General features: G+C 37.1%; 1 pseudogene; it reads left to right on the top strand.

The window, feature by feature from the left end:
• The first annotated feature begins 33,350 nt into the window (after nucleotides 1–33,350).
• Nucleotides 33,351–49,288, top strand: LOC113888117 (annotated as a pseudogene).
• The last annotated feature ends 22,801 nt before the right edge of the window (nucleotides 49,289–72,089 follow it).

Raw genomic sequence — 72,089 nt, 5'->3', positions numbered from 1 at the left:
TGATTAGGAAAGTTTCAAAGAGATGGCACTTCTTGAAAATTAGGGAACAATAAAGCTAACAAGAGGCAGCAGTTCAGTGAAACATTTGAAAATCATTTCAAGAGGATGCTGCATGTGCTCTAAAACAAGGTTTACAAAGCACTTCCCATCTATTGTTCCATTTGATCATCATAAGCCTGAAAAAAAAAGTAAGGCAATTATTATGATCAACATTTTACAGTCAAAGAAAACCAAGACTCAGGTTAATAGAGAAAGCAACTTTCTTACAAATGGCAAAATCAAGTTTCAGCTCAAGTCTTCTTTCTATTTCTTTAATAGGAGAAAGAAAGGAAAGTTATATGGACCTATGAGAGAGGAGTCAGGAAAGTAAAGATGACAGTAAATGTTGACTGGGAAGAGGAATTTTTGGTTCTTTTTGTGTTCTGGGACAAGATGAAGAAATAAGATAGACCCTCTATCTGGATCAGATTAGAAACAACTGTGCCACTCCTGCTTTAACCATCAAGAATTATGACTTTGCAACAGAAACAAGTAGAATAAAACCCTTTCAGAGAAAACTGAAGTCCATAATAAATTAGAAAAAACATCAAGTTGCTCTAAAGGAATTAAAGCCTCCTGGCCATGAAAGTTACATCTGAGGGACCTGAGGGACACGTAAAGTAAAAGTGAAGTTGCTCAGTCATGTCCAACTCTTTGCAACCCCATGGACTGTAGCCTACCATGCTCTTCCATCCATGGGATTTTCCAGGCAAGAGTACTGGAGTGGGTTGCTATTTCCATCTCCAGAGGATCTTCCCAACCCAGGGATTGAACCTGAGTCTCCTGCATTGTAGGCAGACACTTTAACATCTGAACCAAGAGGGAAATCATAAGTGACCATGCAACTTCTATATTAAAAAATAAATAAATAAAATTAGCACTGTTAATTTTGAAAAATCCTGGAGATCTGGATAGATATATTCTGGAAGGCAGAAGACAGGCAGCAATTTTCACTTTCAGGATGTTCCAAAAGGCATATGTCTAATATGATAAGCTATGAGTTTGATGTTTATTCCTGGCAAGGCTCTAAAATGGATTACTGAATGAACAGTTTGTGTGCACTTACAAAAGGAAGCTGTAATTATTCAGAGTAAACATGGATTCACCAAGTATAGGTCATACTAATTCTACACAATCTAATTTCCTTTTTACAAACATTTTTCTGATAATAAAAATGTTTATTTGGGTAAATACTAAAACGATAGATAAGGAAAATAAAATAATTAAAACTTACCCTTAATGCTAACTAGAAATAGTCACTTGTTAATATTTTGGTGTACATAAGTCTCTTTATTTTTTTTTTAATTTTATTTTATTTTTAAACTTTACAATATTGTATTAGTTTTGCCAAATACCAAAATGAATCCACCACAGGTATACCTGTGTTCCCCATCCTGAACCCTCCTCCCTTTTCCCTTCCCATACCATCCCTCTGGGTGGTCCCAGTGCACCAGCCCCAAGCATCCAGTATCGTGCATCGAACCTGGACTGGCAACTCGTTTCATACATGATATTATACATGTTTCAATGCCATTCTCCCAAATCTCCCCACCCTCTCCCTCTCCCACAGAGTCCATAAGACGGATCTATACATCAATGTCTCTTTTGCTGACTCGTACACAGGGTTATTGTTACCATCTTTCTAAATTCCATATATATGTGTTAGTATACTGTATTGGTGTTTTTCTTTCTGGCTTACTTCACTCTGTATAATAGGTTCCAGTTTCATCCATCTCATTAGAACTGATTCAAATGTATTCTTTTTAATGGCTGAGTAATACTCCATTGTGTATATGCACCACAGCTTTCTTATCCATTCATCTGCTGATGGGCATTTAGGTTGCTTCCATGTCCTGGCTATTATAAACAGTGCTGCATTTTTATGCAGTTGATATAAATTTACAATTCAGTATCATGCTTTTTTATTTAATGTTTATTTCTCTCAGGATTTTTCTAGTAAATAGGTATTTATTTTTTATCATGTGCTGGGTAATATGTTCACTCTGAGCACAAAATTTTCAATTATACACTATTCTTCCATTTATTAAATTTATCCAAAATTATAAATTAATAATTGAATGATATTCTATTATGTATGTGTGTAATTATTCATTCAATCTTTCCGTTACTGATTTATTAAATCATTTCTATTTATTTGCTATCATAAGCAATTTTATAATAAATATCCTGGTAATAAGGCCCTTTCTGATTTTGAACATATCCTTGGGATAGTTTCTAAATATAATTATAAAGTTAAGAAATACTCTAAGGTGAGGAATAAAGCAGGGATGCCCATTCCTGCCACTTCTATTTAGCATAGTCCTAGAAGTCCAGAGCAATTAGCTAAGAAAGAACAAGTAGAAGACATCCAAACTGGGGGTGGGGGGGAAGGAATAAAATTGCCTCTTTTTGTAGATGAAATGATCCTATATGTACAAAACACTAAAGACTCCACCAAAAACTATTAGGACTAAAAAATGAAACTTAGCAAAGTTTCAGAGTACAAAATTAGCATACAATAACCAGTAGCATTTATACTTCAAAAATAAGCTAACAAGAAAGAAACTAAGAAAACAATTTGAAACAGCATTAAAAAAAATACTTAGGAATAAAATTAACAAAGGAGGCAAACGGTTTGTACACTGAAAATTACAAAACATCAGTTAAAACAATTAAGAAACAGGAAAAATGGAAACATTCCGTGTTCATGAAGTGGAAGAATTAATATTGTTAAAATGTTCACACTATCTAAAGCAATCCACAGATTCAATGCTATCTGCAACAGAATTCCAATGGCATTTAAAAAAAAAATTTTGTAAAATTCTAATGGAACTAGAATAACTAAAGTGGTCTTCAGAAAAAAGAACAAAGAGGCATCACACTTTCAGATTTCAAAATATGTTAAAGTTATAGTAATTAAAACAGGATGGTACTGGCATAAATTCAGGCATATAGAACAATGGGATAGGGAGATGAGAAATAAACCAACACAATGAATCAACATAATAAGTCAATTAATCTTTGACAAGGATTCCAAGAATATCAAAAGGCAAAGGATAGTCTCTTTAAAAAGTAGTACTGGGGAAAATGAATATCTATATGCAAAAAAAAAAAAGAATTGGATCCTTATCTTACACCCTACACATAATAAACTCAAAATGGACTATATACTTCAGATCTGAGATTCTAAAACTCCTAAAAACACTTCTTAACATTGGCTTTGGCAATGATTTATATGATATAGCACCAAAAGAACAGGCAACAAAATAAAAAATAAACAAGTGGAACTACTGGCAAGCCTGAGAGATATTGTAGGTCCAGGTCCAGACAACTGCAATAAAGTGAATATTGCAAAAAGTGAGTCACACGAATTTTTCTTATCTCAGTACATATAAAAATTATGTTTACATTATAAATTAGGCTTCCCAGGTGGCGCTAATGGTAAAGAACCCGCCTGCCAACTCAGGAGACAAAAGAGACCTGGGTTTAGTCTCTGGTTTGGGAATTTCCCCTGGAGGAGGGCATGGCACCCACTCCAGCATTCTTGCCTGTAGAATCCCATGGACAGAGGAGCCTGGTAGGCCACGGTCCATAGGGTCACAAAGAGTCGGACATGACAGAATTGATTTAGCATGCATGCATATAGTCTATTAAGTGTGCAATAAAATGTGCATAATTAATTAAAAAATACTTAACTGCTAAAAATAATACTATCACCTGAACTTTCAGTGAGTTATAGTAGTAACATCAAAGATCACTGATCACAGAAAACCATAACAAATATAATAAAATGAAAGTGTTTGAAATATTACAAGAATTACCAAAATATAACACAGAGACACAAAGTGAGCAAATGCTGTTGGAAAATGGTACTGATGGACTTGCTCGATGCTATTAACCTTCAACTTCTGAAAAACGCAGTATCTGCAAAGTATAATAAAGCAAAGGAAAATAAATGAGGTATGCCTGTACATCAAACTAAAAAGCTTCTGCAAAGGAAACAATCAACAGAATGAGAAGGCAAAATGTTTCTAAACTATATATCATAAAAGATTAATATTCAATATAGATAAGCAACTTCTACAATTCAATAGCAAAAAACAAACATCCCCTACAAAAACAAATAACCTGAATGAAAAATGGGCAACGGACTTTTATCCAAAAAAGACATAAAGATGGTAACAATAACCCTGTATACGAGACAGCAAAAGAGACACTGATATACAGAACAGTCTTTTGGATTCTGTGGGAGAGGGAGAGGGTGGGATGATTTGGGAGAATGGCATTGAAATATGTATAATATCGTATATGAAATGAGTCACCAGTCCAGGTTTGATGCACGATACTGGATGCTTGGGGCTGGTGCACTGGGACCACCCAGAGGGATGGTATGGGGAGGGAGGAGGGAGGAGGGTTGTGGCAGATTCATTTTGATATATGGCAAAACCAATACAATATTGTAAAGTTAAATAAAATAAAATTTAAAAAAATAAAAGTTTGGAGAGAAAAAAGAAAAAGACATACAGGTGACTAATGGGCAAATAAAAAGATGCTCAAAGTCATTACTTACGATGGAAATGCAAATCAAAACCTCAGTGAAGTATCACCTCCAACCTGTTAGAATGGATATTTTCAAAAACAAACAAACAGAAGTGTTAGCAAGGATATGGAAGAATCGGAACCATGTATACTGTGGGGTTTTGAGGGGTTGTTTTTTTAAGTTCCTCTCTTTTATTTTGTTTTCTTTTTTTTTTCTAAATTTTTATTGGAGTATAGTTGATTAACATTGTTGTGCTAGTTTCTGCTATACAGGAAGATGAATCAATTATACGTATACATATATCCACTTGTCTTGGATTATTTTCCCATATAGGTCATTACAGAGTATTGAGAAGAGTTCCCTGTGCTATATAGTAGGATCTTACTAGTATCTATTTTATAAATGTGTTGAGTCACTCAGTCGTGTTTGACTCTTTATGGCTCCATGGACTGTAGCCTGCCAGGCTCCTCTGCCCATGGACTTTTCCAGGGAAGAATACTGGAGCGGGTTGCCATTTTATACAACAGAGGATCTTCCTCAACCAGGGATCAAACCTGCATCTCCTGCATTGGCAGGTGATTTCCTTACCACAAGCTCCACCTGGGAAGTTCAATATTTGTAATAAATAGCAGTGTGTATATGATGGGACCATGTACATTGTTGATGGGAATGTTAAATGTTTCATCGGCTATGGAAAATAGTATCAAAGTTCTTCAAAAAATTGATTAGAACTACTATATAATTCAGCAATCCCACCTCTGGGTACATATTCAAAATAATTGAAATCAGAATCTATAACTACCTACCTGCACTCTCATTTTCATTGCAGCATTATTCACAAAAGCCAAGATATGGAAACAGGTCACATGTCCTTCAATACATGAATGGATAAAGAAAATGTGGTATTTTTTATGTAGAATAATTAAATAGTGTTTAGCCTTTAAAGAGGAAATTCTTGCACTTAAGACAACTTTAATGGACTGTGGACAGATGCTGGGTGAAATAAGCCAGTTGCAGAATGACAAATAATGCATTATTTCACTTATTGTTTTTCAGGCACTAAGTCTTGTTTGACTCTTTGCAACCCTACGGACTACAGGATGCCAGGCTTCCCCATTCTTCACTATCTCACAGGGTTTGCTCAAATATATGCCCATTGAGTCAGTGATGCCATCCAAGAATCTCATGCTCTGTTGTCCCTTTCTCCTCTTGCCCTTAGTCTTTCCCAGCATCATGGTCTTTTCCAATGAGTTTGCTCTTTGTATCAGTCCTTCCAATGAATATAAAGGTTTGATTCCCTTTAGGATTGACTGGTTTAATCTCTTTGCTGTCCAAGGGACTCTCAGGAGTCTTCTCCAGCACCACAATTTGAAAGCATCAATTTTTCGGCACTCAGCCTTCTTTATGTTCCAACTCTTACATCTGTACATGACTAATGAGAAAACCATAGCTTTAACTATACAGACCTTTGTCAGCAAAGTGATGTCTCTGCTTTTTAACAAACTGTCTAGGTTTGTCATAGCTTTCCGTCCAAGGAGCAAGCATCTTTTAATTTCATGGCTGCAGTCACCATCTGCAGTGTTTCTTGGAGCCCAAGAAAATAAAATCTGTCACTGTTTCCACTTTTCCCCCATCTATTTGCCATGAAGTGATGGTACTGGATGCCATAATCTTAGTTTTTTGAATGTTGAATTTTAAGTCAGGTTTTTCACTCTCCTCTTTCACCCTCATCAAGAGGCTCTTTAGTTTCTCTTCATTTTCTGCCATTATAGCGGTATAATCTGTATATCTGAGATTGTTGATATTTCTCCTGGCAATCTTGATTTTAGTTTGTGATTCATCCAGCCTAGTGTTTTACACGCTGCTCTCTGCATATAAGTTAAATAAGCAGGGTGACAATATACAAACTTGATAAACTCCTTTCTCTATTTTGAACCAGCCCATTGTTCCACATCTGGTTCTAACTGTTGCTTCTTGACATGCACACAGGTTTCTCAAGAGACAGATAAGGTGATCTAGTATTCCCATCTCTTTAAGAATTTTCCACAGTTTTCACTTATATGGGATATTTAAACAATCAAGCTCAAAGAAGCAGTGAATACAATTGTGGCTGCTAGGGAGTAGGGTATGGGGAAACAGACAGCTTTTCTTCAATGAATATAAAGTTTCAGTTATGGTAGTTAAATAAGTTCTAGAGATCTGCAGTTCAAAGTGGTGCCTATAGTTATCAAAATAATATTGTGAACTTCAAAATTTAATACAGTAGATCTCACGTTAAATGTTCCTACCACATAAAAGGAAGACAAGAGGAAACTTTAAATATACCAGTGATTTTAATCGTGATGATACTATCACAGGTGTTTGCATATGTCTGATTCATTAAATTGTAAACATTAAATATGTACAAACTTTGTATGTCAATTACACCTCAATAATACTGTTAAATAATAAAGTCAGGGAATAACTGTTTTCTAATATCCTTTGTAAAATTTCCAAATTGCTTCCCATAAATGTACTACCAGTTTCTATCAGTGTTAAGTAGGTGTCCAAATGCAATGAATCCTTGCCAATATTGAGGCTTTATTTCTTGAACAAACTGATGGGTTAAAACAAATAATATATCCATTTCAAAATTTGCTATTGTTTGAACTTTGGTGAGATTTTACATCTTTTTAATATTTAATCATTCCATATAATTATTTATTTGATCTGTCTGATCATATGTTTGATCATTTTTATTTGGTCTTGATATTTTCTTATTGATTTGTATAAGTTCAAAGAATAAAAATGAAAAAAGTATTTTTCCAGTCATATTTGTTGTAAATGTTTCCTCAATTAATCTTTTTATTTTGTTTCTATATTTTGGGCATACAGAAGCTTTAAAAACTTGTGGTCATATTATTGATTTTTTCATTTATTTTTTTCTTTGCCTTTATGCTTTAAAATTTCTTATTCAAAGATTAAGAAAAAAACCTTTATGTTTGTCTTTTTTAAACCTTTATGTTTATCTTTATACTTATGTACTTTTTAAGTAGAGTGTTACTAGGCTGGTAGCTCACAGATGTGCTTTAGACACAGTATATCAGGATTTCCAAAAGGCATCTGTGAAAGTCTTCAATATCTGCCACCTCACTGACTTCTTTTCCTGTGCCTATAATTATGCTCAATTTGTCACTGTTTTGAAAACAAAAACTTTTTTCAGAAAGGACTTTCTTAAAATGATCTCCTTCTTTGAATTCCATGACAACATCTTCTCTTTATTATCCTCTTTCTTCTCTTAACCATGCTTTTTCTGTTAGTATTTGACTCATCATTTTAGCCCATTAAATGCAAGTGTTCTCCTAACCTCTGTCCTTTGTTGTCTACACAACATTTCATGAAGGATTCCATCAAATACCATATCTATCTACATGTCACTAATGCTCAAACTGATGCCAAAGTTCAAATTTCTCCCATGAACTCTACATCTTTACAGGCTAGTGTCCTTTGAATATATCCATCTGATTGTCCTACTTGGGAACCTAGATGAATGACCTTTCACAAAAAGCCATCAGCTTTTCTTTCTATACTTATCACTTTTTATTTGTGACTCAGTCTACCTCAAGAATTTATACACTTTACATCTTTCTCACATTTTACTGTTGACATTTGCTGGGTATACCCAGTCTGTTCTTAACACCATACTTTTGATGACTAGTCCTCTTGCCTAGGACATCCTACTGTTCATAAACCCCTACTCATGTTCAAGATCCACCTCAAATGCCAGTTTTACAATTATGTCTTCTCCACTTCTGTCAGTCACGGTTATTCTAGTCTCTATATTCCCAGAGTACTTTGCTCTTATTTGTCACTACATTCTATTTGAATTTATCTGATTAAATCTCTGTCTTCTATTTCTGAATGAGGGATTCCCAAGAATAGGGTATATATTATTTTCATCCTAACACCCCTAGTACCTAGAACTTTACATATATAATGTGTTTCAATACATGTTTATTGAATGAATGGTATATTTGTCGACAAAGTAATGAAAGACAAGCTGAATAATGTTATTAGGTAAATGATTGGTTCTCAACCTTGAGTACTGAAAATCATGTATCAAAATTAAAAGAGACACCTTGGCCACATTACCCAGATATTCTTATTCAATACATTCAGTTTAGAGCTTAGATATTTGTATGTTTTAAAATGTCATATATCATTCTGATGCACCACCAGGGTTGAATGCCTCTGACATAGTCATGAGTATACTCACAGATTTTCTTCAATAATTGATGTCAACCTGGAGGACATTGTTTTTGGGGAATACTGAAGGGATTTCATCTTGATCCTATCCCATTCAACATTTTCTTCAGTGATTTGGATGAGATCATAAATCAATATATTAACCCAATTTGCAGATAATCAAAATGGGAGTGGGGATGATAGTGAACTTTTAATGAGAAATTATTTTATGTAAGGTATTGAGTTATATAAATTATCAATTATCTTTCAATCCTTATTTGCAGATGAGGAAACTGAGACTCAGAAAAGATGTGTCATTTATTTGCTCATGGCACCCATTAAGTATTAATAATAGAGGGAAAAGTCAAATCCATATACCAAAGCCTTAGATACCCAAAACAGAGGTCAAAGTCAAGATCAAAGACCACTTCAAGAGAAGAGAGAATCAAATGATGTGAATTAAAACAAATTCAAAAGAAATGTGAAGCAGTCTTAAGTTCAAAGAATCAGCTGCACAAAGTTTAAAATAAAATAAAAATTAAAAGATGAAAATCTAATACTAAAATAGTAAATATATCTACATGTTACTAATGGTATCATCAATTAATAACATTATTTTTTGTAGGCAATTTGAATTTAGGCAATATATCATTTAAAAACTAAAATATTCCTATATAAACACTAACATTTATAATATCCCATTTTTAGTTTAAAAACTAAAACTTGTATATTTGTATGTATGTTTACATGTGTGAATGTGTATTTGTATTTAAAAGGATGTACATTATATGTTTAGTGATTTCTGTGTTATGGGTCCAGAAGTGAGATAAACAGAATTTTTAATTAATGTACAATAAAAAAGAAAGAAGGATAAATTATAGGTTATCTTTACTTTTGTGTGTGTACTTTGCACCTTTCAATTTCCTAAATGTTTTACAATGTTTGTACTGTATGACCTTGTAATTCAGTCCCTCAGACTGTATCTTAATGAGGTAATTCAAAAGTAGAAAAAGCTAAAATACAAAGATACCCATAATAATGCTATTTTTAAAAGCAAAATTTTACGAACAACCTAAAAATCCAATAATGTAATGGTGAGATGAATTAGGGCATATCAACACGATAGACTATTTTTCATATATGAAAACCAAAATGTAGCATCGTAAAAATTACTCACAAAATAATACTTATTAATAATGCAAAAAATAAATTTCACTTATGTACTCTAATTAAGAGTGCATAGAATATAAATATACTTGGATGAAACTTAAAGGGGATCAATTACAGTAAGTAAGATTATGAGTTCTTGAGTCAAATAGCCTGGTTTTCAAACTCACCATTGCCAGTTGTATAAACTTAGACAAGTCATTTAACTGCTTTGTGATCAGCTTATTAACCTATAAAATGAGGGTTATACTTAGCAAATGACATAAATTTAAGAACTTAATGAGAAGCTAGTAAAGTAATCTCACACGCTAGTAAAGTAATGCTTAAAATTCTCCAAGTCAGTCTTCAGCAATACGTGAACCGTGAACTTCCAAATGTTCAAGCTGGTTTTAGAAAAGGCAGAGGAACCAGAGATTAAATAGCCAACATCCAAAAAAATAAAAAATAAAAAATAATAGCCAACATCCACTGGATCATTGAAAAAGCAAGAGAGTTCCAGAAAAACATCTATTTCTGCTTTGTTGACTATGCCAAAACCTTTGACTGTGTGGATCACAATAAACTGTGGAAAATTCTTCAAGAGAGGGGAATACCAGAAAACCTGATCTGCCTCTTGAGACACCTGTATGCGGGTCAGGAAGCAACAGTTAGAACTGTACATGGAACAACAGACTGGTTCCAAATAGGAAAAGGAGTACGTCAAGGCTGTATATTGTCACCCTGCTTATTTAACTTATATGCTGAGTACATCATGAGAAATGCTGGGCTGGAGGAAGCACAAGCTGGAATCAAGATTGCCAGGAGAAATATCAATAACCTCAGATATACAGATGACATCACCCTTATGGCAGAAAGTGAAGAACTAAAGAGCCTCTTGATGAAAGTGAAAGAGGGGAGTGAAAAAGTTGGATTAAAGCTCAACATTCAGAAAACTAAGATCATGGCATCCGGTCCCATCACTTCATGGCAGATAGATGGGGAAACAGTGGAAACAGTGGCTGACTTTATTTTTGGGGGCTACAAAATCACTGCAGATGGTGATTGCAGCTATTAAATTAAAAGATGCTTACTCCTTGGAAGGAAAGTTATGACCAACCTAGACAGCATATTAAAAAGCAGAGACATTACTTTGCCAACAAAGTTCTGTCTAGTCAAGGCTATGGTTTTTCCAGTGGTCATGCATGGATGTGAGAATTGGACTATAAAGAAAGCTGAGCACCGAAGAATTGAAGCTTTTGAACTGTGGTGTTGGAGAAGACTCTTGAGAGTCCCTAGGACTGCAAGGAGATCCAATCAGTCCATCCTAAAGGAGATCAGTCCTGGGTATTCATTGGAAGGACTGATGTTGAAGCTGAAACTCCAATACTTTGGCCACCTGATGTGAAGAGCTGACTCACTTGAAAAGACCCTGACACTGGGAAAGATTGAGGGCAGGAGGAGAAGGGGACAATAGAGGATGAGATGGCTGGATGGCATCACCGACTCGATGGACATGGGTTTGGGTGGACTTCGGGAGTTGGTGATGGACAGGGAGGCCTTGCGTGCTGCAGTTCATGGGGTCGCAAAGAGTCAGACATGACTGAGCGACTGAACTGAATTGAATGAGAGGCTGCATGTAAACGATTTAGAACAATGTTTGGCACTTAATATTCACAATGTACCTATTGTCAGTTAGGCGTGTTCTATGCTGCTGCTGCTGCTAAGTCACTTCAGTCATGTCCGACTGTGTGTGACCCCATACGGCAGCCCACCAGACTTCCCCATCCCTGGGATTCTCCAGGCAAGAACACTGAAGGGGGTTGCCATTTCCTTCTCCAATGCATGAAAGTGAAAATTGAAAGTGAAGTCGCTCAGTCGTGTCCAATTCTTAGGGACCCCATGGACTGCAGCCTACCAGGCTCCTCCATCCATGGGATTTTCTAGGCAAGAGTACTGGAGTGAGTTGCCATTGCCTTCTCCATGTGTTCTATGGGTTGGGTTTTACATATTTTAACATGTTTATGACTTAAAACAACCCTATGAGGTAGATACTATTTTTATCGTCATCTTAAAGATAAGGAAACAGAGGAACAGATACATTAAACAGCTTGCTGGAGTCAAATAACCAGTGAATAGCACAGGGAAAAATCAGATCCTGGCAAGCCTGACTCAAGAATCCATACTATTAACTGTTACGCTATACTATGATATACACAAATGAGTGCTTGAAAACAATGTTACTTTTTTTTTATATTGGAATATAGCTGATTAACAATATTGTGCTAGTTTCAGGTGCATAGCAAAGTTATTCAGTTATACATTTATCTATTTATCTATTCTTTTTCAAATTATTTTCCCAGTTAGAATATTACAGAATATTGAGTAGAGTTCTCTGTGCTATACAGTAAATCCTTGTTGGTTATCTATTTTAAGTATAGCAACAGTATGTACATGTCAATCCTAAACTTCAATCCTCTCCCTCCCCCCACTACCATTTCCCCACTGATAACCCTAAGTTTGTTCTCTAAGTCTTTGAGTCTGTTTCTGTATTGTAAGTAAGTTCATTTGTTGAAAATGATATTATTTTTTAACATAGCAAAATTAAAACAAGAGAGATTTAAATATTCTTACAATATTGTTTAAGTGATTTTAAAATTAAAGAAAACAAACTTTAAAAAACAAAGATATAGCTTGAAATTAAAAAACAAAACTAGATATAAAACTAGAAAATATAGTTTATTCCTAGCTTAGGTAAAAATAAGAAAAGTACTAAAATTGGTTCCAATCTTTTAAAAAGCAACCTTCAATTATTTTCTATATCATATTTTCTGGATAATTAGTTTTATCTGTGGTTTGTCCAAACTGAGGAAGCAATTATTATTGTCCGTAGTTTTCCTTACTCACATTTTAAAGATATCCCAAAGTTGATGAACAAATTTGGCCTAACTTTTCCACCTTCTTTAGATTTGTCATGTCCCTTCTTAGGTTTTGCCATTTTATAATATTTTATAAGACTTTGTGACAACTTGCTTGTATTCTTACACCATTTGACTTTAGATGCTCAATTTACTGAACGAAACTCTCCATACTGTCTTCTTCCTACTGATGATACAACTTTCAAACTTAACTTTTCATGTCCTGTTTAATCAATCATTTCAGCACTCTCTTGTAATGTTCTAGGATTCACTATATAATTATTTTATTCATTTTGAAATACTGTTAGCTTTAACTTTTACCTATAGATCAATCATCCTATTGAATTCTAGCTAGTAGGAACCATTAGATCACTTCACTCTTAAAATCACATTCCTCAAAGTTGATACATGATATCTACTCTTCCAATTAAGAAGAAGAGAAAAAGTCATCACAAAGTCCACTGCTAAGCGTACTACTGGTCTTCACACCTATGTACCAGTGTTTAATTTCTTCCACTTTCTCTTTAGATTGAAAATGAGGCAGGTGATTTTTTTCTTTTCTCTGATTATTTTTTTAAATATAAGTAACAAGTTGTCTAGGTATCTGCTATTTGCTTCCTGGCCTTCCAATTCTACTGAATCTGCATTATAACATACAACTACCATCTTGGCTCTACCCTTCCAACTTGACCCCACCTTCTTCCTCAAAACTCTAATGGTTTTCAGAGGCAGATACAAGGACACTGGAGAAGGGCATGGCACCCCAATCCAGTATTCTTGCCTGAAGAATCTCAGGGACAGAAGGGCCTGGTGGGCTACAGTCCATGGAGTTGCAAAGAGTCAGATACAGCTGAAGCAACTTAGCACACATACACTCACCAGGGACATTATGGAGCTTAATGAGAATCTAATGAACCTATGCTCTTCTGTCAGGTCTCAGCTCAAGTATTCCTACCTCAGTAAAACTTTTCCTTCCCTCTCTGAAAAGTCATGTCCCACTATCATATGCTCTCAGCATACCTAATACTTAAAACATTATCATTTTTCTGATTAATAGTTAATTCTTCAACTAAATTAAAAGTTATATGATGAAAAGTCTTTTGTGTGATTTTGTTAGCTATTGAATATTATCACCTAACATAGTGCCTAGAATATAGTATATGATTATATATATATATATACTATGTTATATATATAGTATATGATTTTATATGTATAGTATATGATTAATGATTATTTGTTGATAATAATGAATAAATCAATGAATGAATAACCTTACACACATACACACACACACACACACCATACACACATATGATATATATAGAAATTCAGAGATACAGAATACTACCTCTATATAAAAACTCTACATCTCCAGAATGGCATCTGAACACAGCAGCAACTTACCTAAAAATTTGCTGAGACTGGAACCCAAGCTCAAACTATGAGGTAGCTATATAATTGAAGCCAGCATACAGACTACAGTCCAAGGGGTCACAAAGAGTTGGACAGGATTTAGCAACTATACAATAAGGGATATGCTGAGCACAGCAACATATACATAGTTTGGAATTTAAGGGAGGGGGGTTCAGGACTGGGAACACATGTACACCCGTGGCAGATTCATGTTGATGTATGGCAAAACCAATACAATATTGTAAAGTAATTAGCCTCTAATTAAAATAAATAAATTTAAATTTAAAAAAAATCCTTCTTGAATCATTGACTTGGCAGAGAAGAGTTATTTGAATATTGTACAAAATAGGATAATTTAAAAAAATATGTACAACAAATTCTCTGTTGAAGGAGTTTTTAAAAAATGGAAATGGGAAAAAAAATGGCCTAAATACAGACTTGTTATCGAGGAAGACTGAAAAAAGAGGCGATATTGACAGAAACTTTTGTTTTCCTCCATATGATTGGATATCAGCAGTTTGTAGTTGTTGTCCAGTCACTCAGTCGTGTATGACTCCATGAACTTCAGCACACTAGGCTTCCCTGTCTTTCACTATCTCCTGGAGTTTGCTCAACTCATGTCCATTGTGTGGTTGATACCAATCAACCATCTCATCCTCTGTCACCCCCTTCTCCTCTTGTCCTCAATATTTCCCAGTATCAAAGTCTTTTCCAGTCAGTCTGCTCTTTGCATCAGGTGGCCAAAGTTTCGGAGCTTCAGCTTCAGCATCAATTCATCCAGTGAATATTCAGGGTTGATTTTTTTTAGTATTGGTTTGATCTTCTTGCTGTCCAAGGGATTCTCAAGCGCTATCTCCAGCACCAGAATTTGAAAGCATCAATTCTTTGGTACTCAGTCTTCTTTATGGTCCAATTCTCATATTCTTACATGACTACTGGGAAAACCATACTTTTGACTAGATGGATGTTTGTCAGCAAAATGATGTCTCTGCTTTTTAATACAGTGTCTAGGTTTGTCATAGATTTTCTTCCAAGGAGCATGTGTCTTTTAATTTCATGGCTGCAGTCACCATCTGCAGTGATTTTGGAGCACAAGAAAATAAAATCTGCCACTGCTTCCACTTTTCCTACAAGTATTTGCCATGAAGTGATGGAACTGGATGCTATGGTCTTAATGTTTTGAATGTTGAGTTTTAAGCTAGCTTTTTTACTCTCCTCTTTCATCCTCTTCAAGAGGCTCTTTAGTTCCTTCTTGTTTTCTTCCATTAGGGTGATACCATCACCATATCTGAGGTTTTTTATATTTCTTCCAGCAATCTTGATTCCAGCTCAGCAGTTTGGTGTTGGTCTAAGTGGAAAAATGTTTTGGGGAAGTGAAATTTTGAAGTGAGATTCATTTCCACCCATACATTAATCTCAAGGTACCCTGTCCAATGTTGAAACACACATTGCTAACATCTGAAAAGAACTTGAGTAGCATCTGGAAAAGATAAAAAACTGTGACTCAAGTGTATTTAAATAAGTTCTATAGAGGAAATGAAACTCTTTAGCCCAGAGAAAAGAGCATTAAGAGTGGTTTCATTTTTTTTTTTCAGGATCGTTATTTTGTTGTATCCTGAAAAGTCACAATTCCCCATATCTACAATAGCAGATTAAAAGGAACCAATTTTGTGAGAAGCTCAACAAGCCTGTTCAACCTAAAAAATTCCCTGAGAGTAAAAATTGTTAGTTACATAAATGAATGATTTATAGGAGTTAAGCATCTCTTTTAACAAGGGTCTTTAGGAAAACAGATCAGCTTCTCAGAAGTTGGAAGTTTTGTGGTGCTATTTAAAGTCAGGTACCCGATTGACGTGGCTGTTGTGTGGACCACATGCCCTCTCAAGTTCTTTCCAGGCCTGCATATCTGTAAATAATGAAAAGTTAACCAATGAATCCAGCCCTCCAGACAAAACCATCATGCTGGTTTTCTGAAACACCTGGATTTTACCTCTCAGCAGCAATCAGTAGAAGAAAATATTTTTTGCATCCTGATAAAGGATAAAAGTCACACTTAACTACAGATTGCTAGAAAGTGTAGAGGTAGTGTAGTCAAACATTAAAGAATGCGATTGAACAGGTTGAGCCTAAGCTTTGTGGGCCTTTTCCACAATCTAGTCTTGTTGCAAATATCAAAGAGTATATCTAATATTATGTCTGCCAAATATATAACTCAGCAAGATGAGGTAACTAGATTGATACTCTTGAGAAGACAAAGTAAATAACCCATAGGACTGATGAGTAACACTGAGTTTCAACTGAGACTCAATGACTACCTGACCAAAGAAAAGAAAAAAATTCCAAACAGTTTCTCTAATGTAGCATTGATGGATTTTACATGTGGCCCTCAATTCACAGGTATAATTTGTTTTAGCATACACTGAGATCCTGCCCATGTGGACTGTACATAGCATATAGTATTTAGTATTCACAGTAGAGATGTCACATTCTATTAACTACACTGTATTAAAACCTGCCGTTCTCAGTTAAACTGTAACACAGAAAGGATATGTGTGTATATTTATATGTATGTATGTGCAGCAAACTCATTAACAATTTTTGTACTTTTATACACAATAAATGAACCGTTTGCATAATCTAGCAAAGAAAAAGATTGAGTGAAACAGTCCTAAGGGATTCATGGAAATTTGGCAAAATAAAAGCATCAGCTTGTGGAGAACAGTACAGCTAATTAACTTAAATTTTTGGATATTTCCCCACTCATACATTTATTCAAAGAGTCACATGAAAATCTTTGTAATCTTGTGTTTGGAAACTTTCTGTTTGCTTACCTTGGCCATATGACTTGAAACATCACATCTTGATGAAGTTAAACAAATAAGATAGACTAGAGAGTGAAAATGAAAGTTTTTAAACACTCTAAATCTTAAGTTCTATTGGTGGTTCACCAGATACATCTGTAGTACAAACTTCCCTCCAAAAGACAATAATCTTAACATACAGAGGACTTGGGTCTGATCCCAGGCCAGGGAACAAAGATCCCACATGCCATGAGGCAACTAAGTCCTCGTGCTGCAACTACTGAGCCTGCCTGCCTTAACTGGAGATCCTGTGTGCTGCAATGAAAAATCCCACATGATGCAATGACAGTCTGATGCAGTCAAATAAACAAATATATTTTAAAAGACAATAATCCTCAGAAACGTGTAGGTGCATCTTATTGGCTCATTACTTCTAGGTAGTTGGTGTTTAAAAGAATTTTCAATGAGGGTGGTCTGTGCATGAAAATTATATGAGGAGTTTAGAGGTTAAGGGTAAATTTTCTAGATTTCAGATTTGCTTTTACTCTGACAGAAACACCCAGTCTTCCATAACCCTAATTTTTTAAAAAATAATTAATTTATTTATTTTTAAAACTTTAGTGAACTTTAGTTGGCTTACAATGTCATGTTAATTTCGGGTGTATAGCACACAGATTTAGTTTTATATATGTGTGTGTATATATATAACATAATGTGTATATATACATACATTTTATATGTATGTATGGAGAAGTAAATGGCAACTCATTCCAGTATTCTTGCCTGGAGAATTCCATGGACAGAGGAGCTTTGAGAGCTACAGTCTATGAGATCACAAAGAGCTGGAAACAAGTGAGTGACTAACACACACATACCATATAAAATATATATATATTATTTTTCAGGTTCTTTTCCCCTATAGGTTATTATAAAATAAAATTGAGTATAGTCGCCTGTGCTATGCAGTAGGTCCTTGTTGGTTATCTATGTTATATATAGTAGTGTGTATATATTAATCCCAACTTCCTAATTTATCCTTTCCTTCACCTTTCCCCTTTGGTCTGGCAATTTACAAAGATGCTTACTCTTGGAAGAAATGTTATGACCAACCTAGATAGCATATTGAAAAGCAGAGACATTACTTTGCCAACAAAGGTCCCTCTAGTCAAGGCTATGGTTTTTCCAGTGGTCATGTATGGATGTGAGAGTTGGATTGTGAAGAAAGCTGAGTGCCAAAGAATTGATGCTTTTGAACTATGGTGTTGGAGAAGACTCTTGAGAGTCCCTTGGAATGCAAGGAGATCCAACCAGTCCATTCTGAAGGAGATCAGCCCTGGGATTCCTTTGGAAGGAATGATGCTAAAGCTGAAACTCCAGTACTTTGGCCACCTCATGCGAAGAATTGACTCATTGGAAAAGACTCTGATGCTGGGAGGGATTGGGGGCAGGAGGAAAAGGGGACGACAGAGGATGAGATGGCTGGATGGCATCACCAACTCGATGGACATGAGTTTGAGTGAACTCAGGGAGATGGTGATGGACAGGGAGGCCTGGCGTGCTGTGATTCATGGGGTCACAGAAATTCGGACACGACTGAGAGACTGAACTGAACTGAACTGAGTGAAGGACTTCTGCAACTTCATTAAGAATTTGTATCCGAGGTCCCAATAACATGGACAACTTCATAAGCCTCTGGAGACAAAAATGGCAACCCACTCCCATATTCTCGCCTGGAGAATCCCACGGACAGAGGAGCCTGACAGGCTATAGTCCATGGGGGTCACAAGAGTCGGACATGATTTAGCAACTAAAACACCATAAGTTCTATCTGTAGCCAATTAGGTCAAGTCAAAGAACCACCAAACAGTGGAAGTAAATCTGTGACTACTGCTCACTGGAACAATCCTAAGACAGGTCTGTGGTAACCTAAAACTCTGGGGCCTTCTTCAGGGATAAGAAGCAGCCCTGTGAAGCTGTTAGTATATATAGTCCTTTGATAGTGCAAAGTAATTATTATAATTTTTCATCATCATTTATTCTCTACACATAGAGTGATTAACACACTAAGAGAAATCATTAATAACATGAAAGCAAGCAATGTAAATCTATGGAACTGCCTCACATACTTTTGGAGAGACATTTTAAACAAAGAGGGTAACACAAAGATTGGTTTAATTTAGATGCTGCAGTAATCAGTCTTTACTATTCTTTGTTAGTAGGTGTGTGTGCTTGGTTTAATTTAGATGCTGCAGTAATCAGTCTTTACTATTCTTTGTTAGTAGGTGTGTGTGCTAAGTCATTTCAGTCATGTCTGACTCTTGAGACCCTATGGACTGTAGCCCACCAGGCTTCTCTGTCCATGGGGATTCTCCAGGCAAAAATACTGGAGTGGATGCCCTCCTCCAAAGGATCTTCCCAACCCAAGAATCAAAACCACGTCTCCTGATGGACCTGCATTGCAGGTGGATTCTTTACCACTGAGCCACCAGTGAAGTCTGTTAGCAGGAGAGAAACTCAAATGAAAACCATTTTCTCCAAGATTTCCTCCACTTCATAGAATACACATGCACACAATTCTTACAAAGACAAATTTGGCTTACCATATTCTGGAACTGCATCTCAGCATATCAAAGACAAATTGCCCTAGTAAGCTCAATATTATAGATTAAAATATATGAAAGAGAAGGAAACGGTGGAGAGGATCCTAGGTTACTAAATTTATAAATGTATATAATTCACTGAGATTTTCCCAATTCTCACTACACATTCCAAGTTAGTATTGAATGGACCTAGAGGCTCCAATTGCCTTTGCACAGACTGTGTTCCAGCTGTCTTCTGATATTTGAACACTCAGGTCTTTGTCCCATGCAATGCAAACAGTCAGCCTTTCATGTATTCTGTATACCAGGAGTAATTTATGAATCTGTCTATAAAAGCAGTCACAATGTATGCAAGAAAGGGTTACATAAACCTCTAATATTGAATGAAGTAGCTCCAGTAAACTCAGTACAAGTTCCAAACATCACTATTATGCTTGAGCTGATTTACAAACCCGAAGACCTTTGTCTGGTAATCTATATCCTTTATGAAGCTGGAAGAGGGAACAAAAGCCTTGATGACACAGTCTCTACATAAATCTCAAGCTGTTGCAATTCCTTTACCTTTTTGCCTCATATTCATTAAATAGCTTTGCAGTTTGGGAATCTGAGACAAGCAGTAAGGAAAGATGTGCACATTGAGATTCAGACTGCATCAACCAGGTGCATAAGAAGAAACATCCAAAATGCCTTTGCTATTTTGTACATCTGAAAGACTTCCCTCAAAATTGGCACTAAAGGTATATGCAAGCAAAAATGGTTGAAATTTTAAGAAGAAACATTCCTGAAATGGCTCATACTGTCCTTTGAGGATAGTGACCAGCCTTTCCTTACATTTCAATGCCACCTTCATCCTCCTGCCATCTATGGGAACTCAGCTCTTTCCTCCTATATGTGATCCAGCTTTTTACAGGGAAAGATTCTACCTTGAATTCCTACAACTGTTTTCTTTCATTTGCCTCTGTTTTCATCTCTTTTTTCCTCTCCTTTTCTCTTCCATTTCTACGTTAATCTCTTTCAATAATATCAGTCTCTTCTTAAAGCACTTCCTTCTGATTTATATTCTAAATATCCAATACTCTCTATTAAGGTTCCTATGTTTGCTCTGATTTTACAGTTTGCAAGACCAGTACTCTCAGAACATGGGTTGATTGCTACCAATTCAGACATGCTGTCACCAACTACAGTATCTTGACTAGGAATTTGATCTGAGCAGTGTCTATGCATGAGAAAAAAAAGAGGCTATAATAAGCTTTGTTACTTAATTATTCTTTTTCAAAAAAAAAGTAAAACTTTCAATGGACACATCTTAGCATAATATATATTAACTGCTTTTAAGTGAAAGAAAGTGAAAGTTGCTCTGTCGTGTCTGACTCTTTGTAATTCCATGGACTATACAGTCCATGGAATTCTCCAGGCTAGAATACTGAAGTGGGTAGCCTTTCCCTTCTCCAGGGGATCTTCCTAACCCAGGGATCGAACCCAGGTCTCCCATGTTGCAGATAGATTCTTTACCAGCTAAGCTACAAAACTGCTTTTAAACTACTCTTTAAAAAATGATAGATAATTCACAATTATCCTCAAAAATTGCTGAAAAATATCACAGCAAATGTGTTGACTTGGAGATGGTTCTACTCCTGTTACATGCAGTTTGGCAAGCATTAATGCTTGTCATTAGTCAATGAAGCATCAAAAGTTGAAGCAGATTGCTTTCATCTTACTTAGATAAAATATTGTTTCAGCAGACATTATTCTACTTTTGGTATACTTCCTAATACTATTAGAAAAATTTGTGTTCTTTATGCTATTTATTTTTCTAGCAAAGGTAATACAAGTGTTATCCCCACATTCTGCTGCTGCTTCCTGTATCTGAAAGCTGGCTATAAGGCATGATTGTATTCTTTTGAATCATGCAAAAACATGAGATACTGTCCATTATTTTAATAACTCCAACTTCCAGGAAGAAGTCTGGCCTCCCCTGACCTTTGCTCTCCCTTTTACTTTTAACTCCTTAATTCAAATGTTCTGCCAATATCTTTCAGTATCTTCTCAATCACAGTTTCCTAATGTCACTACTATACTGTTAAAGTCAGTATATCTATTCAGAGAGTTTACCAAAATATGATTCAACAATTTTGACTCTCCTTCTTAAATCACAATAGATCTAAATGTGTTGCCGTTGCAGACCTGGTATCCAGATGATCACACATACCTTAGGATCATTCCCAAGATGTCAATCATTTCAACTCTTGATAAAAAAGGAAACATTGGCCTAAATGTCTCAATAACACTATTGATATATGCACGACTATCTCAATATCTGTTAACTAGGAATTTCATCATCCTTTCTAGGTATTTGTTTAATAACAATTACTATAATCAAGTTTCTATTACATATAAACAAACTGGAATACAGCTCAAAGTGACAATTATGACATGAAAAATTTATATCTATGGTCTATTCCTTTTGGAAGTCTTCCTTACCATTTACTTTTTTAAATGAATTTTGGGTGGAGTAGTTTTAGATTTACAGAAAAATGGCAGAGATAGTACATAGAATTCCCATTTGCTCTTCACTCATTTTCTCCTGTTGATTGCATCTTATATAATGATGCTCCATGTCACAACTAAGGAACTAACTTTGATAAATTATTATTAACCAAATTTGAGACTTTATTCAGATTTCATTTTTCTTTACTGTCCTTTTTCCACTTGAGGATCTCACATCAGATTTAATAATCATATCTCTTTCATTTCTATTGCTCTGTGACAGTTTCTCCATTTATGCTTGCATTTCTTCATAACCATGACAATTTTGAGGAGTACTTGTCTGGTGTTTTACACTATGCCCAGCAATTTGGGTCTGTCTGATGTTTTTTGCAAGGTTAGACTGAGGTTATATGTTTGAAAAAGGAAGAGCACAGAGGAGAATTGCTATTTTCATCCCATCACATTAAGGATACATGTTATCACCATGTCTTTTCACTGATGATGTTAGCCTTGATTACCTGATAGGTATTGTGTGTCAGATTTCTCCATATAAACTTATTTCCCTCAACCATTTTCTGTGTACTACTCTTTGGAAGTGAGTCACTAAATCAAGCCTTCATTCAAAGTGGAAGAATTAAGCTCCACCTCCTAGAAAGGAAGTTATTACATAATTTATTCATGGCAGATTTGTTTTTTCTCCCTTATTTAACAATTTATTTCTATTTTTTGGACTCAAATACATTTGTTTTATACCTAGTGTTATAATCTAATACTATGTTATTTATTTTGTTGAACAAATTATTCCAATTCAGCCATTGAGAGAACTTTCAGTTTGGCACCATGCTCTTTGACATATGCCCCAGCATTTTGGGTTGTTGAGCACTTCCTTTATTTATGACATTACACGATGTATCGGGCTTATCTTACATATCCCATGCCCCCACATAGGATTAGCTATTTCTTCAAAGAGCTCTATCTACTTTTACTATAGTATTGAAAACCTAGATCTTGCCTGCTATTACTTTGCCTCTTCAGATAATCCCTATCTTATGAGGCTTATCCAACTTCTCAAAAACCCAGTACTTTCATTTCGTTTCCACCTTAGCTTCATCTCACTCAATTCTGTTGGAAAATGTACTGTTCCCGCTCTTAGCCTTAATACTCATATAATCCTTGGAGCACTACTTTGCCTGAAAGGAGTAACAAAAGACCTTGAAGAGAAACCTTAGAACAAAAAAGTAACACACTCTTGGGTGAAAGCACAATCTGTAACCAAAGAAAAGAATCAGAGTAAACTAAACAAGCATCCTTTATGGAAGAATTTTGATTTATTCACCTCTCACAATATAAATACAACAGAAATAAATTAAGTCTGAGGAATCAACTAACACAGACTCATATTAGCCAAAGTATCCAAATGATATGGATATGAAAATTGAAAGCAGAAACTTTTTAGATTTTCACCCTGAGGGAGAAATATTTTCAGAATATCTTTGCCAAACTTTTTTTTTTTTTCACCTTCTAAGATAAGGATATTTTTAAAGACCAGATGGTCAGTAATTTGTGGTTTAAAATAATGTATGATTTAGGTGTCACTGCTACAGATACTAAGCTTGAATTCATTGTTATCCTGAACTCTTTCAAGAGGTGTATCTAATCAAATAAGCCTATAAAGCATGATCACTACAGACTCAGCAGAAGAGAACCAAGTATTTTTATTCTTAAAAATCACTTTCTTAAAAAAATAGTATTCAGCTGTGAAAGTTACATCCCTTTACAGAAAACTCAACCTTTCTCTGTGCAAATCAACACCTTTGTTTTTTTTTTTCTTAATTTATTTTAATTGGAGGTTAATTATTTTACAACATTGTAGTGGTTATGCAATATATTGACATGAAACAGCCATGAGTGTACATCCTGAATCCCCTTCCCACCTCACGCCCCATCCCATCTTTCTTGGTCATCCCAGTGCACCAGCCCTGAGCACCCTGTCTCATGCATTGAACCTGGACTGGTGATCTATTTCAAATATGATAATATACATTAAGTTCAGTTCAGTCGCTCAGTCGTGTCCAATTCTTTGCAACTCCATGAATTGCAGCATGCCAGGCCTCCCTATCCATCACCAACTCCCAGAATTCACTCAAACTCATGTCCATCGAGACGGTGATGCCATCCAGCCATCTCATCCTCTGTCATCGACTTCTCCTCCTGCCCACAATCCCTCCCAGCATCAGAGTCTTTTCCAATGAGTCAACTCTTCACATGAGGTAGCCAAAGTACTGGAGTTTAAGCTTTACCATCATTCCTTCTAATGAACACCCAGGGCTGATCTCCTTCAGAATGGACTGGTTGGATCTCCTTGCAGTCGAAGGGACTCTCAAGAGTCTTCTCCAACACCACAGTTCAAAAGCATCAATTCTTTGGTGCTCAGCCTTCTTCACAGTCCAACTCTCACATCCATACATGACCACTGGAAAAACCATAGCCTTGACTAGACGGACCTTTGTTGGCAAAGTAATGTCTCTGCTTTTGAATATGCTATCTAGGTTGGTCATAACTTTCCTTCCAAGGAGTAAGCGTCTTTTAATTTCATGGTTGTAGTCACCATCTGCAGTGATTTTGGGGGCCCCCAAAATAATGTCTGATACTGTTTCCACTGTTTCCCCATCTATTTCCCATGAAGTGATGGGACCAAATGCCATGATCTTCGTTTTCTGAATGTTGAGCTTTAAGCCAACTTTTTCACTCTCCTCTTTCACTTTTATCAAGAGGCTTTTTAGTTCCTCTTAACTTTCTGCTATAAGGGTTGTGTGTTATCTGCATGTCATCCAACTTTCGCATTCTCCCACAGAGTCCAAAAGACTGCTCTATACATCTGTGTCTCTATTGCTGTCTCGCATATAGGGTTATCATTACCATCTTTCTAAATCCCATATATATGCGTTAGTATACTGTATTGGTATTTTTCTTTCTGGCTTACTTCACTCTGTATAATAGGTACCAGTTTCATCCACCTCATTAGAACTGACTCAAATGTATTCTTTTTAAAGGGTGAGTATGTGTATACTCACACATATGTGTATATGTACCACAGCTTTCACATCCATTCATCTGCTGATGGGCATCTAGGTTGCTTCCATGTCCTGGCTATTATAAACAGTGCTGTGATGAACATTAGGGTACATATGTCTCTTTCAATTCTGGTTTCCTTGGTGCGTATGCCCAGCAGTGGGATTGCTGGGTCATATGGCAGTTCTATTGCTAGTTTTTTAAGGAAGCTCTACACTGTTCTCCATAGTGGCTGTAATTGTCTGCATTCCCACCAATAGTGTAAGAGGGTTCCCTTTTCTCCACACTCTCTCCAGCATTTATTGTTTGTAGACTTTTGGATAGCAGCCATTCTGACTGGCATGATGTGGTACCTCATTGTGGTTTTGATTTTAATTTCTCTGATAATAAGTGATGTTAAGCATCTTTTCATGTGTTAGTCAGCCATCTGTATGTCTTCTTGGAGAAATTTCTGTTTAGTTCTTTGGCCCATTTTTTGATTGGGTTATTTATTTTTCTGGAATTGAGCTGTATGAGATGCTTGTATATTTTTGAGATTAATTCTTTTTCAGTTGCTTCATTTGCTATTATTTTCCCCCATTCTGGAGGCTGTCTTTTCACCTTGCTTATAGTTTCCTTCGTTGTGCAAAAGCTTTTAAGTTTAATTAGGTCCCATTTGCTTCTTTTTGTTCTTATTTCAATTACTCTGGGAGGTGGGTCATAGAGGATCCTACTGTGATTTATGTCGGAGAGTTATTTATCTTGTTTTTCTCTCGGAGTTTTATAGTTTCTGGTCTTAAATTTAGATCTTTAATCCATTTTGATTTTATTTTTGTGTATGGTGTTAGAAAGTGTTCAGGTTTCATTCTTTTATAAGTGGACGTCCAGTTTTCCAAAAACCACTTGGTAAAGATATTGTTTTTTCTCCATTGTACATTGTTGTCTCCTTTGTCAAAGATAAGGTGTAATTGGTGCGTGGTTATCTATGGGCTTTCTATTTTGTTCCATTGATCTATATTTCTGTCTTTGTGCCAGTATTATGCTGTTTTGATGACCGTAGCTTTGTAGTATAGCCTGAGCTCAGCCAGGTTGATTCTTCCAGTTCCATTCTTCTTTCTCAATATTGCCTTGGCTACTCAAGGTTTTTGTATTTCCATACAAATTGTGATATTATTTGTTCTAGCTCTCTGAAAAATACCACTGGTAGCTTGATAGAGATTGGATTGAATCTATAGATTGTTTTGGGTAGTATACTCATTTTCACTATATCGATTTTTCCAATCCATGAGCATGGTACATTTCTCCATCTATTTGTGTCCTCTTTGATTTATTTCATCAGTGATTTATTTCATCAGTGATTTATTTCTTTGATTTATTTCATCAGTGATTTATACTTTTCTATATACGTCTTTTGTTTCTTTAGGTAGATAAATAGAGGAAAACAACAGAATGAGAAAGATTAGAGATCTCTTCAAGAAAATTAGAGATAACAAGGGAATATTTCATGCAAAGATGGGCTGGATAAAGGACAGAAATGGTATGGACCTAACAGAAGCAGAAGATATTAAGAAGAGGTGGCAAGAATACACAGAAGAACTGTACGAAAAAGATCATCACCAAGAAAATCACGATGGTGTGATCACTCACCTAGAGACAGACATCCTGGAATATGAAGTGAAGTGGGCCTTAGAAAGCATCACTACGAACAAAGCTAGTGGAGGTGATGGAATTCCATTTGAGCTCGTTCAAATCCTGAAAGATGATGCTGTGAAAGTGCTGCACTCAATATGCCAGCAAATTTGGAAAACTCAGCAGTGGCCACAGGACTGGAGAAGGTCAGTGTTCATTCCAATCCCAAAGAAAGGCAATGCCAAAGAATGCTCAAACTACTGCACAATTGCACTCATCTCACACACTAGTAAAGTAATGCTCAAAATTCTACAAGCCAGGCTTCAGCAATACGTGAACCGTGAACTTCCAGATGTTCAAGCTGGTCTTTAGATTTCAAATTGCCAAGATCTGCTGGATCATGGAAAAAGCAAGAGAGTTCCAGAAAAATATCTATTTCTGCTTTATTGACTATGCCAAAGCCTTTGACTGTGTGGATCACAATAAACTGTGGGAAATTCTGAAAGAGATGGGAATACCAGACCACCTGATCTACCTCTTGAGAAACATATATGCAAGTCAAGAAGCAACAGTTAGAACTGGACATGGAACAAGAGACTGGTTCCAAATAGGAAAAGGAGTACATCAAGGCTGGATATTGTCACCCTGCTTATTTAACTTATATGCAGAGTACATCATGAGAAATGCTGGGCTGGAAGAAGCACAAACTGGAATCAAGATTGCTGGGAGAAATATCAATAACCTCAGATATGCAGATGACAGCACCCTTATGGCAGAAAGTGAAGAAGAACTAAAATGCCTCTTAATGAGAGTGAAAGAGGAGACTGAAAAAGTTGGCTTAAAGCTCAACATTCAGAAAATGAAGATCATGGCATCTGGTCCCATCACGTCATGGGAAATAGATGGGGAAACATTGGAAACAGTGTCACACTTTATTTTGGGGGACTCCAAAATCACTGCAGATGGTGACTGCAGCCATGAAATTAAAAGATGCTTATTCTTTGGAAGGAACGTTATTACCAACCTAGATAGCATATTGAAAAGCAGAGACATTACTTTGCCAACAAATGCCCATCTAGTCAAGGCTATGGTTTTTCCAGTGGTCATGTATGGATGTGAGAGTTGGACTGTGAAGAAAGCTGAGCGCCGAAGAATTGATGCTTTTGAACTATGGTGTTGGAGAAGACTCTTGAGAGTCCCTTGGACTGCAAGGAGATCCAACCAGTCCATCCTAAAGGAGGTCAGTCCTTGGTGTTCATTGGAAGGACTGATGTTGAAGCTGAAACTCCAGTACTTTGGCCACCTCATGTGAAGAGTTGACTCATTGGAAAAGACTCTGATGCTGGGAGGGATTGGGGGCAGGAGGAGAAGTGGACGGCAGAGGATGAGATGGCTGGATGCATCACCACCTCGATGAATGTGAGTTTGAGTGAACTCCGGGAGATGGTAATGAACAGGGAGGCCTGGCCTGCTGTGATTCATGGAGTCGCAAAGAGTCAGACATGACTCTGCGACTGAACTGAATTGAACAGAACTAATGCCTAATTTTTTATTCTTTTCGTTGCAGTGGTGAATGGAATTGTTTCCTTAATTTCTCTTTCTCTTTTCTCATTGTTAGTATATAGGAATGCAAGGGATTTCTGTGTGCTAAGTTTATATCCTGCAACTTTACTCTATTCATTGATTAGCTCTAGTAATTTTCTGGTAGAGTCTTTAGGGTTTTCTATGTAGAAGATCATGTCATCTTCAGACACTGAGAATTTTACCTCTTCTTTTCCAGTCTGGATTCCTTTTATTTCTTTTTCTGCTCTGACTGCTGTGGCCAAAACTTTCAAAACTATGTTGAATAGTAATGGTGAGAGTGGGCCCCCTTGTCTTGTTCCTGACTTTAGGGGAAATGCTTTCAATTTTTCAACATTGAGGATAATGCTTGCTGTGGATTTGTCATACATAGTTTTTATTATGTTGAGGTATGTTCCTTCTATTCCTGCTTTCTAGAGGGTTTTTAATTATAAATGGGTGCTTTATTTTATTGAAGGCTTTCTCTGAACCTATTGATATAATCATACGGTTTCTTTCTTTCAATTTGTTAATGTCACATTGATTGATTTGCAAATACTGAAGAATCCTTGCATCCCTGGGATAAAGCCCACTTGGTCATGATGTATGATATTTTTCATATGTTGTTGGATTCTGTTTGCAATAATTTTATTAAGTATTTTTGCATCTATGTTCATCAGTGTTATTGGCCTGTAGTTTTCTTTCTTTCTGGCATCTTTGTCTGGTTTTGGTATATAGGGTGATGGTGGCCTCATAGAGTGAGTTTAGAAGTTTACCTTCCACTGCAATTTTCTGGAAGAGTTTGAGTAGGATAGGTGTTAGGTCTTTTCTAAATTTTTGGTAGAATTCAGCTGTGAAGCCATCTGGTCCTGTGCTTTTGTTTGCTAGAAGATTTCTGGTTACAGTTTCTATTTCCATGCTTGTGATGGGTCTGCTAAGATTTTCTATTTCTTTCTGGTTCAGTTTTGGAAAGTTTTACTTTTCTAAGAATTTTTCCATTTCTTCCAAGGTGTGCATTTTATTGTCATATAGTTGCTGATACTAGTCTTTTATGATCCTTTGTATTTCTGTGTTGTCTGTAGTGATTTTCCATTTTCATTTCTAATTTTGTTGATTTGAGTCTTCTCCCTTTGTTTCTTGATGAGTCTAGCTAATGGTTTCTCTATTTTATTTATCTTCTCAAAGAACCAGCTTTTAGCTTTGTTGATTTTGGCTATGGTCCCCTTTGCTTCTTTTGCATTTATTTCTGCCCTAATTTTTATGATTTCTTTCCTTCTACTCAACCTGGGATATTTCATTTCTTTTTCTAGTTGCATTAGGTGTAGAGTTAGGTCTTTACTTGATTTCTCTCCTTTTTCTTGATGTAGGCTTGTATTGTTATTAACCTTCCCCTTACCACTGCTTTTACTGAATCCTATAGGTTTTGGTTTGATGCATTTTTATTTTCATTCGTTTCTATGCATAGTTTGATTTATTTTTATTTCTTTTGTGATTTGTTGGTTACTCAGAAGTGTATTGTTTAGCCTTCATATATTTGTATTTTTAATACCTTTTTTTTTCCCCCCGTGGTTGACATCTGATCTTACTGCATTGTGATCAGAAAAGATGTTTGAGATGATTTCAATTTTTTTTTTAAATTTACCAAGGCTAGATTTATGGCCCAGGATGTAATCTATCCTGGAGAAGGTTCCATGTGCACTTGAGAAAAAGGTGAAATTCATGGCTTGGGGGTGATATGTCCTGTAGCTATCAATTAGGTCTAACTGGTCCGTTGTATCATTTAAAGTTTGTGTTTCCTTGCTAATTTTCTGTTTAGTTGATCTATCCATAGGTGTGAATGGAGTATTAAAGTCTCCCACTATTATGGTGTTACTGTTAATTTCCCCTTTCACACCTGATATCATTTGCCTTACATATTGCACTGCTCCTATGTTGGCTGCATATATATTTATAACTGTTACATCTTCTTCTTGGATTGATCCTTTGATCATTATGTAGTGTCCTTTTTTGTCTCTTTCACAGCCTTTATTTTAAAGTCTATATTATCTGATATGAGTATTGCTACTCCTGCTTTATTTTGGTCTCCATATGCATGAAATATCCTTTTCTAGACCTTCATCTTCAGTCTGTATGTGTCCCTTGTTTTGAGGGGGGTCTATTGTCCATACATATATAGGGGTCTTTTTTTTTTTTGTATCCATTCAGCCAGTCTTTGTCTTTTGGTTGGGGCATTCAACCCATTTACATTTAAGGTAATTATAGATAAGTATGATTCTGTTGCCACTTACTTTGTTGTTTTGGGTTTGAGTTTATACACCCTTTCTGTATTTCCCATATTGAGAAGATCCTTTAGCATTTGTAGAAGAGCTGGTTTGATGGTCTTGAATTCTCTCAGCTTTTGCTTTTCTGTAAAGCTTTTGATTTTTCCTTTATATTTGAATGAGATCCTTGCTGGTTACTGTAATCTGGGTTGTAGGTTTTTCCATTTCATCACCTTAAGTATGTCCTGCCATCCCTTTCTGGCCTGAGGAGTTTCTCTTGAAAGATCAGCTGTTATCCTTATGGGAATCCCCTTGTGTGCCGTTTGTTGTTTTTCCCTTGCTGCCTTTAATATTTGTTCTTTGTTCGATCTTCGTTAATTTGATTAAACTGTGTCTTGGTGTGTTTCACCTTGGGTTTATCCTGTTTGGGGCTCTCTGGGTCTCTTGGACTTGGGGGACTATTTCCTTCCCCATTTTATGGACGTTTTCAACTATTATCTCCTCAAGTATTTTCCCATGGCCTTTCTTTTTGTCTTCTTCTTCTGGGACACATATGATTCGAATATTGGGGCGTTTCACATTATCCCAGAGGTCCCTGAGTTTGTCTTCATTTCTTTTAATCCTTTTTTCTTTTTTCCATTCTGCTTCATTTATTTCTACCATACTATCTTCTACCTCACTTATCCTATCTTCTGCCTCCATTATTCTACTGTTGGTTCCCTCCAGAGTGTTTTTGATCTCATTTATTGCATTATTCATTATTGATTGACTCTTTTTTATTTCTCCTAGGTCCTTGTTAAATTTTTCTTGCATCTTCTCAATCCTTGTCTCCCGGCTATTTATCTGTAACTCCATTTTGGTTTCCAGATTTTGGGTCATTTTTACTATCATTATTCTGAATTCTTTTTCAGGTAGACTCCCTATCTTCTCCTCTTTGGTTTGGTTTGGTGGGCATTTATCATGTTCCTTTACCTGCTGAGTATTTATCTGCCTTTTCATTTTGTTTAGATTGCTGTGTTTGGAGTGGCCTTTCTTTATTCAGCCAGTTGGTGGTTCCTCTTTATTGTGGAGGTTCCTCTCTGTGGGTGGGGTTAGATGGGTGGCTTGTCAAGTTTTCCTGATTAGGGAAGCTTGTGTCAGTGTTCTGGTGGTTGGAGCTGGATTTCTTCTCTCTGGAGTGCAATGAAGTGTTCAGTAGTGAGTTTTGAAGTGTCTGTTGGTTTTGTGTGACTTTGGGCAGCCCGTTTATTGAAGCTCAGGGTTTGTTCCTGCGTTGCTGGAGAATTTGTATGGTATATCTTGCTCTGGAACTTGTTGGCTTTTTGGTGGAGCTTGGTTTCAGTGTAGGTATGGAGGCTTTTAGGTGAGCTCTTATCGATTTAATATTCCCTGGAGTCAGGAGTTCTCTGGTGTTCTCATATTTTGAACTTAAGCCTCCTGTCTCTGGTTTTCAGTCTTATTCTTACAGTAGCCCCAAGACTTCTCTATCTATACAGCACCATTGAGAAAACATCTAGATTAATGATGAAAAGCTTCTCCACAGTGAGGGACATCCAGAGAGGTTTGCAGAGTTACATGGAGAAGAGAAGAGGGAGGATGGAGATAGAGGTGACCAGGAGGAGAAAAGGGGGAATCAAAAGGAGTGAGAGAGAGAAATCCATCCAGTAATCAGTTCCCTAAGTGTTCTCCAAAGCCTGGAACACACAAAGAGATTCACAGAGTTGAGTAGAGAAGAGAAGGGGAAGGAAAGAGACAGAGGCAACCTGGTGGAGAAAAAGGAGAGTCAAAAGGGGGAGAGAGCAATCAAGCCAGTAATCACACTCCCAAGAAAAAATAGGTACTGAAGATTGGGTTCTTAAAGGTATAAAATTGATAACAAATACCAAAAAACAAAGATTAAAAATATGGAGTAGGGTTTAGACTCTCAAAAATACAATATTAAAGAAAAAAAAACAAAGCAAAGTCACAAAAAATTGTAAAATATATATGTGAAGTTTGCTTTAAAAATAGGGTCTTTGTTTTGCAAGTTAATAGTAGGTTATAAAAATGAAAATTAAAGGAGTAATAGAAGGCTTAAAAATAATTTTTTTTTAAAATGATAATAGTAAAATATATCTAGGAATTTCTCTGGAGCTGTTGCGGGCAGTGTGGGGTCAGTTCAGTTTCAGATAGTTCCTTGATCCGGCTTATACTTCTCAAGATCTATAGTCCCCTTCCAATGTAGTCGGTGCTAACTACAGGGTTTTAATCTGTTGCACCTGTCACTTCCAAACTGGTTCCCTCTGTTTATTTTAGCTTCTTCTGTTTGCTCGTCTCTTTAGTGTCTAATTTCTGCCCTGACACAAGAGGGCAAAGGTGGTCACTTATTTAGGCTTACTTGTTCAGTCATGCTGTGGGGAGGGAGGAACACTGCAAACAAATATCACCGGCATATGTGGGGAGTGCTCGCAGTGTCTTGGCCACACCAGGTTTGCCCCTACTCATGTGCATGTGCTTTCCCAGTCTACACCTCTCAGGCTGTAGGTTGCTCTTCCAGGGAACTGTCTGAGGCGGGCCCAGGGTTGTGTGCACTTTCCAGATCTAAGTCGTTCAGATTCAGGTTCTTGGGTAGTCCACAAAGGCACAGACTTGGTTGGGCCTGCGTTTTGTGCCCTTCCAAGATCTGAGCAGCTCAGGTGACCATGTGTTTGGCAAGCACAGTCTCCCCATTTGGGGAGTACATCTTATCACCTCCCCGGTACCAGCCGCTCGGTTTCCTGGGTGGCAGCAGGCACGCCCACTTCAGGTGTTCCGTGTGTCTTCTGAGAGCTGATCTCTGGCTGTGACCCTCCCTGCGGATGTCAACCATCAAGGATCCCAGGAGGACTTGGTTAGCAACTGGGAGCCTGCTTGAAGTTTGGTAGAGGATGCCTCTCTGAGGCTTAGATTTCCCCTTTCTGGCTCTGGCTGCCCCCCACCTGCCTCCCTGTCTCTGGCCGGGGATAGGCTCGTCTGCAACCTGCTAGCTCTCCTCCGGTATTCGCTCAGTCCTTTGTTCTGCGAGCAGGCCTGGCAGTGCATTAGGTTAGGGCTTTTCACTGGATAGTCTCTCTCTCTCTCTCTCTCTCTCTCTCTCTCTCTCTCTCTCTCTCGCTATCCCACAGTTTGGGATGCTATCTCACATTAGTTCCCTCAGATTTCCCTCAGGGCATTCAGGCTTGGTCCTTAGCCTATGCAATGCAACCCATGCCTCCCTGTTCAGCCCCTGCTTGCTGGTAGTGGATGTGAGCACTGGGAGTTGCCATTAGGCACATAACCTGTGGGTTTTATTTATTTATTTATTTTTCCTCCCAGTTATGTTGACCTCTGAGATTTCAAAACTCCCCACAGACACACTGGTGAGAGGGTTTCCTGGTGTTTGGAGACCTCTCCTCTTCTAAGACTCCCTTCCTGGGACGGATATCCATCCCTACCTCTTTTGTCTCTTTTTATCTTTTATGTTTTTTCCTACTTCCGTTCGAAGACAGTGGACTGCCTTTCTGGGTTCCTGATGTCCTCTGCCCGCATTCAGAAGTTGTTTTGTGCAATTTGTTCAGTATTCAAATATTCCCTCCATGAATTTGTGGGGGAGAAAGTGGTTTCCGTGTCCTATTCCTCTGCCATCTTAGGATCACCTCCAATATCTTTGGTTTTGAAACAGAAGAATTTTTAGGGGAAGAAACATTCTCTTCTTCGAAATATTTTTCTTAGACCATTGTTGTATGAGTGTTAACAAATATTTACTAACTTCCACATTGTATAAGAGCCAAAAAGAGTTTTTTATTTGTGCCAAGAGTCTTGAAAAATCCCACGGATTTAATTTTACTTATTTTAACTGTACAAAGTAGAAATGAAAAGGAAGTTATCTCTGTTTTTAGCTCAGTTCCAGATTGGCCCAATCAGTACTTTTTGGTTAAAGAAGCCGTGAAAGCATAATTTACAGTTATTTAAAAACAAAATAGACTTTTTTCCCCTTCAATCTTCCTGTAGATAATACAAACCCCAACCAAAAAGGGATTTTTCTTGAAACCTTGTTTTCCAGGCCAAGAAATAAAGATGAAAACATATTCCCCTGGGGAACCAAGGAAGAAATTAGACTTTTTAAAGGACAGTGGGATGAGGTATTTTGAAAAATATTATCTGTCTTTGTCATATACTTTTCTTGAACAAAATAAAGTTAGGTTTAACATGGGTTTTTCATTTCCTCTTTGAAACTACATGTTGAATAAGAGACGCATGAAGCATAGCATGTGTTTCAAATGTTGTTATTCTGGTGCTCAGTTGTGTCTGACTCTTTGCAACCCCATGAACTTTAGCATGCCAGGCTCTTCTGTCCTCCACTATCTCCCAGAGTTTGCTCAGATTCATTTGTTTCAAATAGCATGCTATAAACTAATTCAAGCCAAAAAGATTGAGACAAAAGAATAATCATACTTTCACTGAAGTCTTCTCCCTGAAAGACTGACCAAAGTTATGAATAGTGTTTTCTTAAACAAGGAGAGAATAATATTCATGCTCTGGTACTAATAGTTACTAACTAAAATTACAAAGGAGGATGTAACATGAGTAAAACAGCCAAGTTGAACAAGGAAGAAGAATTGAACCTAGAGGGGTAGGAAAACAAGCAAAAAGGGAGAGAAAAAAAAAGTCTCAGAAATCATATTTTATGCCACAGAATGAAGAATGAACCCAAAGAAATGATGACTTCAGGAATCAAGGAAACATAATCTTATTTGCAACTGGGTATATACTGATGGATATACCAGAAAGAGGATCCAAGATATAATGATATGGTTTATTCTTAAATTTGATAGCTTGAAAATGCGGTGAACATCTTTGATGAGGCTATAAAAAAAATATGATAGCTTCTAGGATGAAATGAACCTCTCTACATAACTGTTCATATTATACATGTCCATATAAACACTCAATGATATGTTGCATTTAATCACTTCCACCAACATTGGTATTCTAATTTTATACTTTTTTAAAAATTTTGTTGGTATCATTTGGAGGTCTTACTATAACCCCAAAAGTGTTTTTAAAAATAAGCCTTAGAGAAGACCAGTCAAGTTGGCAGAATAGGAGAATCTCGGGTTCACTTCTCCCCACAGGTACATCAAGAATATATCTACAAGTGAAACAATTCACTTGGAACCTGCTAAACACTAGCAGATAACCTTGGACACCTTAGAGGACAAGAAAAGATCCCAGCATAACCAGGTAGAATGGAGAGAAATGGAAGAAAAAGAAAAGAGTAAACAGGATGGGACCACATCCTGGGGAGGGAGATGAAGAAGATGAGAGGTTACCACTCTAAGGGAAGCCCCGCACATGTGGCAGAATACACTGAAATAGAAAGGGGCCTTCAGGGGCTATCAAAAGAAAATGCAGTGGTTTGTCTGTGGTGGGCAGGACAGAACAAGATTTGCATAGATGATCTGCACCACAGCCTTGCATGACCCAGCCTGAGATGGGTGTCCCCCAGTGCAGATGGGAGCTGGGTGCTGAAGCATTGGGTTAGGAGAGTGGACCCAGATAGAGGATACCTGTTGGCTGCTCAGAGATGGCCTGAAGGAACAGAAGTGAGGAGAACAGCTCTGTGAGGACAGCCTGAGGGGATGGGCTGAAGCACTCCCCAATCAGGAAAACTCCTGGAGGAAGCGTGGACTGACTTGGAAGTGAGGTGCCATTGTTGAGTGGGGCACAAGGGGTAGGGCTACCATTGTGACTTCTCTCTCCACATGCCAGCCCCTGCCTCTGTGGGAACTGGAGGCATTCCCAATAGAGCAAGTGTGTGTACCCAAATCATAGCTGCCTTATCCTTCTCTCTGAGCAAGTACAAAGTCCCAGTCAGTTTCTGCCTTTGCCCCCTTTCACCTGAGCAAGGAACAAACACTTGAGGATGGCCCACACATAGAGGTAGGCCTGAAACAAAAGCTGAGCCCAAGGGGCTATGTGACTAAGGAGGAGGAATAGAAATCTCTGTTCTCCGGAAGCCATGGATTGAATACCCGCTATCAGCCTGGTGTATCCAATGCCTATGGAAAATCTTAATGGAAAAGTGCTCCCAGGAGGGAGCCCAATCTAGCTTTAGTACCTGTGGATTTTTGAGAACACATATACGCAGGACATGGGCTCTGAGTTGTGACCACAGTGCCCACAGTGGGTCCAGAGGGTTTATTTGTGGAGGGTTTCCAGTCCTAGCCGCTGGACTCCCAGAGAATTCCTGACCCCAGGAAATATTAATTGGCAGGAACTTTCCCAGAGGTCCCCATATTGGACCAAGTCTCAGCTCCAACCAAAAAGCTGCAAGGTCCAGTGTTCAATGCCTCAGGCCAAACAACAAGCAAGAGAGGAACACAGCCTCACCCATTACCAGATAGGCTGCCTAAAGTCATATTAAGCTCATAGACACCCCCAAACACACCCCTTGACACGGCCCTGCTTACCAAAGGGACAAGACCCAGCTTCACCCACAATAGCACAGGCACCAATATCTCACACCAAGAAGCTTATAGAAGCCTCTGGACAAAATCACATATGAGGGAGTAGACACCAGAAGCAAAAGGAACTACCACCCTGCAGCCAAAAAAAGACCACAGAGTAAGGCAGACAAAATCAGAAGATAGGAATATGTTGCAGACCTACAGGAACAACTAAATTAAGAAGAGAGAAGCAATCTATCTGGCAAAGAATTCAGAGTAATGATAGTGAAGATGATCCAAGATATTGTGAAGAAAATGGAGACATGGATCAAGAAGATAAAAGAAATGTTTAACAAGAATCTAGAAGAACTAAAGAACAAATAGTGGTGAACAATAAAATAAATGAAACAAAAAATGCACTAGAAGAGATCAATAGCAGAATAACTGAGGCAGAAGAATGGATAAATGAGCTGGAAAATAGAATGACAGAAATCACTGCCAGAGAACAACAACAACAAAAAACGAAAAGAAATGAGGACTGTCTCAGAGATGTCTGGAGCAATGTTAACCACATCCATATTTGAATTATAGGCCCCAGAAGAAGAAGAAAAAGACAGAGGGCCTGAGAAAATATTTGAAGAGAATTTTACAAATCCCTAATATGGGAAAGGAAATAGTCACCCAAGTCCAGGAAATGCAAAGAGTCCCATACAGGATAAACAAAAGAAGAAACATGCCAAGACACGTATTAATCAAACTAACAAAAATTAAATACAAAGAAAAAATACTAAAAGCAGCAAAACCAAAACAACAAATAACGTGCAAGAGAATTCCCCATAGGATTATAATCTGATTTTTCAGCAGAGCTTCTATAGGCCAAAAGAGAATGAAATGACATATTTAAAATGATGAAAGGGAAAAACCTATAACCAAAAACAGGTCACCCAGCAAAAATCACATTTAGATTCTATAGAGAAATCAAAAGCTTTCAGTTCAGTTCAGTCCTACAGTCATGTCCGACTCTTTGTGACCCCATGAATCACACACGCCAGGCCTCCCTGTCCATCACCAACTCCCGGAGTTTACCCAGACTCACGTCCTTCGAGTCAGTGATACCATCCAGCCATCTCAACCTCGGTTATCCCCTTCGCCTCAAGCCCACAATCCCTCCCAGCATCAGAGTCTTTTCCAATGAGTCAACTCTTCGCATGAGGTGGCCAAAGTACTGGAGTTTCAGCTTTACCATCAGTCCTTCCAAAGAAATCCCATGGCTGATCTCCTTCAGAATGGATTGGTTGGATCTCCTTGCAGTCGAAGGGACTCTCAAGAGTCTTCTCCAACACCACAGTTCAAAAGCATCAATTCTTCTGCACTCAGCCTTCTTCACAGTCCAACTCTCACATCCATACATGACCACAGGAAAAACCATAGCCTTGACTAGATGAAACTTTGTTGGCAAAGTAATGTCTCTGCTTTTGAATATGCTATCTAGGTTGGTCATAACTTTCCTTCCAAGGAGTAAGCGTCTTTTAATTTCATGGCTGCAGTCACCATCTGCAGTGATTTTGGAGCCCAGAAAAATAAAGTCTGACACTGTTTCCAATGTTTCCCCATCTACTTCCCATGAAGGGATGGGACCAGATGCCATGATCTTTGTTTTCTGAATGTTGAGCTTTAAGCCAACTTTCTCACTCTCCTCTTTCACTTTCATCAAGAGGCTTTTTAGTTCCTCTTCACTTTCTGCCATAAGGGTGGTGTCATCTGCATATCTGAGGTTATTGATATTTCTCCCAGCAATCTTGATTCCAGCTTGTGTTTCTTCCAGTCCAGCGTTTCTCATGATGTACTCTGCACATAAGTTAAATAAGCAGGATGATAATATACAGCCTTGAGGAACTCCTTTTCTATTTAGAACCAGTCTGTTGTTCCATGTCCAGTTCTAACTGTTGCTTCCTGACCTGCACACAAATTTCTCAAGAGGCAGATCAGGTGGTCTGGTATTCCCATCTCTTTTAGAATTTTCCACAGTTTATTGTGATCCACACAGTCAAAGGCTTTGGCATAGTCAATAAAGCAGAAATAGATGTTTTTCTGGAACTCTCTTGCTTTTACCATGATCCAGAGGATGTTGGCAATTTGATCTCTGGTTCCTCTGCCTTTTCTAAAACCAGCTTGAACATCAGGAAGTTCACGGTTCACGTATTGCTGAAGCCTGGCTTGGAGAATTTTGAGCATTACTTTACTAGCGTGTGAGATGAGTGCAATTGTGCGGTAGTTTGGACATTGTCTTTCTTTGGGATTGGAATGAAAACTGAGCTTTTCCAGTCTTGTGGCCACTGCTGAGTTTTCCAAATTTGCTGGCATATTGATTGCAGCACTTTCACAGCATCATCTTTCAGGATTCGGAATAGCTCAGCTGGAATTCCATCACCTCCACTAGCTTTGTTCGTAGTGATGCTTTCTAAGGCCTACTTGACTTCACATTCCAGGATGTCTGGCTCTAGGTCAGTGATCACACCATCGTGATTATCTGGGTCATGAAGATCTTTTTTGTAAAATTCTTCCGTGTATTCTTGCCACCTCTTCTTAATATCTTCTGCTTCCATTAGGTCCATACCATTTCTGTCCTTTATCGAGCCCATCTTTGCATGAAATATTCCCTTGTTATCTCTAATTTTCTTGAAGAGATCTCTAGTCTTTCCCATTCTGTTGTTTTCCTCTGTTTCTTTGCAATGATTGCTGAAGAAGGCTTTCTTATCTCCTCTTGCTATTCTTAGAACTCTGCATTCAGATGTTTATATCTTTCCTTTTCTCCTTTGCTTTTTGCTTCTCTTCTTTTCACAGCTATTTGTAAGGCCTCCCCAGACAGCCATTTTGCTTTTTTACATTTCTTTTCCACGGGGATGGTCTTGATCCCTGTCTCCTGTACAATGTCATGAACCTCATTCCATAGTTCATCAGGAACTCTATCTATCTGATCTAGGCCCTTAAATCTATTTCTCACTTCCACTGTATAATCATAAGGGATTTGATTTAAGTCATACCTGTATGGTCTAGTGGTTTTCCCTACTTTCTTCAATATAAGTCTGAATTTGGCAATAAGGAGTTCATGATCTGAGCCACAGTCAGCTCCTGGTCTTGCTTTTGCTTACTGTATAGAGCTTCTCCATCTTTGGCTGCAAAGAATATAATCAATCTGATTTCAGTGTTGACCATCTGGTGATGTCCATGTGTAGAGTCTTCTCTTGTGTTGTTGGAAGAGGGTGTTTGTTATGATCAGTGCATTTTATTGGCAAAACTCTATTAGTCTTTGTCATGCTTCATTCCGTATTCCAAGGCCAAATTTGCCTGTCACTCCAGGTGTTTCTTGATTTCCTACCTTTTGCATTCCAGTCCCCTATAATGAAAAGGAGATCTTTTTTGGGTGTTAGTGCTAAAAGGTCTTGTAGGTCTTCATAGAACTGTTCAACTTCAGCTTCTTCAGCATTACTGGTTGGGGCATAGACTTGGATTACTGTGATGTTGAATGGTTTGCCTTGGAAACGAACAGAGATCATTCTGTCATTTTTGAGATTGCATCCAAGTACTGCATTTCAGACTCTTTTGTTGACCATGATAACTACTCCATTTCTTCTGAGGGATTCCTGCCCACAGTAGTAGATATAATGGTCATCTGAGTTAAATTCACCCATTGCAGTCCATCTTAGTTCGCTGATTCCTAGAATGTCGATGTTCACTCTTGCCATCTCTTGTTTGACCACTTCTAATTTGCCTTGATTCATGGACCTGACATTCCAGGTTCCTATGCAATATTGCTCTTTACAGCATCAGACCTTGCTTCTATCACCAGTCACATCCACAGCTGGGTATTGTTTTTGCTTTGGCTCCATTCCTTCATTCTTTCTGGAGTTATTTCGCCACTGATCTCAGCATATTGGGCACCTACTGACCTGGGGAGTTCCTCCTTCAGTATCCTATCATTTTGCCTTTTCATACTGTTCATGGGGTTCTCAAGGCAAGAATACTGAAGTGGTTTGCCATTCCCTTCTCCAGTGGACCACATTCTGTCAGATGTCTCCACCATGACCCACCCATCTTGGGTTGCCCCATGGGCATGGCTTAGTTTCATTGAGTTAGACAAGGCTGTGGTCCTAGTGTGATTAGATTGACTAGTTTTCTGTGAGTATGGTTGCAGTGTGTCTGCCCTCTGATGCCCTCTTGCAACACCTACCGTCTTACTTGGGTTTCTCTTACCTTGGGCATGGGGTATCTCTTCATGGCTACTCCAGCAAAGCGCAGCCCCTGCTCCTTACTTGGGATGAAGGGTATCTCCTCACCGCCTCCCTTCCTGACCTTCAATGTGGGATAGCTCCTCTAGGCCCTCCTGTGCCCGCGCAGCCACGGCTCCTTGGATGTGGGGTTGGTCCTCCCAGCTGCTGCCCCTGGCCTCGGGCGTGGGGGCGTGGGGCAGCTCCTTCCGGCTGCCGCCCCTGACGTCGGATGTGGGGTAACTCCTCTTGGCCGCCCCCCTGACCTCGGATGCAGGTTACCTCCTCTCGGCCGTTCCTGTGCCATCGAAGCCTGGCACTCTCGACCGCTTTATAGACATGCAAAAGCTGAGAGAATCCAGCACCTCCACACCAGTTTTACAATAAATACTAAAGGAACTTCTCTAAGCAGGAAACAGAAGAGAATAAAAAGAACTACAAAAGCAAGCCAAAAACAATTAAGAAAATGGCAATAGGAACATATATATATATATTACATTAAATGTAAATACATTAGCGGTGGGATGGATAGGGAGGTGGGAGGGATGTTCAGGTGGGAGGGGACATAAGTAACCCTAGGGCTGATTCATGTTGATGTTTGGTAGAAACTAAGACAATACTGTAAAGCAAGTATCTGTCAAACAAAAATAAATAAATGAAAATAAAATATAAATAGACTAAATGCTTCTACCAAAAGACACAGACTGGTTGAATAGATATGAAAACAAGACCTGTATATATGCTTTCTACCAGACAACCATTTCAAACCCAGGGACACATACAGACTGAAGAGATGGAAAAAAGATATTCCATTCAAATGAAAATTTAAAGAAAGCTGGAGTAGCAACATTCTATCAGACAAAACAGACTTTAAAATAAAGATTGTTACAAGAGACAAGAAGAACACTACATTATGATCAAGAGGTCAAATCAAGAAGACATAACAATTGTAAATACATATGCACCCAAAATAGGGGCCCTGCAACATATAAGGCAAGTGCTAACAGCCATAAAAGGGGAAATTGACAGGAACACAATAGTAGAGGAATTCAACACTCCACATTCACCAATGAGTAGATCATCCATACAGAAAATTAATAAGGAAACACAAGCTTTAAATGACATATTAGAATGGATATATTTAATTTATATTTGTGAGACATTCCAACTGAAAGGAGCAGAATACACTTACTTCTCAAGTGCATATAGAACATTCTTAAGGATAGATCACATCTTGGGCGACAAATCAAGTTTTGGTAAATTTAAGAAAATTGAAATCATATAAAGCATCTTCTGACCACAAAGATATAGAAATAAATTACAGGGAAAAAAAAAACTTTAAAGAACATGAACACATGGAGACTAAGCAATGTTATTAAATAATCAATAAACCACTGAAGAAACCAAAGAAAAAGTAAAAAATACCTAGAGATAAGCAAAATGAAAGCATGATAATCCAAAAGCTATGGGACACAACAAAGGCAGCTCTAAAAGGGAAGCTTATAGCAACAAAATCTTATCTCAGGAGACAGGAAAAAATCTCAAATAAACAACCTATTCTTACACCCGAAGCAACTAGGATAAAGAACAAACAAAACCCAATGTTAGTATGAGGGAAAAAAATCAAATATTAGGGCAAATATAAATGAAAGAGATGAAGAAAACAATAGCAAAGACAAATGATACTAAAAGGTAGTTCTCTGAAAAGATAAACATAATTGATAAACCATTAGCCAAACTCACCAAGATAAAAAGAAAGAGGACTCAAATCAATAAAATATGAAATGATAAAGGAGAAGTTAGAACTGACACCATAGAAATACAAATGATTGTAAGAAATTCCCACAAGCAACTACATGCCAATATAATGGACAACTGAGAAGAAATGGACAATTTCTTAGAAAGATACATCCTTCAAATACTGAACCAAGAATAGAAAATATGAACAGACAAGTCTTAAGAACTAAAATTGAAACCATGATTAAAAACTTTCTAAGAAACAGAAATCCAAGACTAGATGAATTCACAAGCAAATTCTTTCAAACATTTAGAGAAGAGCTTCTGAAACTCTTCCCAAAAATTTCAGAGGAATCATGACACCCAAATCAGACAGATATCACAAGAAAAGAAAATTATTGGCCAATATCACCAATGAACATAGATGTTAAACTCCTCAACAGAATACTAGGAACCTGTAATCAACAACACATTAAAAAGATCATACATCCTAATCAAGTGAGATTCATCCCAGTGTTGCAAGACTATTTCAATATATGCAAATCAATCAATGTAATACACAAAAATTAGCAGACTGAAGAATAAAAGCATTGTGATTATCTCAATATATATAAAAGAATATTTGACAAAGTTCAAAATCCATTTATGATAAAAACTCTACAGAAAGTGGGCTTAAAGGGAACTAACACCAACATAATAAAGGCCATATATGACAAACCTCCAACAAACATAGTCAATGGTGAAAAGCTGAAAGCATTTCCTCTAACATCAGAAACAAGACAAGGATGTCCAATCTTGTCACTTTTATTCAACATAGTTATGGAAGTCCTGGCCATGGGTATCAGAGAAGAAAATTAAATAAAAGGAATCCAAATTGGAAAAGAAGTAAAAGTGTCATTGTTTGCAGATGACATAATAGCATATGTAGAAAATCCTAAAGATGCTACCAGAAAATTACTAGAGGTCACCAATGAACTTAGTAAAGTTGTAGGATATGAAATTAATACACAGAAATCTGTTGCATTTCTATACACTATCAATAAAAGATAAAAAAGAAAAATTAAAAAACAATCCTATTTACCATTGCATCAAAAATATAAGATATCTAGCACTAAGCCTACTGAAGGAAGTAAAAGACCCGAACTCTAAAAATTATAAGACACTGATGAAAGAAATCAAAGATGACACAGGTAGATGAAAAGATATACCATGTTCTTGGGTTGGAAGAATCACTATTGTCAAAACGATTATACTACCCAAGGCAATCTACAGATTCAGTGAAATCCTTGTCCTCTTACCAATGGCATTTTTCAAAGAACAAGGACAAAATATCTTAAAATTTTTGTGGAGACAAAAAAGACCTTGAATAGTCAAAGCCATCTTGGGAAAGAAAAACAGAGCTGGAGGAATAAGGTTTCCTGACTTCAGACTATACTACAAATGATACAGTCATCAAAACAGTATGGTATTAGCACAAAACAGGAATACAGATCAATGAACCAGGACAGAAAATCCACGGATTAATCCATGAATTTATGGTCACATAATCTGTGGTAAAGTAGGCAAGAATATACAGTGGAGAAAAAACAGTCTTTTCAATAAGTGGTGCTAGGAAAGCTGGGTAGCTCTATCTAAAAGAATGAAATTAGAACACACCCTAACACCATACACAAAGTCAAACTCAAATGTATTAAAGATTTAAATGTAAGGCTGGATACTATAAAACTATTAGAGGAAAACACAGGGAGAACACTTCCTAATATAAATTACATCAAGCTCTTTTTTTCATCATCCTTCTAGAATAATGAAAATAAAAATAAACAAATGAAAGCTAATTAAGCAGTCTTATGGACTCTGTGGGAGAGGGAGAGGGTGGGAAGATTTGGGAGAATGGCATTGAAACATGTAAAATATGTATGAAACAAGTTGCCAGTCCAGGTTCGATGCACAATACTGGATGCTTGGGGCTAGTGTACTGGGACGACCCAGAGGGATGGTATGGGGAGGGAGGAGGGAGGAGGGTTCAGGATGGGGAACACATGTATACCTGTGGCAGATTCATTTTGGTATTTGGCAAAACTAATACAATTATGTAAAGTTTAAAAATAAAATAAAATTTAAAAAAGAAAAAAAAATAAACAAAAGCTTTTGCACAACAAAGAAAACCATTTAGAAATGAAAAGAAAACTCCATGTTAGAGAAAATACTTCAAGTGAAGCAAACCACAAGGGATTAATCTCCAAAATGCACAAATAGCTCATGCAGCTCAATATCAAAAAAGGCAAACAGTGCAATCAAAAAATAGGTGGAAGATCTAAATAAACATTTCTTCAAAGAAGATATATATGAAAAGATTCTCAACATCACTGATTTTTAGGGAAATGCAAAACTACAATGTTGTATCACCTCACACTGGTCAGAATGGCCATTATCAAAAAATCTATAAACCATAAATGCTGGAAAGAAGGTGGAGAAAAGGTAACCCTCCTACACTGTTGGCTGCAATGCAAACTGGTACAGACACTATGAAGAACAGTATGGAGCTTCCTTAATAAAACTGAAAACAGAGTTACAATATGATCTAGCCATCCCACTCCTGGGCATATATTTAGAGAAAACAATAATTTGAAAAATGCATGCAACTGAATGTTCACTGAAGCACTACTCACAATAGGCAGGAATGGAGCAACCAAAATATTCATCAACATAGAAATGGATAATGAAGATTGGTAGATATACATAATGGAATATTACTCAGCCAGAAAAAGGAAAAATGCATGCTATTTTTAGCAACATGGTTGAGCCTAGAGATTCTTATACTGAGTAAAGACAGTCAGACTGAGGAAGACAAATATATGATATTGCTTATAGTGGAATCTAAAAAGAGGCTACAAATGGACTTATCTACCTGGTGGGCTACCGTCCATGAGGTCACAAAGAGTCAGACATGACTGAGTGACTAACACTTTCACAAAACCAAAAGAGTTGCTGGTGTGGAAAATAAACTTGTTACTGACAGGTAAAGGGTGGAGGGATAAATTGGAATTGACACATACACACTACTATATATATCAATAACATAGATAACTAATAAGGACCTTCTGTGTAGCACAAAGAACTCCAGTCAATACTCTATAATGACCAATATGGGAAAAGAATCTAAAAAGAGTGGATATATTAATTTGTATAACAGATTCACTTCTCTGTACATTTGAAACTAACACAAAATGGTAAATCAATTATACCCCAAAATAAAAGATAAAATAAAAATAATCCTTAGAGGCAAAATAATAAGTGTAGACAGAACATGCCACTTCCCTAGAATTAACATACACAAAGTTTAGATATTGTAAGTCCTTCTAATAGAAAAGCCATCAGTTAAATAAGACACTACACTAAGGAAATGTCAGCCTGGACAACGCTTATTCATTTCAGGAACACCTACACACATACTTCAGTTTATTTTTTTTTCTATTGCTTTTCTCAACCTCCTACCTTATACTACAAGTGTTTTAGAATTCATTTTCTTCTACCTTGAATCCAAAGATTCTTTCTCTAAATACTGATTTTGAATAATCAACTCATATTATATCCAGTTTCAAAGATTCATTAGTAGACACACAACCCATCTGAAGATAGCTTGAACAAATCTAAACTTCTTATAATTCTGTAGAATTACTTATCTATAGTGGTAAATTTAATTTTTAAAAGTATTTTGACAAAAATTTTTAAAGTGTTTACTTTAAATTGGGGGAATACATGTATAATCAGAGCTTCTCAAATGTTCCATGATGTTTATAAACTTATCCATGTGATGATTACATGGAAATATGTACAAGTATTACAGTCAATATCCAATGGTTGATTAATGGCTAATGCTAGTTAAATAGACTGGATAATATTCAATTATCCACACAAAAATCCACACAATCTGAAATTCATACAATAAATGTTTACCTTTGATGCAAAATTCAGTCCAATTGGACCAATCATGAAAAGTATAACCATAAAAATACACCAGAGAGGTTTTTTTTTTTTTTTTTTTCTGTTGACTCAGTTTTGGTTAATACAGGAGAATTATCCAGCTATTTTTAGAATCTAACTTTGACTAACTATTACATATGATGTTTTCTGTATAAAATAGTGTATTTGTAATGTATGTCTATATACCTCTTGCTACACACACACACACACACACACACATACATACATAAAAGTAGCATGTTATAATAAAAAATATATTCAAAAGGAAAAATACTTTCTTTTTCTAGTTCCTTGAGGTATAAGGTTGAATTGTTTGAGATATTTCTTTTTTATTAATATAGTTTTTTTTATTGCTATAAAATTCTCTCTTAGAAGTGCTTTAAATGAATCCTTAAATTTTGGTACAGTGTGTTTCCATTTGCATTTGTCTCAAAATGCTGTTATTTTCCTTTTGACTTTTTTTTTTAACTATTTTCTGTTCAGGAAATTGTTATTAAATTTCCACATATTTATGAACTTTTCAATTTTTCTCCTGTTATTGATACCTAGTTTCATTCCATTGTGATTGGAAAAGATATTCAATATGATTCCAATTTTGTTTGGTGACCTAACGTGATCTATCCTGTAGAATATCCCTTATGCACTTGAGAAGAATGCATATTCCGCTTCTGTTGTGTAGAATGTTCTGTGTATATTTCCTCTGTTTATTTGGTTTATATTGTTGTTCAAGTCTTTTTTTTACATATTACTCATCTGTCTGATCTGCTAATTGATAAATGTGGTGTATTAAAGTCCCCAACTATTATTGCATTGCTATTTTTCCATTCAGTTTTGTTAATATTTGCTTTATATATTTAGGTTTTATGACATTGTGTGATATATGTACAAGTGCTATATCCTTTTGACATATTGACCTCTTTGCCATTGTATGTGACCTTCTTTGTCTCTTAGGACAACTTTTAATGCAATGATTATTTTGTCTGATTTGAGTATAGTTACCCCTGATCATGGCAGCTTCTATGGTTGTGTAGATGGTAAAGAATCTGCTTGCAATGCAGGAGATTTGAGTTCGATCCCTGGATCAAGAAGATTCCCTGGAGAAGGAAATGGCTACCCATTCCAGTATTCTTGCCTACAGAATTGCATGGACAGAGGAACCTGGCAGGCTACAGTTCATGGGATCACTAAGAGTCAGACACAACCGAAGTGACTAAGCACCTATTGGCACCCATGATCTATTTTAATTATTATTGCAAAGATTATCTTTTGCCATCCCTTTATTTTCAGCCTATATGCATCCTTAATGCTAATGTGAGTCTCTTGTAGGCAGCATTTTAGTTGGATCATGCATTGTATCCATCCAGTCACTTTGTCATTTCATTGGCAATTTAATCCATTTACATTTAAGGTAATTACTGATAAGTAAGGATTTACCATTACCATTTTGGTAATTGTTTCTGTCTGTTTTATTATTCCTTTTTTGCCTTCATCTCTCGGGGTCTTCATTTCTGATTTAGCGACTTTTATAGCAGTGTGTGTTAGTCGCTCAGTTGAGTCCAACTCTTTGCAACTGCACAAACTGTAGCCTGTCAGGTTCCTCTGTCCATGGAATTTTCCAGGCAAGAATACTGAGAGTGGGTTGCCATTTTTAGCAGTAGGCTTTGATTTATTTCTGTTTTAGCTTTTCTACCACAAGTGTTTCTCTTTGCAATTACCATGAAGCTTACATAAAATTTCTTATAGATGCGCCACAGCTTCGGTAGCAACTGTCTCTCTACACAGGTGTGAATCTTGCTAGCCTTTCCCCCAGAAGACTGTTGCAGTCGGCCAGCCCCTGCTCCTTGGTAACTGTGTGTGACAGAAAGGGCGTGATCTAGAATGCTGATATATCGGAGGAGATGCAACAGGACTCTGTGGAGTGTGCTATTCAGGCATTGGAGAAATATAATAGAGAAGGACATTGTGGTCCATATCAAGAAGGAGTTTGACAAGAAGTACAGCCCCACCTGGCACTGCACCATGGGGAGGAACTTTGGTAGTTATGTGACACATGAAACCAAACACTTCATCTACTTCTACCTGGACCGAGTGGCCATTCTCCTGTTCAAATCTGGTTAAAAGCATGGATTGTGCTACACACCCAGTGATCCATCCAAAAACAAGGACTGCATACTAAATTCCAAATACCAGACATTGAAGTCTTCAGCCTTGCCTAAGGGAACACCTCCATCTTTGAACCTTTACTGTGTTTTGTACAGGGCATTCTCTGTACTAGTTGGTTGTGGTTATAAAGCAATTAGCAAAACATCTTACATTTGTATTTATTTTATATTCCATACCTCTCTGCAACATGTTTTCTCTCTTCAAAATCCATTCCTTTAAAGAAATAAATCTGTTGGAGAAATGTGAAAAAAAATTCTTATAGTTATAACTCTTATTTATAAAATGAAGAGGTTTAATTTTAGTTGAGTTCAGTAAAATTCCTTTTTGCTTTAATATTTGTTTTTTCTAATGCATATGTGATTATTAATAGTTAATTTTCAGTTCATTAGGTGAGTAGTTTAATAAAAGACTCCAGTTAACAAACTGATGCAGGAAGTTTCGGGATGGTGAGGGAAAATTACCTATGTTTCAGAGCTACCTCAATACAACATACCCAAAATGGAATTTACTATCTTCTCCATACCCATGATTACCTCTCTCCAGTTTATTCCTCCACATAATTTTTAGAGTTTCTTTGTAAAATATAAGATTAATCATATCACTCCTCTTGAATGTTTAAATATAAAAGTCTCACCATATCTGTCAGGATAAATTCTAAACAAATTAGCAGCAGAGAATATAAAGTCTAACATTTTCTAGTTCCAACCATAATGTGACTCCTATCATTTTCTTATGGCTTCTATCAAAATATTTTTTTAATTAACCATATTAACACACTTCCCTCTCTCTCTCTCTTCCTCACTCTCATTCACCCTCTCTTTTTTTTCCATGCTTTTGTGTAACTTGTAGCAGACCCAAAATGAAGTAAGCCTCAATGAGACAGAATCCTATAAGGGAGACTACTTCTCTAATTTTGCCTAATCTAAGCAATCAAGTCTAAATAGTCAAGTAAGTTCTGCCCAGTGTAGGTGTATTGATTTGAAAGTATATAAAAGGTATTTCAATGTAGAAATTAAATATTTTTAACACTTTGGGAAAATAAAAATATTTACTGAAAATATTAGTTCACTATCTATACTGAAAAGTAAAAGCATTTACTTTGAATGGTAAAATATCAACATCCATAAAGTGTTTATCAGCCTTCATTTTTCTTCACTAAGGAAGAGCTAATAATCTTTATAATGGTTTAAAGTGTTTATTAGCCTACTTTAGTCTAGTCTGGTTTCTCTTTTCTGTGTGCAACATTCATCTTATCCCATGTAGTTTGTTATCTGGAATGCCTCCTTCTTGTAGCAATTTAAATTTCTTGTTATTTGCTTAAAGTCTTTGAATACTAAATATTTATCCATCAATTTCACCTAAAGTCTTTGACTCCTTCCAATATGACCTGCAAATTTGCAGTTTATTTCAGCAGCTCTCTTGCTCTTTGACCTAAAGGTTTTGCATTGCCTTCTCATGAGCAACTGGAGTCAGTCTGACATCTCACATATATGGAGACAGGAAGGGCATTTTAAATTTCCTTTACAATCTGAACTGAACCTTGAAGAATAGGTAAGACTAAAGTGGATACGAGGAAAAGAAAAGACATTCTAAGAAGGAGAAGTGTCATAAAAATCCATAGAGACATAAGTATCCCTGACAGATCAGTAAGACAATAAGAAGGCAAGTCCTCATGGATAGAGGATACATATTCAAGAAATGTGGCATGAAAGCTCCCTCTGCCAAGAATACTCTATCCTTGCCTTTTATCTAACTCTTACTAGCTGATACTTTTTATTTGAATCTTTTTCTCACCCAGCTAAGTGTCTTCTATTCCACTGTCTGGACACCCTTTACTTCCTTAACAAATAATCTATCATATCTGGTAACATTTTTGACTATGTATCAGAATCATCTAGAGCTGGGGTCAATAAATGATTGTTCAAGGACCAAATCCAGCCCAACTCCCTGTTCTATAAATAAAGCTTTATTGGAGTACAGCCATAGTCATCTTTTTATATATTGTCTATGGTTGCTTTAGTGCACTAATGGCAAAGCTGAGTTTTTGCAACAGGAACCTGTGGTTCACAAACCTAAATTATGTACTGCTGCTGCTAAGTCGCTTCAGTCGTATCTGACTCTGTGCAACCCCATAGAGGGCAGCCCACCAGGCTCCCCTGTCCCTGGGATTCTCCAGGCAAGAACACTGGAATGGGTTGCCATTTCCTTCTCCAATGCATGAAAGTGAAAAGTGAAAGTGAAGTCGCTCAGTCATGTCTGACTCTTTGCGACCCCATGGACTGTAGCCTACCAGGCTCCTCTGTCCATGGGATTCTCCAGGCAAGAGTACTGGAGTGGATTGCCATTTCCTTCTCCAAAATTATGTACAATATGACCTTTAATAGGAAAAGCTTGCAGATCACTGACCTATAGGGCTTGTTAAAACTCAGATTGTTGGGCCTCGCTCCTAGAGTTTTTGATTTAGTAAGATAAGAGTGTGGTCCAATGATGTACATTTCTAACAAGTTCCTAGGTAATACTGGTGTTGATGCTGTTGGTTTGGGATCATAGGATGACAACTGCTGCCCTATACCTATGGATCTCATCCTTGGTTAAATATTAGAATCATCTGCAGAGCTTTTAAAAATTGATGTTAAATCAGAATCTCTAAGAGTGAAACTCAGACTTAAGTACATTTTTAAGTCCCCAGATGATTCCAATATTTGACTTAGAGTAAAAACTCCTGTCCTGTAAGCTCTGGGAAAGTATGCTCTCTGCCTTAGACTTAGGCAAGTGCCTGGCATGCTGGAAGTGCTAAAGTAAATAACACATAGATGAACTAACATTTTTTTCAGTTAAATAAAATTAAGAATAGAATAGATTTGATGGGGTAATCCACTATTCCATTGAACTGGGAAACTCAGTACTTTGTAACGTCAAGAATCCCTAAATATCATGAATCAACTTCCTGTACTTTCACTCTACTCAAGAACAAAGTCACACTTAAAAATATGACAGGCAGACCACCAGGCTGACACACAGCTCAGCAGATTTAACAAGAAGTGAGGAAGAACACAGTTGACTCGGTCGTTTTTAGGTAGCAAATTGGAACTTGGCCAGTTCCCCAAGATACTAATTCTAACAAAATAGTATATTTTTCATTCATGATGGGCATACCATTTCTCTCAAAGCCAAAAATTAGAGGACTATTGTGAATCTGGATCCTTTACATGAAGTGAATAGCAGGGGGTAGAAAGAGGAGGTCAGATGATTATAAAAGCAACTGCTACATGGGAAAGGGGGGAACGAAGTCTCCTAATTGGTCTATCTGTTTACATGGTAAGGAGAAAAAATATTAATAATCTGTTTTAAATTGTTCTCAGAAGAAAAATCCATAGGCTAGGTTTTCCCCAGTATAGGAAAACTAATAGCAAATAGGACATTCCCTTCAAAAAAGATGGGAGAACAGTAACACCATTTCCCTACCCTTCACACAATCCTATATCTCTGAATAAAATGGCTCTGCCTTTGAAAACACTACTGCCATAACCAGTTCAGGTGAACAACAAGCAGAGTAAGAAGGCAGAGGAAAAGGAATGGAGGGTAGAAGTCAAGCCACATGCAGCCCATTCTCTGAAGTTTGAGAGAGAAGATGGAAAAAAGGCCAATGAATGTAAAGGGAAAATAATGAAACAAATATCAGACAAAGAGAAAAACAAGGCTGAAAATGAAAGAAATTGTGAACAGAAGAGGAGAAAAAAGATACCAGTAAGTGACAAAGAATAGAGGAGGGTAAGATCAAGGTAAGAAAACAGGATGGGAATAACAAAAGGAAAAGAATGCTAGAGAGAGAGAGAATATAATCAATAAACACACATACACATACACATATACACAGAGATATTTACACAGATAAACATTTGTAACTTTTATTTTCCTCAGAGTAATGTCAGAAAGTGCCAACATTTGTTGGATCACGGAGAAAACAAGGGAATTCCAGAAAAAAAGATCTATTCCTGCCTTGCTAACTATGCTAAAGACTTCGCCTGTGTGGATCACAACAAACTGTAGAAAATTCTTAAAGTGATGGGGATACTCGATCACTTTATCTGTCTGCGGAGAAATCTACATGCGAGTCAAGAAGCAACAGTTAGAACCAGACATGGTACAACTGACTGGTTCAAAATTGAGAAAGGAAAATGGCAAGGCTGTATATTGCTACCCTGCATATTTAACTTATATGCAGAGTACATCATGTGAAATGCCAGGCTGGATGAATCACAAGCTGGAAACAAGATTGCAAGGAGAAATATCAATAACCTCAGATATTCAGATGATACCACTCTAATGGCAGAAAGTGAAGAGGAACTAAATAGTCCCTTGATGAGGGTAAAAGAGGAGACTGAAAAAGCTGGCTTAAAACTTGAAAATTATAAAAAATAAGATCATGGCATCTGGCCCCATCACTTCATGGCAATAGATGGGGGAAAATTGAAAACAGTGACAGATTTTATTTTCTTGGGCTCCAAAATCACTGTAGACAGTGACTGCAGCCATGAAATTAAAAGATGCTTGCTTCTTTAAAGGGAAACTATAACAAACAGCATATTAAAAAGCAGATATTTCACTTTGCCAACAAAGGTCCATATAGTCAAAGCTGTGGTTTTTCCAGTAGTCATGTATGGATGTGAGAGTTGGACCATAAAGAATGCTAAGCAATATTGTAAAGTAAAAAAATTAAATTAAATTTAAAAAAGGAAAAAAATAAAAGACTCATTGTTGAAAAAAAAAAAAAAAAAGAATGCTAAGCACCAAAGAATCAATGCTTTCAAATTGTGGTGCTGGAGAAGACTCTTGAAAGTCCCTTGGACAGTAAGGAGATCAAACCAGCCAATCCTTAGGGAAATCAACCATAAATATTCATTGGAAGAGCTGTTTCTGAAGCTCCAATACTGTGGCCACCTGATGCAAAGAGCCAAAAAGACCTCAGATAGAAAAGACCTTGATGCTGGGAAAGATTGAAGGCAAAAGGAGAAGAGGGCAGCAAAGGATGAGATGGTTAGATTACATAACCAACTCATGGACATGAGTTTGAGGAAACCCTGGGAGATAGTGGGGGACAGAGGAGCCTGGTGTGCTGCAATCCATGGCACCACAAAGAGCTGGCAGAACTTATTGACTGAACAACAACAAAAACTACCAAGGAAGAACAATTATCTAAGCAGATAGAAAATAGGGTGAGTCAAAGATTTTTTTACATAAACATTTTGGCTTTACCCTAAGAGACAAATGGAAAACCAAAGCTGTAATAATTTTAGCTTGGTAAATATTGAAGTTTGTGTAACCAAGTACCCACCTCAGCTATAAAATGTATCTTATTATAGCACCTGAGGCAGATAGGTTTATGAAATCTTATTCCTAGGGCCTATAATCCTCCTTTAAGAATATTCAAAAACCTCTTCATAACTGCCTTGAAGTTTCACAGGGCTTTATGATTGGCACTCATCAATGAAATATGATTGTGTCACTTATGTTTTGAAGGAGTAAAAAGTCCCTGAACAATTCTATAGTCTCCTTCTTATGTTAGGATACTAGGGATAAGACCTTAGGTTGGGATAATGGAACTACAAGATTGCTAGACTGTTGAATTACTTCATAGAAAACAGACACCCCTGCAATATTACTCAGACCCCCAGCAAATTTCAGCTGAGTGAAAAATAAACTTTTGTTCTGTTAACCTCCTGAGATTTGTTACTACAGCATAAGCTTAACCTATTGTAACTAATACAGCATCCATATAAAGTGTATCTCTCATATGAACACCCAGATAAACTGGTTACAAACATACATATTCCTAAATCACTGAAGGAGTTGACCAATTCTATAGTATCCTTATATACGTCAGTAAATGTTGGGTAAAATCTCCATAAAAAATCAGAGTTTTGCTTTTGAAGTATCCTGTGGATTCCTTCTTTCTGGTAGTAAATATTACAGTGTCCAGTAAAGCCACGATATGAGTTAGGGTTCCAGCAAGAAACAGCATATAATCAAATAGGATAATTGAGGATAATGCAATAATGCGTTTAAAAAGTTAACAGTGTTAAAATAAAAAACAGGTGTCGGAAAATCAAGTTTTCATTAATATTCTCAGCTAGCAATAGCACAGATACATCACCAACATTAGAGCTAAAGGGATAAAGATGATAACATGGCTCCCAGAACAGAAATAAAGCAGAGTCTCTAGTCTTAAGGAAAGAAATGAAACCACAACCAACTTGTAGGCTGACCTCTCTTTTCACTAGTTTTTTGATATTCTGAAATGCATATCATTGGCTGTATCCCGTAAGAAGCTAGAGCAGAAGGGAGACTGTCAGTACAATCCACTGAGGCCCTTTATCCAAGGCACAGAGAAGGTGGAGATTGGAGGATGGTGGATCTGCAAGGGAGATATGAAGTATATCCAGGATAGCTACTCAAGACTATGCCATCTTCATATAGGACAATTTTTATCTTTCTATTCTCTATAGTGGAAAAATAGTAAATGATTTTAAACCATCTTGTGCATCCTTATTTTTATCCCTACTGGATATTATTTTAATGATCCAAATGCCACTCCTATCAAATTTTAAGATAGTTTAAAATAAGTTTCTGTGTAAATATCAATATTTACGAGTTTATATTGAGCTCATGCTTTAACCTACAGTCTATTTGTCTTTGCAAAGTCAAAGACAATTTTATGTAATACTTAATATGCTGCTGCTGCTAAGTCACTTCAGTCATGTCTGACTCTGTGTGACCCCATAGATGGCAGCCCACCAGGCTCCCCCGTCCCTGGGATTCTCCAGGCAAGAATACTGGAGTGGGTTGCCATTTCCTTCTCCAATGCATAAAAGTGAAAAGCGAAAGTGAAGTCGCTCAGTCGTGTCCAACTCCTAGTGACCCCATGGACTGCTGCCTATCAGGCTCCTCCGTCCATGGGATTTTCCAAGCAAGAATACTGGAGTGGGGTGCCTTCTCCAATACTTAATATGATTATCCTAAAAGTGATAATTGGAGAAAAAAATTCAGTGTGGAAAAAAGCAGTTAGGAGACTATCAAAATATGTCAAACAAAACATTCTGAGGTCCTGAGGAAAGTTGAAGAGGAATTGAAAAACAGACAGATAAGAGAAGTAATCTTAAAGTTGAATATATAGACTTACAGGAACTGATTGTGGAGAATTAAGACTTTTTTTAATAAATAAATAAAGCAAAATGCTTCTAATTTAGGAGAATGAGACTAGAAAGTTACGCTGGCTCTGATCCAGCTTTTCACGGTCAATTTGAATGAACCCCGTGTTTCAGGACCCAGTTTATCTGCAATGGCAAGCTGAGACAAGCCAATTTCTGGAAAATCAATGCTATAAGACCAAGCTCTCTTTCACTTCTCCTCAACCTTTTTTTGACAGGGAATTTACCCTCTGACCAGCAATGTGTAAGATCTTCATCAAACCATATTTATACTTCAGCTTCTCACTTAGATTCATGACATATCTGTTTCCATGTTCTACAGCAAAAAATAATAATTTAGGGTGCCTTCCCTAACAGAGTCTTAGTTGCTTTCTGCAGCAATTATAAATAATTTGACATGATATTATTGTTCCAAAGCTTTTGGCAACCATTAATTAAATCTCATAATGCTCTGGTAGGTAGCTTTCTAGTAAAAAATAAACATTCATAGAGGCCTGACCCCGGTCAAAACAAAATGGACAAAGACTATGCCCCTTCTCTGCCAGGCACTGATAGCCTCTCCCATACAGCCCATATTTTCCTACCATGGAGGCCCATCCTGGACCTTGAAGGTGACCATCCTATGCTCTCAAATTCCCTTTTCTGACATCTCAAAGTCTAAACCCTCAGGGTAGTAGTATTAATTTACAAAAATAAACAAATCCTATCTAACTCAATACCAGAGAATACAATAACTTAAGCCCAAGATGTTACAGTAAATGATAGAGCATTTAATGCACTGTGATAGAACAGTAGACAAGATCTTTTTTTTTTTTTTTTTTTTTTATGTGGCGAGCGTAGACATTTGTTTTCCCCAAGCCTACACTATCAAAGATTAGTTTGGAGGCACACAAGCTTCAAATATATAGCATTATTATGAGTCAAGAATGCAAATGCAAGGCTCTGAACAATATGGATAATGCCACTGAGATTAAGTAGTTTGATCAAAAACTTCTAACTGGAAAAGAAATGGAGAATTGACCTATGTGTGCCCACGCACCATGGCCATCCTAAATGATTCATCCTTTGAACAGGAAGGAACAAGCTAATGTCTTACTGCCCCACACACCCTTAACCTTCTTCTTTTATAATTTACATCACATGACAGCACTACCTTTGACATAGATCAGCTAGAAACATGAGGTTTGTCCTAAGCACTTCCTTCTTTCTCATACTTCACATACAAAAGAGTCACTAGTCAATTCCTGTTGATTCTATCTACAAAATTAAGAATGAAAATTTTCAACTCTTCATTTTCCTTTTATTTTCTTAGCTCACACTATTATCACTTATCCCTTGAAGCACTGAAACAGTTTCTAATCTTTGCCTTTTCCAACTGTTCCTCTGTTTTCAGAGTAATTCTTAAAGTATGAATCTACTAGTTACTAGTAACTTTTTATAATAATTCAAACTTCACTTTCCTTATGAAATTTACCCCAATTCTTCAGGCAGAGTTAACCTTCTCCTTTCTCTGTGTCATTTTCTCTACTGTAGCCATTAAAATCTCAAATTTTTATGCATCAAATTCCATATCTAGTTCTTCATTAAACTTGAAGTGTAGGGATTATGTTTTCTTCATCTCTTTACATCCATAGTTGTGCCAAGACACTGAAGTTGTTTGCTATACATTTGCTGAAATATTTACTATTATAATCATTCCTTAAGGTTAAGGCCTGGAAGGTCTCAGCTAAAAATAAAACATTACATTTGAAGAAAAATTTCCCATTCAGCTTTTAATTGTTAAAAGCCTCTCAGTAGCCTCATCACAGAACAAGATTCCAAAAAGTTGGATCCAAGGACATATAGGTAATGAAAAGGAATCTGGAAATATCTAGAGCAGTGAATTGATGTATGCTAAAGAAGGTCAGCACACATAGCTTTCAGGGAACCAGAAGCCTTCCCAAGACTATGTGCACAAGAACTGGGGAAAATGTGGAAATAGTGCAGAAAATCATCAAAGGGTTTACAAGTCAAACTGTGTCAAATTTGCTATCATGTTCAGAGCTCACCTTGACTAAGGCTAGGTGTTACTCTTCTTTCCCCCAAAAGGGTATAATTGCCTTTATTCTTCATCCCAGTTAATGCTAAATGACCCCACATTCTGTGCTATTCTATCACCTTGACACTGGAAGAAAAGTTTGTCATCATAATCATTCATTAATTCATTTACTCATTCATTTATTATTTCACCTATAAGGTCATTTATTTCTAGGAAAAAAAAGCTAGGTAAATTCTGTCTTGCCACTTAAACAATCAGAACTAGACTTGTGGAATTAGAGAAATAAGACCTTCTTATTTGCAGTGTAGCTTAGAGTTGTCCCCTAATCTGTTCTCAAATTGCTCCAAGCTATGGTTTCACTCATAAAATACCGAGGGCACAAAGCTCAATTGTTACACACACTCCAGCATATGAAATTCATAGCTTTATGAGGGAAATTAATGTGTGTGTGTGTGTGTGTTAGTCAGTCAGTCGTGTCTGACTCTTTGGACCCCATGGACTGTAGCCTGCCACGTTCTTCTGTCCATGGAATTCTCCAGGCAAGAATACTGGAGTGGGTTTCTGTTTCCTTCTCCAAAATTAATATATATTTATGCATATATATATATCTTAATTACATTAATTAATATCTAATTACATTGAAAATGAAATACATAGATATCTTAATTAAACTAATTACGTTAAGGTATCTATGTATTTCATTTTTATATAAAAATATCATACCCTTGGTATGAGAGTCACACATCCATTGGGCATAGCACTGCAATATGGTAAGACATTTTTCCAATAAATGAGCCTTGGGATTTTTAACATCTTGAGCATATACATGAATGCCCAAGGAGTGATCACTAAGACACCATCAAATGTTGGTAGTTGAAATCCATTTCAATAAAGACCGCATCAAGGAATTAATGAAGTGGCCAACAGTTATTCTTAGACTGTGTATTCCTTCCAAACTATATAGGACAAACTTGCTTATTTGCTGGTGCCAATTCCTCACTGATATGCTTTTGTCTGTGACTGAACAAATGGGTGTAGTGTAGTAGTGTTAGTCACTTCATGTCTGACTCTTTGTGACTCCATGGACTGTAGCCCACCAGGCTCGTCTGTCCATGGAATTCACCAGGCATGGACTCATTTCTGATTCCTCTACACAAAACCATCAGAGACCTCCAGAGATGCAGCGACCTCTGTGACAAGAGTAGGTAAGATCCCAGATTCCTGGGGAATGATGCCCAAACCTGAACCTCAACTGTGTATGCATGATTAGCACTAAAAGAGCCATGAGCCACACAGTTTTCTACAACTGCTGGAACTCACAAAGCAAACATTAATGAAAGAAGATGGAGGAGATGGGGAAGGAATTAGAGAAGCAGAGGCAGCAGTGGTGCAGATAAAAATTTCTGCCCAGACAATGGCCTTATATTTGCAATACTTAACAAATTTTCAGTCATGTAAACTTTCAGACAAAAATACAAACAAACAAAAAAAATACCAAAGCATTAGTTCTTAACCATCCTGTTTAGCTGTTAAAGTATAGAAAATTGTCCTGTTTGTGTTAAGTTTGTTTCCGTCTCTTGTTATGAATAAACAACACTGTATTCCCTTAATGTTCATCAATTATGTGCCAAGGAAAACAATGTATTGAGTTGCATTTCAGTGTTAATGTACTAGAAATTTTCATATTTTGGATATCTAATTATATTTGCTGCTGCTGCTGATGCAATGTTTAGGTACTAAGGATTGAAAAGGTGGCTCTAACGTTTATATATTTCCTTTATTTAAATGCACTATGTTACAGAGACGGTTTTCTTTTGTGCCCTTACCTTGTAAATATTCCTTCCAAACACATTCATTATCTTCTGCCTCCTATACTAGATTATTGAAATTATGTTTGATTGAAACTTTTTAAAGTGGACATGAAGGTTATATTAACCAAAATGACTGAGCCCAACTTAAAAAATGGACCCTCAGTATTTATTAAGTGTCTGGTCATATCTGTGACCTACAAAGTATATTTGGCATCATTACATCAAGTATTTATTAAGGCCTACATTCAGGTACTGTGTATAGAAGGAAAGGGTGAGGATTAGACAGTGTTACTTCTTTCAAGAAGTTAAATTATAATACAGGAGTTCCATACAAACATGAATCATCCATTGCTGTAGTGAATGAATGTAAATAGCACAGTGATGTCATAAATAGAGTGAAAGTAATTCTGCTGGAGTGATGGAGAAGGCTTCATCAAAAGGAAAACTTTAACCGGATCTTGAAGCATAAGCATTTTACTAGTTAGTAGAAAAAGGAAGGGAGATTGCTCCAGGGAACAATATATGCAAAATCTTAGAAACAAGAACCTATATAGCACCTTAGGGACAGTATGAGTGCTACTTTAAACTGTATCATACAATGAAAAGAGCTGATGGGAGGTTGAGAAGAGCAACAAAAAATGAGGTTAGAGAAGTATTGATATTTAAGGATTAGACCATGATGAGATTTGTTGGACTTCATGTCCTAGTAAGTGAAATAAATGATGATGAGAATAAAACCATCATTAGATCTTATTTATAAAAACTCATTCTAATAGCAGTGTGGCTAATGGAATAAAGTGGAATTAAAGGCAAGGAGATACATTGTGAGACAAACACAAGAGTTTGCACAGGAGGTGACAACAGCCTGAACTAAAAAAAGGTAGCGCTGAAGATAGAGAAAAGGGAACCAAACATTGTAGGAGAAAGTCAGGGGAGAGAATGTCCAGCATCTTCCATCCTAGGGAGAAAATGAAGGGACATAATCAACAGAACTAACTTCTCAGTGACTGTTGTTTAGTCTTTCAGTCGTGTCCAACTCTGGTGATTCCATGGACTGTAGCTCTCCAGGCTCCTTTGTTCATGGGATTCTCCAGACAAGAATATTGGAGTGGGTTCCCATTTCCTTCTCTAGGGGATCTTCTTGACCCAGGGATCGAACCCATGTTTCCTGCATTGCAGGCATATTCTTTACCATTGAACCACCAGAGAAGCCCTCTCAGTGACTACTGTAGAGTAATTAAACATTGAGATTGACCGGCATGATGTGTTGGACTTAAGAGTCAGAAAACCAGGCTTTTCGTACCAGCTCTGCTATTAATCGGTTATGTTACCTTGGATGAGTCATTTTTCTCTCTCTGGACACCAATTTCTCATCCTTGAAATGTGAAGAGTTGCTTGATGTCCTATGATTTCTCTTCCATGTCTGTCATTCTAGGGCTCTATGGATGATTTTGACATAAGGAGGCAGGCAGTCCCTACCTTAGGTAATTCTCTAATTACTTAGGTCACTTCCTTTCTTAAGGAGTACAGTAAATTAAATCCCTGGAGTAGCAGGTGAAATGGAAGATGCTGAGTCATTTAAGAAAAATCTTACATAAACATGAGTATAATCATCTCTCATTATCTAGGCACAAATATATTCAAGGGATTAGACCTGATAGACAGGGTGCCTGAAAAACTATGGATGGAGGTTCATGACTTTGTACAAGAGGCAGTGCTCAAGATCATTCCCAAGAAAAAGAAATGCAAAAAGGCAAAATCATTGTCTAAGCAGGCCTTACAAATTGCTGAGAAAAGAAGAGAAGCTAAAGGCAAAGGAGAAAAGGAAAGATATACCCATTTGAACACAGAGTTCCAAAAAATAGCAAGGAGAGATAAGAAAGCCTTCCTCCATGATCAATGCAAAGAAATAGAGGAAAACAACAGAATGGGAAAGACTAGAGATCTCTTAAAAAAATTATACATACCAAGGGAACATTTCATGCAAAGACGGGCACAATAAAGGATAGAAATGGTATGGACTTAACAGAAGCAGAAGATATTAAGAAGAGATGACAATAATACACAGAAGAACTATACGAAAAAGATCTTCATGAGACAGATAATCACGATGGTGTGATCACTCACCTAGAGTCAGATATCATGGAATGTGAAGTCAAGTGTGCCTCAGGAAGCATCACTAAGAACAAAGCTAGTGGAGGTGATGGAATTCCAGTTGAGCTATTTCAAATCCTAAAAGATGATGCTGTGACAGTGCTGCACTCAATATGCCAGCAAATTTGGAAAACTCAGCAGTGGTGACAGGACTGGAGAAGATCAGTTTTCATTATAATCCCAAAGAAAGGCAATGCCAAAGAATGCTCAAACTACTGCACAATTGCACTCATCTCACAGGCTAGCAAAGTAATGCTCAAAATTCTCCAAGCCAGGCTTCAATATTACATGAACTGTGAACTTCCAGATGTTCAAGCTGGATTTAGAAAAGGCAGAGGAACCAGAGATCAAATTGCCAACATCCATTGGATCATAGAAAAAGCAAGAGAATATCAGAGAAACACCTACTTCTGTTTTATTGACTATGCCAAAGCCTTTGACTGTGTGGATCACAACAAACTGTGGAAAATTCTTCAAGAGATGGGAATACCAGACCACCTGACATGCCTCTTGAGAATTCTGCATGCAGGTCAAGAAGCAACAGTTAGAATTGGACATGGAACAACAGACAAGTTCCAAATTGGGAAAGGAGTAGGTCAAGGATGTATATTGCCACCCTGCTTATTTAACTTATATGCAGAGTACATCATGAGAAATCCCGGACTGGATGAAGCACAAGCTGGAATCAAGATTACCAGGAGAAATATCAACAACCTCAGATATGCAGATGACACCACCCTTTTGGCAGAAAATGAAGAAGAACTAAAGAGCCCCTTGATGAAAGTGAAAGAGGAGAGTGAAAAAGTTGGCTTAAAACTCAACATTCAGAAGACGAAGATCATGGCATCTGGTTCCATCACTTCTTCGTAAATAGATGGGGAAACAGTGGAAACAGTGACAGACTTTATTTTGGGGGGCTCCAAAATCACTGAAAATGGTGACTACAGCCATGAAATTAAAAGACACTTGCTCCTTGGAAGAAAAGTTATGACCAGACTAGACAACTTATTAAAAAGCAGAGACATTACTTTGCCAACAAATGTCTTTATAGTCAAAGCTATGGTTTTCCAGTAGTCATGTATGGATGTGAGATTTGGACTGTAAAGAAAGCTGAGAGCCAGAGAATTGATGCTTTTGAACTGTGGTATTGGAGAAGACTCATGAGCCCTTGGACTGTAAGAAGACCCACCCAGTCAATACTAAAGGAAATCAGTCCTGAATATTCATTGGAAGGACTGATGCTGAAGCTGAAACTCCAATACTTTGGTCACCTTATGTGCAGAACTCATTCCTTGAAAAAGACCCTGGTGCTGGGAAAGATTAAAAGTGGGAGGAAAAGGGATGACAGAGGATGAGATGGTTGGAAGGCATCACCGACTTAATGGACATGAGTTTCAGTAAACTATGGGAGTTGGTGGTGGACAGGGAGACCTGGTGTGCTGCAGTCCATGGGGTCCCGAAGAGTTGGACAGGACTGAGTGACTGAACTGAACTGAACTGAGTGGTCTACACAGTAATCAAAAAATGTCTGATTAACCACCTGCATAGCCTCTAAGCCAGAATTCTGGTCATTAATTATGATTGTTTGGGAGTGTAAGTACAAATATAGGGTTGTAAACTAAATTTATACTGACTTCAAGATTTGCCAAATAAGTTATTACAATAAATCACTGATAAGAGCTTATTGTCTTATTGCTTCTTTACCCCTGAAGTCAAATTCAAGAAAAAATTATGTTAGAGACCCTCATAGATTGAATCTGTATTTCAATATATAAATATCTTTCATTGTAAGTTGTTCTCCCCTTTGGCACATCTAACCAAGAGTCACAAGACTAAACAAAATGTAAATGAATTGAGAATCATGGGTCAAGTGAAAATCACTCCCAGTTCTTGGGTTCCTCTATGAGGATCTTAGAAGAAGTGGGTGAAGATTTTATTTACTCTGGAGTAGAAATCACAGCAGTGTATAACTTCTGTGTGAAACATCTACATGGTTATCAAATCTACATTATGGAGAGAAAGGAGGTAGAAGGGATACTGCTGTGAGAGGGCAACACTGCAGCTATCCTTGTGCTCTAAGGCAGAAATCAATTGACTGTCAATGAAGTGGAATCAAAGTTCTTGGGAAACCCAAGATGGACTATCTTAAATACCTTACAGTGTACTCAAAAAGAGAAATGCAATACGTAATATAGGGATCTGTATCTAGAAGGATGTTTTTTGAATATATATTTTTTCTTCCAGTGAAGGAAATTTAGAAATACTGGAACTTTAACAATTTTGATTCACATCTTTCTAAGGTCTTTTTAGCACTCTCTTCTCTCAAAGGGTATGAAGAACAAGTCTTCAAAGCTCTCCCTGCTGGGATTTTTGCTTGGAACCCAAGACATTCTCAAACAATTATTTTCTCATTAACACAAAGGAGAAGTGTGACTGCCACCACCTCTTCTTTGCCTGTGGCCCCTAATAATCCTAAATAATATTTCAGAAGCAATCTACCTTATTATTTATTATTCTCCAGTAAAATTATTTTCTCTAACAAAGGTCAAATGTGCCTTGCATTATTTCATATTATAGCTAAATTTTGACATCTTCTGATCTTTGTGTTTTATATATATATATGATAGTGATGTGAATGCAATATAATAAATCTTAGAATTAATCTAAGGGCATTTCAACACTCAATAAAAAAAAGCTACCAAACATTTTCTTAATTAGGGTAAGCATTAACCTTCATTTTTATCTAGTATGTTAAATCTACTGAAGAATAATTACTGTGAAGACTAGACCAAATAATGCCCATTTAGTTTCCCAATTTCTTCATGTAATATGAATTGATGAACTTTTGGACAACCTCATGCTATAGCTAAACTCAATGATTCATTTATAATTTCTTTCAGTATCTCCATAAAAACATTTGTATTTTAGAAGATATGCTAAACACAAGCAATCTGCAATGAACAATAGCTATATTAAAATAGTTACCTTTCACAGAAACTGGAAAACATCCAGTTTGACTTCTTCAACCAGCAGATTAAAACTGAAGAGCTAAATTTCATCCAATTTTATTTTGCACTTTGTTATACATTTATGATAATGTATAATTAAATTGTGATAACAGCCATATCTTAAGGAATACTAATATGTGAAAGTAAAATTTTCATTAATAAATCTTGGGTGGCTAGGGAAACAGAAGCCATCTATGGATAATCTAACTTAGCCATAGAAGTAAAACTGTAACTGGTGTCCCAGGGCCCCAAAGAAGTTCAAATAATTATTCAAGGTACCAAAATTTAATATGTCATCTTCTTTGATAGCTCCTTATTTGTATCTATAGAACTTTGAGCTATCTCCTCTATTGGACAAAGACAAGGGGATAGGGCTTTTGGTAAAAGTCTACAGGACAAAGAAATTAAGAATGTGTTAATTAAATGTCCACATGATGTTAAAACTGACAGGGTTATAGCACAGAAATAACATGTAAAGTGAATGTTGATACACTGGTCCTATGAAGCAGGAATAATGTCAACAGGAGAAAGCATAAACTATTAGGAACAAGTTTAAAAATAAAAAGAGAACCATAGATACAGGATGGAAGAGATCTCATTAAAAATAAGCACAGTTTAAGAGAACTGGAATTCATAACTGACTATAAGCGAAGTAGGAGTCAGAACTGCAATGGTATAAAGATGATTCAGAAATTTATTGAAAAGCAATACACTATGCAAGGAATTATTTCAGAACCCTACTAGTCATAGTATTATAAGAACTAACATTTATTGGGTTTTATCCAAGTGCCAGGGCAGTGTGTTAAACATCTCATTCAATCCTCCCAATATTTTATCCCATAGGTAATATATTCCAAGAAATCATTTCATGCAAAAATAGGCAGAATATAGGACAGAAATCGTATGGACCTAACAGAAGCAGAAGATACTAAGAAGAGATGGCAAGAATACACAGGAGAACTATACAAAAAAGATCTTCATGACCCAGATAACCATAATGGTGTGATCACCCACCTAGAGCCAGACATCCTGGAATATGAAATTCAGTGGGCCTTAGGAAGCATCACTAAGAACAAAGCTTGTGGAGGTGATAGAATTCCAGTCAAGCTATTTCAAATCCTAAAAGATGATGCTGTGAAAGTGCTGGACTCAATATGCCAGCAAATTTAGAAAACTCAACAGTGGCCACAGGACTGGAAAAGATCAGTTTTCATTCCAATCCCAAAGAAAGGCAATGCCAAAGAATGCTCAAACTACCTCACAACTGCACTCATCTCACACGTAGCAAAGTAATGCTCAAAATTCTCCAGGCCAGGCTTCAACAGTACATGAACTGTGAAATTCCAGATGTTCAAGCTGGATTTAGAAAAGGCAGAGGAACCAGAGATAAAATAGCCAACATCCATTGGTCATCGGAAAATCAGGAAAGTTCCAAAAAAATATCTACTTCTGTTTTATTGACTACGCCAAAGCCTTTGACTGTGTGAATCACAACAAACTGTGGAAAATTCTTCAAGAGATGGGAATATCAGACCACCTGACCTACCTCCTGAAAAATTTGTATGCAGGTCAAGAAGCAACAGTTAGAACTGGACATGGAACAACAGACTGGATCCAAATTGGGAAAGGAGTATGTCAAGACTATATATTGTCACCCTGCTTATTTAACTCATATGAAGACTACATCATGCCAAATGCCGGCTGGATGAAGCACAAGCTGGAATCAAGATTGCCAGGAAAAAAAAGCTGGAATCAAGATTGCCAGGAAAAATATAAATAACCTCAGATAAGCAGATAACACAACCCTTATGGCAGAAAGCAGAGAGGAACTAAAGAGCCCCATGATGAATGTGAAAGAGAAGAGTGAAAAAGTTGACTTAAAACTCAACATTCAGAAAACTAAGATCATGGCATCTGGTCCAATCATTTCATGGCAAATAGATGGGGAAACAATGGAAATATGTGAGAGACTTAATTTTGGGGGGCACCAAAATCACTGCTGCTGGTGACTTCAGTCATGAAACTAAAAGACACTTGCTCCTTGAAAAAGCTATGACCAACCTAGACAGCATATTAAAAAGCAGAGATATTACTTTGCCAACAAAGGTCCTTCTCGTCAAAGCTACAGTTTTTCTAGTAGTCATATATGGATGTGAGAGTTGGACTACAAAGAAAGCTGATCACTGAAGAATTGATGGTTTTGAACTGAGGTGTTGGAGAAGACTCTTGAGAATCCCTTGGACTGCAAGGAGATTCAACCAGTCCATCCTAAAGAAAATCAGTCCTGAATATTCATTGGAAGGACTGATGCTGAAGCTGAAACTCCAGTACTTTGACCACCTAATGCGAAGAACTGACTCATTGGAAAAGACCCTGATGCTGAGAAAGATTGAAGGCAGGAAGAGAAGGGGATGACAGAGGATGAGATGGTTGGATGGCATCACCTCATCAATGGACATGAGTTTGAGAATGCTCTGGGAGTTGGTGAAGGATAGCGAAGCCTGGCGTGCTGTAGTCCATGGGGTCGCAAAGAGTTGGATATGACTGAGTTACTGAGCTGAACTGACTGAATATATTTAGTTCCATTTAATGTGGGAAAGAGGCTTCCCAGTTGGCACTAGCAGTAAAGAACTCACCTGCCAATGCAGGAGACTTAATAGATGCGGGCTCAATCACTGGATGGGGAAGATCACCTGGAGGAGGGCACAGGCAACTCACTCCAGTATTCTTGCCTGGAGAATCCCATGGGCAGAGGATCTGGCGGGCTACAGTCCATAAGGTCCCAAAGAGTTGACCACAACTGAAGCAACTTAGCATGTATGCACAGGTGGGAATACTGACATCCCAGACTTCTCTCAACTCTTTCCTGAACTATATACATGCTCCCAAATGTTCTGCTTTTTTTTTCCACTCCATCTACACAAAGATGCATAATGCAGTTTCATCTGGAACTATTGACCATCTCCTCCCAGCATGTTCACAGTTTATTTTACCATGCCTGTAGATTGCCCTGCAACTTTGGCTTTACTATGAACAAATGGATTCATTGATAGGTTTAGAGTTTTAACAGTAAGTGTCCTTGAAAGTGTTTATTGTATGATGGTAATCCTGTCTGAATTCATGTCTGTTTAATACAAGGTGAATGTTGAGAAAATGGCTACTCTAATTTTGGAGAGTAAGGTGTTGTGACCTGGGAATCTAAACTGAGTCTGTTCCTTCTCCCTTGAATAATCATTAGTTTTTCTCACTTTTTTTCTCAAACAATGTGTGCATGGTTTTATAGGACAGATGATTTTGCCTTATACTATACTTTGACTTATTAATAAAACTACAGTGATGAATCATATTTAATTATGATCATTAAAAGATGTAAATCAAAATGCAATTGCTTATTCATCACAAAGATTATAAAAAAATATTTATTTTTAAATTCTGTAGGAGAAAGGTAAAAAAAAAAAAAAAAAAAGATGTTCTACCTGATCCAAAACAATTGCATTCTCACTTGAAACTTCAGACAATGATGAGAATCTGAGAATTAGATTGTACTTCAGAAGGTCCATTCTCCAGTCTTCAGGCACCTGGATAGCAAAACATTTCAGGACCAATTATATAGGGTCTTCTTAAAGCCAATAAGTAAACTATGTTAGCTCTAGTAATATCAATCTTTCTCACACTTTCTATTTTTTAAGCATTTACACAGTACCTAAAAGCTGTTTGATAAGATTTTTTTTTAATTGAACAAACTTCCATAGCCAAGTTTAAAGTAACTGTTAAACCAGGGATAGACTAATCAGTAGTCTTTGGTTGCCCATAATGACTTTTCTATACCTTGATAATCTTAAAGGCTTTCATTACATTCAATAGAAATTTCTACTGCTTATGTTTTAACCTCTTTTACAGTTTTTAAATCCCTGAATGATAGAAAATCTATTAAATATTTCTCCCTATAATAATCACTGAAAATTATATTCCAAATATCTCTTGTCTTTGAAACAAAATCTCAACCCCAGTAGTTGGCTCTCATACAAAAAGGAAAAAATACTCTATAAACTTTTTTTTTTTTTTTTTTACTGCTGCCAAGTCACTTCAGTCATATCCGACTCTTGCGACGCCATGGATGGCAGCCAACCAGGCTCCCCCGTCCCTGGGATTCTCCAGGCAAGAACACTGGAGTGGGTTGCCAGGAGAAGGAACTACTTTTACTACTCTGCTCTTAATAGCATACTCAATTTAGTTCAGTTCAGTTGCTCAGTCATGTCTGACTCTTTGCGACCCCATGAATCGCAGCGTGCCAGGCCTCCCTGTCCATCACCAACTCCCAGAGTTTACTCAGACTCATGTCCATTGAGTTGGTGATGCCATCCAGCCATCTCATCCTCTGTCGTGCCCTTCTCCTCCTGCCCCCAAACCATCCCAGCATCAGGGTCTTTTCCAATGAGTCAACTCTTCGCATGAGGTGGCCAAAGTATTGGAGTTTCAGCTTTAGCATCAGTCAAAAGTGGAAACAGTGTCAGATATTACTTTTTGGGGTTCCAAAGTCATTGCAGATGGTGATTGCAGCCATGAAATTAAAAGACACTTCTTGGAAGGAAAGCTATGACCAACCTAGGTAGCATATTCAAATGCAGAGACATTACTTTGCCAACAAAGGTCCATCTACTCAAGGCTATGGTTTTTCCAGTGGTCATGTATGGATGTGAGAGTTGGACTGTGAAGAAAGCTGAGTGCTGAAGAATTGATGCTTTTGAACTGTGGTGTTAGAGAAGACTCTTGAGAGTCCCTTGGACTGCTAGGAGATCCAACCAGTCCATTCTAAAGGAGATCAGTCCTGGGTGTTCTACTATGTAAATATATATACATATATTTGTGTGTGTGTATAACTGAATCACTTTGCTATACAGTAGTATTTAACATAACACTGCAATTCAACTGTGAAAGTAAAATGAAAGTGTTAGTCATTCAGTCATGTCTGACTCTTTGCAACCCCATGGATTGTAGATCATCAGACTCCTTTGTCCATGGGATTTCCCAGGCAATAATCCTGGAGTGTGTTGCTGTTCTCTTCTCCAGGGGATCTTTCTGACCCAGGGATCAAATCTGGGTCTCCTGCATTGCAGGCAGACTCTTTACCATCTGACTCACCAAATCAACTATATTTCAATAAAAAAAATAATTTAAAAACTTTTGAAAAGAGCATAACATAAATGTATATATATGTTAGTCACTCAGTCATGTCCAACTCTTTGTGACTTCATGGACTGTAGCCCACCAGGCTTCTCTGTCCATGAGATTGTCCAAGAATACTAGAGTGGGTTGCCATTTCCTTCTCCAAACATCAATGCATAATCCAAAGCAAAAGTTTAAATTGATACTTTGAGATACCCAGGAAGGAAAAGCTCGAACTCAAGAGTCAATACAGAAGAACTGCTGTCAGCACTGGAATGGTAAATCATAGGTTATATAGGCCTATAGTCTACATAGTACAGACTAATGCAGAGTAACTTAAGAACAAAGTAGGAGCTCAGATATCAGTGCTAAGATGTTATGTCCTGAGTCAGAGCAGCAGCAGAACTGTAAGATTGTAAACTTCAAATGGGATTGAACTGGTAACTGGGACAAAGCTGAGCCCATAGTGTACTTCACTAGTCCAAACTGGGATAATTCAAGAAAGCATAAGCAAGAGAAATCAGGTGAGGGCTAATATCTTTCCTAGGCAAGAACTAGGATGCGAGTATGTGCTTTGATAACTGAAAGTGTTTTGCACATAGTAGTAGACAATTCCTATCTTCCTTTTTACTATGAGCTGGGCGTCATTGTACACATGTCCTTTTGACAACAAAAAAATATTAGATTCTCAAGGACTCATGTGTACCCTTTAGATAAGAACTTATCCAAGCCATAATTTGCAAGATTAAAATGATAATCTTAAGGGATTAAACTGCCCAAGAAGCTATATGTTTTTTGTAATATCAATAGAGAAATGTTGAAATGTTAACAGCATGGAAATCTACCTCTTTAGAGAATTGTCTGTGTTTTATAGACCCTCAGAGCTTAGAGGAACCAGAGAGACCATCCATATCAAACTTCTGCTAAATACAGGAATAACCTATACAATCACCCAGACCTCTGGTCATTTAGCATTTATTTAAACATTTCCAGAGCTAAGGCACCCATTCAATTTTCAAATGGTTCCAGTTTTCATATTCCAGCCAAAATCTGCCTTCCTGATAACACATTCTTCTACCTGAGTTTGACTCTTTAGAGCCACTTAGAGAGAAACATTTTCCCTGGTGGCTCAGATGGTAAAAAGAATCTGCCACAATGTGGGAAATCTGGGTTAGATCCCTGATCTCCAGGGTCAGGAACATCCCCTGAAGAAGGGAACGGCAACCCATTTCAGTATTCTTGCCTGGAAAATCCCACGGACAGAGGAACCTGGCAGGCTACAATCCATGGAGTTGTAAAGAGTCGGACACAAATGAGTGACTAACACACACACACATACACACACACGCACACACAAAAAATCTAATCCTTCTTCCATCTAACAGTCCATGATTAAAAAGACAGGAAAGGTCACTGACATTGCCTTTTCAGCTGGTA

This window comes from Bos indicus x Bos taurus, chromosome X (genome assembly GCF_003369695.1).
Source record: "Bos indicus x Bos taurus breed Angus x Brahman F1 hybrid chromosome X, Bos_hybrid_MaternalHap_v2.0, whole genome shotgun sequence".
NCBI classification, from domain to species: Eukaryota; Metazoa; Chordata; class Mammalia; order Artiodactyla; family Bovidae; genus Bos; species Bos indicus x Bos taurus.
This window is presented reverse-complemented; position numbering and strand designations above follow the sequence as displayed.